This window comes from Zingiber officinale, chromosome 4A, assembly GCF_018446385.1.
Source record: "Zingiber officinale cultivar Zhangliang chromosome 4A, Zo_v1.1, whole genome shotgun sequence".
Lineage (NCBI taxonomy): Eukaryota > Viridiplantae > Streptophyta > Magnoliopsida > Zingiberales > Zingiberaceae > Zingiber > Zingiber officinale.
The window spans coordinates 92,305,130-92,374,435 of record NC_055992.1 but is presented as its reverse complement, the minus strand read 5'-3'; the positions used below and the strand labels follow the sequence as shown (position 1 = coordinate 92,374,435).

The window sequence follows — 69,306 nt, the reverse complement described above, 5'->3', positions numbered from 1 at the left end:
AAGATATGTTCTATTGTAGTGCACCTCTGATAAATGGACTCTACATTCTAGATCTTGAAAGCCCTATCTATAACATAAATACCAAGAGGTTCAAGTCAAATGACCTGAACCAAACTTATCTCTGGCACTGTCGCTTAGGTCATATAAATGACAAGCGCTTATTCCAGCTCCATAAGGATGGTTTGCTGGACTCATTTGATTTTGAATCTTATGAGACGTGCGAGTCATGCCTACAAGGCAAGATGACCAAGACTCCCTTTAGTGGGCACAACGAAAGAGCGACTGATTTGTTAGGACTTATACATAGTGATGTATGTGGCCCTTTCAATATCGCTGCTAGAGGCGATTATAGGTACTTCATCACATTTACTGATGACTTCAGTAGATATGGTTATGTGTACTTGATGACACATAAGTCAGAATCCTTTGAAAAGTTCAAAGAATTCAAGAATGAAGTACAGAACCAGCTTGGCAAGAGTATTAAGATACTTCGATCAGATCGAGGTGGAGAATACCTTAGCCATGAGTTTCGTGACTACCTAGCTGAGTGTGGGATTCTATCCCAACTCACTCCTCCTGGAACACCATAGTGGAATGGTGTATCCGAAAGGAGGAATCGTACCTTATTAGATATGGTACGATCTATGATGAGTCACACAGATCTTCCGACATTCCTTTGGAGCTATGCTCTAGACACGGCAGCTTTTATACTCAACCGAGTTTCATCCAAGGTCGTGATAAAGACACCATATAGGATATGGACTGGGAGAGATGCCTAGGTGTCTTTCATGAGGATTTGGGGTTGTGAGACTTACGTTCAACGTCAAGTCTCAGACAAGTTAGGACCCAAATTTGACAAGTGCTACGTTGTTGGATATCCCAAGGAAACAAAGGGATATTACTTCTACATTCCCAGTCAGCACAAGGTAGTTGTGGTAAAGACTGGGGTCTTTCTAGAAAGAGACTTTGTTTCTAGAAAGACTAGTGGGAGTACGTTCGATCTTGAAGAAGTTCAAGATGCGGACCATAGCACTGAAGCCTCGATGGAAGTTGAACTGGAACCACAAAGTGTTGTGGATGATGTTGTTCCACAAGAAGTTAAGGAACAACAACCAGTTCAAGTAGACATACCTCTTCGCAGGTTTGATAGGGTACGTCGTCAGCCTGAGAGATACTCATTTCTCTTGTCTGACCATGATGACGTTGTGCTCATAGAGGATGAGCCTACCATCTATCAGGAAGCTGTGATGAGACCAGATTCTGAGAAATGGCTAGAGGCCATGAGATCCGAAATGGAATCCATGTACACCAACCAAGTTTGGACTTTGGTTGATCCACCTGAAGGGGTAACACAGTTTGTAGATGACATACTACTCATTGGGAAGGACATCCCTATGCTTTAGTCTGTCAAGATCTGGCTAGGGAGTTGCTTTTCAATGAAGGACTTAGGTGAGACATCCCGCATTCTAGGGATATAGATCTATAGAGATAGATCTAAGAGATTGCTTGGCCTAAGTCAGAGTACATATATTGACAAGGTACTCCTTCGGTTTGCCATGCAGAACTCCAAGAAGGGATTTCTGTCGATGTCACATGGCGTGAGTCTTTCGAAGACTCAAGGTCCCTCTTCTAGAGAGGAGAGAGACTGCATGGATCAGATCCCTTATGCCTCAGCCATAGGATCTATCATGTACGCCATGTTATGTACTCGACCTGATGTCTCGTATGCTTTGAGCATGACGAGCAAATACCAGTCAGATCCATGTGAAAGTCACTGGATAGCGGTCAAGAATATTCTTAAGTACTTAAGAAGGACTAAAGAATATTTCTTGATATATGGAGGCAATGACGAGCTAGCTGTAAAGGGTTACAGTGATGCTAGCTTCCAGACCGACCAGGATGATTATCGATCGCAGTCAGGGTTCGTATTTTGCATTAATGGTGGTGCTGTGAGCCGGAAGAGTTCAAAGCAGGACACAGTAGCTGATTCTACGACAGAGGCCGAGTATATTGCTGCATCGGAGGCAGCAAAGGAGGCAGTTAGGATCCGCAGGTTCATCACTGAACTTGGGGCGGTTCCCAGTATCGCTGACCCTATTGAGCTCTATTGTGACAACAATGGAGTTATAGCACAGGCGAAGGAACCTCGCTCACACCAGCGGACCAAACACATACTACGGCGCTTCCATCTCATTCGAGAGATTATCGAGAGAGGAGATGTGAAGATATGCAGAGTACCTACAGAGGCTAACATCGCAGATCCCTTGACCAAGGCTTTAGCACAGAGGAAGCATGATGGTCACACTAGGTCATTGGAGCTTAGAGCCTACACTGATTGGCACTAGTACTAGTGGGAGATTGTTAGTTAGAGCCCTAGAGCCAATCATTTGATGATTGTATTATGGACTTGCTGTATCATATTCTTATATAAATAAAGGTATTTGTTTTTGGTTATTATACTTACTTGTATTTGTTCCAAATAAACTAAGTATAATAGCGTCCTTGAGTAGAACGTTCTCACCTATATCAATCGGTTAGTTGAACCGATAGTGAGATGATATAGGGAACACTACTCTTAATCATTCCTAGTCGAGTGTTAACATTCAGGGACAATGTTAATGCAATAAGACTAGCATGTAGGTCAACTCGATGACTTGATGTCACAAGTCATGGATATGGAGATATCAAGTTGACATATGGGTATGCATTGGAGAATGTATACTGAATGACCCGCCATGAGAAAGTATCATGGATCGTTATATGAGTGTCATATACTTTCTCATGTGGCTATTAGTATGACTACTAGTCCTTGGACCTGAAGTCACCATGGATCCCTACATAAGGAGTTATGTACTTTGGTTTCGTCAAACGTCACCCGTAACTGGGTGGACTATAAAGGTGATTACTGGGTATGTAATGAATTATGCAGAGGGATGTTAATGATGTAGATGGGATCTATCCCTCCTATATGACAGGAGCGACATCAATATTTTTGATAGAGTGAGACCACGAAGTGAATGACCATGCCCAAATGAGTCAATATGAGATATTGAGCTCATTTGATTTAGTGAGTCTACTTGGAGTTCAAGATTTAGATTGATTAGAGGATGACACGGTCTATGCCTCACATTGATCAATCTAGATGTCTAGGATAGAAGGACACTTGTCATATATTGTGAGGAGTCACAATTAGTAGTCACAAGGTGATGTTGGATCTCAACATTCTTGTAACTTGGGTAGTAATGATGTGTTGCTAGATATCGCTCATTACTTATGCTCCTAAATGGTTTAGGGGCATTGCCAATGTTACAAGAACCTATAGGGTCACACACTAAGGACAATTAGATGGAGATTAGGTTCATATGATGAACCAAGAGGATTAGATTCATGTGATGAATCAAATTGGATTAAGAGTAATCCTAATTGGGCTAATTGAGTTAGACTCAAGTTGATTCATGTGTTCAATGAGTCTAATTTAGATTATGACTCATTGAATCAATTTAATTAAATGAATTAGATTCATTATATTAAATTGACTTGAATTAAATGGTTGGATTAGATCAACCATGAGAGAGATTAAGTCAAGTTTGACTTGACTTGAGAGGAAGAGGAAGAGTCAAGTTTGACTTGACTTTATGCCACATCATTTGTGACTTGGCATTAAGTGGCCAATGATGAGGTGCCACATCATCATGTTTAGCACATGTGTGTGCCACCTCATGGAGGTTACAAATCTCTTTAATGGCCACACTTAATGCAAAATAGGGGTTACAACTCCATGAATGTGGCTGACCACTTTTGATGGGTTAGAATGAATTTTTCATTCAAGTGAATTCATTCTCATCATCTTCCTCCTAGAGCTCTCTCTTCTTGCTCTTCCTCCCCTCAACTTGCTGAACCCTACTAAGGTGCTTGCATACTTTAGTTTGGTGATCTCCTTCTTGTGTTCATGTGGATACTTCTAGAGAGTTGTCTACCTTGACAACTTGAGATCCGACACCTTTGGACGAGCGGGATTCGCGAAAGGCACGCATCAAGGGTAAACTCTTAACATATAGTTCTAGTGTAGATCTATAGGTTTATAAACTCGTACTTGTAATTTTGTTTTCGAAAGTTTTATTCTTCGCACGGATCCGTGGCTGGGGATTTCGGGGTTTTCGTGTCACGCCCCGGAGGAGTCCCTGTCCGAAGAAATTTCGGCAGCATCTCCCCTGTACAGTGGGCAGTCTGAAACTTTCTACATATCCACATACCTCAGCCACATGCGGCTGGAATAATAGCAGAAATAAAATGCAATACACAGACATTCCACGCAGTTTATATAACAAGTAAACGGAGAATAATACTCTGACTCGAAACAACCCTACTCCACTACACTCGTAAAGCTCAAATCCGTCAAACTCACCTCTTCTGCCGTCCAGGCAGGTATGGAGTAAAACATATCCAAACCACAACAAAGTCCATCAACGATAAGAACCCATACAAGATCCATAAGTAAAACAATCCAAAACATAACAAGTTCAAAACATAGTCTAATAAAGAAGAAAATCTAAAAGATCAATAAGTCCTCGTGGTCTGCAGGGGACTAGCAACGGGAACTCTTTCTTGACAGCATCAACCTGAAAAATAACAACAATGGAGGCGGGGTGAGTCCAACACTCAGCAGGTACAACTGATAAACAAAGTAGGGAAAAAATACCTAGCATTAATCATGCGTACAGTCTCCTGATATAAGAAAGATAAAAATGCATCTGAAGTAAACAGGAGAGAAACTGTACTAACCAGGACCTGGGTATAAGGACAAACAGTCCGAGTGATATGGGAATTGTTGGTGCGGTTAGCACTCCCCCTCTATCGACGTTTCACGATCCAACAAGAATCTTGTATGCATGTCAAACATAGGTATCCAAACAATATGCAGCATATAAATGCAGCAAACACAAACACAAACAATAAGTGCATCATGCATATGATGCCAATGATGCGTCCTGGTCACCCCTGACGCCAGTCGATCATCTCACACACAATAGTGAGGCCGAGTGGGTAGGGCTGTGACAACCGTGCACTCTGTCGTCACTACTCCTGATGAGTGACCGAGTGGACGGGATGCTGTCGGAGTACACCTATCCTCCTACCCCAAATCATAAATGAGGGAGCGCAATGCTCTCAACTCCCGGTACACGATGACGGGGAGGAATCCCTGTCGGATAACACGTTATGTCACACTACCCACGAGCGGACCAACGGTGCCTAACAGAGTCCCTGCTGCAACACATTTTGCCTGAATCGACCACTAACCCATGAGTGGTGGTGTGTGCAGATCCATGTGACTGGCGATGTGCTCAATAATAATGGAGCGGACTATCGCACAGCATGCAATCATGCGAATAGTGCATGACACTAACCACAAAATATCTTGAACTAATCCATATATATAAAAGTGCATCATAGGTCAACGAATCAAATCAAAGATACACAGAAGGTATAAAACCTAGGTCCTGAACATGGTGAAGCATGATATCACTACCCCTATAAGCATGTATCAACAGGTAAGGAATACATGAGATGCAAAATAAGAAATCAATCAATCATGTAACAAGTATCGGGTAGTGATTAACCGGAACAAATAAGAACATAATTAATGCAACTTGTTAAATTCACTACTATGTATATCAAATGACATAAGTCAAAAGTACCCGCCTCCAATCGAAAAGTCCAATCTGGTCCGAATACGACGTCGAGATACTCGTCTCACGTCAAAGTCCTGTAATACCAATACACAGATATTTTATTTAGCTAAAAATTCAAATGAATTGCTAAATAAAATTCCCAACACAATTTAGGGCAAAACCCTAAGTCATAATCATTAACCTACCTAATTAAACACATATAATTTAGTTACTCAACATGTATCAAATAACTAAATCAAACTCCTAATTCAATTAGAAAAACCCTAATTATCGATCAACCTTAACTGATCATCGATTAACTTATCAACATCAAGACCTAAATCCACAAACGTTAAACCCAGAAACCTTACCTCACTTATCACAGCAAGAATGTTGCTGGAAATTATGGCTACTGGACCCAAGAGTAGAGTTGCTGCTGAAACCAGAAGCAAATGTGATCAGCTACTCCACTAGCACGAAAATTGGGAAAAATAGAACACTACCTGCCTTACCCTAGTCTCTGACAGTAGACAATAACCAGTCGAAACCAAAAACTGGTGGACGGCAAATAGGGCACAGGCGACGACACTGGTTTGGCAACCCAGAGCACAACAGGGGGAAAGCCAGGAGAGACCAGTGAGGGAGTGCTCTGTCGGGATGTGCCCGTGCAGAGGTGGCCGGGGAAAAGAGGGGAAACGGCCAACTCTTGCTCAAGCACCGACGATGACCCAACAGTGGCGTCGTGAGTGGCGAGAGCGACGAGGACTGGATGACCGGCAACACCCTCGACGGCCGACGGTGACTGCTTCCTGAATGTCGACGATGGCTGCTCAAAAACTAGGGCTCAATGTCGCGGAAATCAGAAGGAGGGCCGACAGTCGGCGTCGGCTCACAAGGTCGAGCGGCGCGTCTTGATCCCAACGACGGAGAAGGCTCGGTTGACGGCGCTAGGGCAAAGGCGACAACGGCGCTGGGTCAGATCTGGTGGCCGGTACAGAGGAGGTGGCCGGCGATGCTGCCAAGAGGAGAAAGAACTCGGCACTAGGAGGCGAAGTGGAGAAGAAGGAGTGGAAGGGAGGAAACAACCGGCGCCGAGCGGTTAGGGCACATCCGTCGGGTCCGAGGGGAAGGCGACGGGGATGGCTCGGGCTCACGGGAGGGAAAAAGAAAATGGGAAAGAAAAATAAGGAAAAAGAAAAATAATTAAATATATAAACTTTTCCTCACTTAAATGGGGTAGCCTAAAAAGGCTTTTCCGGACCCCGTTTTTATCCCCGTCAACTCGTTCGTACGAGCTCCGAAAAATTCTCGAAAAATTTCCAAAAATTCCAAAAAACTCCCTTATCATTATTCCCCATTTTTCCGGTATTTTACTTTCTCCCCCACTAATAAAAATTTGGTCCCAAAATTTCATATCTATTATCAGCAAGTACTAACAACAAATAGAAAGTATGAATGCTGAACGGTATATTAAATCACATACCTCAAGTGAAAAGATGGGGGTATGATGTGCGTAGATTATATACTCTTTTATGCATGTTTTTACGCACATTTACATACTTTGAGCATGCTTGATCTATGCATTTTTATACTTCTAGCTTTCCTTTTAGCATATTTACTCTTTTGGTTCGGAGATCTGTTTTTTGTGCATTTTCTGTACACAGGAGTCGATTTGGTGAAGAATCTACATCTTTGAGCATCCATTGGAGGAAACGAAGGGAGAAAGCACCGGGCCGTGTACCTCACACGGCCATGCACTGGGATGGAGCTCGGGCCATGTGGAGTTTGGGCACCAACAGAAGAGGAAGATGACATGGCCGTGTAAACCTCGCACGGCCGTGTCAAGATTTGAAGCCAACCAGAGCAGAAGCCTTACATGGCCGTGTGGATCTACACGGCCGTGTGAGACTTCCAGAGACCAAGCAGGCTGTGGCCGTGTGCACCACACGGTCGTGTATCATTTCCAGAGAGCAGAAGGGTTCTGGCCGTGTGAGCCTCACACGGCCGTGCCACGGGGCCGTGTGGCACCCACGCCAAGCCTATAAAAGGGGTTTTCTTCCCCTTTTCTCAGATCTTGGGCTGGTCTTTGGCTTGGGGCTCTTCCCCATTGCTTGGGGAAGGGTTCTCCCCCTTGGGGGAACCCTAGATCTTCGATCCTTCGCCGATCCGTCCACCTCCACCTCCTCCACCATATTGATTTCATCGAGACGATGAAAAGTTTAAGTCTGGGGGGGGGGGGGTGTCATGTTCAGTTTTCAGTTTTTAGTTTTTGTTAGTTTTTCATGTTGGTTCTTATTTTCATTACTTGTGTTGCTTTATTGTGTTTGTTTTTGAAATAATCATGGCATTCTTGAGAACATCAAATCTTCACTTATATGCTTTCTTGGATTCAAGTGAAATGTTAGCACGATTATTGTCTTGATTCATGATGTTCGAATGATGCTAGTAGTAAACTTTGTGTAGTTCTTTTCTCTATCTTGGGTAGCATGAAACAAGCTAAGAATCATATGGAGATGAATTTTAGTCTTGGCTTGACCTTAAGAATCTTATTTACACTACACTTGTGCTTAATGCTTGAATAGTTGATATCATTGAAATAGTCATAATTCATCTTGTTTGCTTAGTACTTGGTTTCCATGGTGATTTCTCAACTTTCATTTTGGTTACTGGATGAGGCTCAAATCATTAAAGCTCATTTGGAAAAATCAAAATATCCCAACATGTATGCTAAAAGTACATTTGTGAATAAGTTTTGCACAATGCAAACACTTAAAAAAAAAAACACAATAAGGGATATAAAAAACAGTTGTCATGAGTGGAATCTAGCAAGTCACCCCTTTGAGACCGAGTTAGGTTACTGGGGAAATGACTGTTTAGCTTCTCTTGAGATTGAGCACACCTTTGAGACCTTGGGTTAGTTGAGAAATATGAACCAAGTGAATGGTAAGTAAGTGCCTATCACTGGTTACTTGTCTTTCACTGGAAACATTAGGAATTCAAATTTGATGACGACTTGACTAAGATATGGATTGAAACTTGAAGGGTGTTGAGTTACTTTTACACTGCGCACAAGATTCTTATGCTTGAACCATACTTTACTTGTTTCCATGATCATGCTTGTTAATGAAACTTTTTGATAGAATTAGGAAAGTGCACTGGGTTTTATGAATGTGTTGTAGAACATATGAATTTAGACTGCAGCATTTTGCTTGAGGACAAGCAAAGGTTTAAGTCTGGGGGTGTGATGTGCGTAGATTATATACTCTTTTATGCATGTTTTTACGCACATTTACATACTTTGAGCATGCTTGATCTATGCATTTTTATACTTCTAGCTTTCCTTTTAGCATATTTACTCTTTTGGTTCGGAGATCTGCTTTTTGTGCATTTTCTGTACACAGGAGTCAATTTGGTGAAGAATCTACATCTTTGAGCATCCATTGGAGGAAACGAAGGGAGAAAGCACCGGGCCGTGTACCTCACACGGCCATGCACTGGGATGGAGCTCGGGCCGTGTGGAGTTTGGGCACCAACAGAAGAGGAAGATGACATGGCCGTGTAAACCTCGCACGGCCGTGTCAAGATTTGAAGCCAACCAGAGCAGAAGCCTTACATGGCCGTGTGGATCTACACGGCCGTGTGAGACTTCCAGAGACCAAGCAGGCTGTGGCCGTGTGCACCACACGGCCGTGTATTATTTCCAGAGTATGGAGCTCGGGCCGTGTGGAGTTTGGCACCAACAGAAGTGGAGAATGACATGGCCGTGTGAATCTCACACGGCCGTGTCACGGGGCCGTGTGGCGCCCGATTCCCTCCTCTATTTAAACCCTCCTTCATGAATTGAAAGGGGATCTCTCCCCTTTGGGAGAAAGCAAGATTTGGTGGTTTCTCCCATTCTTGGGAGGATTTCAGGCGATTCTAAGGGAGATCTCGATGCTTCGAGCGAGGATTGGATCCAAGACAAGGCTTCTTCATAGATAAGTTTTCTTTTCCCTCTTCTTGTTTTCTTGGATTGGGATTCAAGGAATGCTTGTAATCTCTATTCTTTCGGGTTTTCTTCCTCGATTCATGGAGTAGATCTTGTATTCTAGGATTAAGGGAGTATTTGTATGATGGATTGATGTAATCTCTTATGGATTTGCCATTTTCTTGTTTCAATGACATTATCTTGCTTGTATCAATTAGATCTTGAATGATTGATGGTGGTATGTGCTTAATTCTCATTCTTGATTGATTGTTTGGATTTCTTATGGACTTGGTAAGGATAAACTCTCACTCGATCATCCGAGGGATCCACGTGACAGGTGCAAGCCCGTGTAAGGACGTTTGAGAGATAATCTTGAAGAGGAAATGGGAATATTCAAGAGAGTAGGATGGATTCTATGATTAGCTTCTTGTATCTTTATAGATTAATAAGTTGTGGGCTTCTATGTTGATATCCGAGGAAGGCATAGTAATAGGTGCGCTTCTGTGTAAGGACAACGTAGGTTCATGTCTCATTAATCCTATTTAGATACATTTCTCAGTCCTTAGCCGGTTGTCTATTGCAAGAGGGAACCGGCAACTTTCTACATGTTTGGCAATTGAGGAATAAGAATTGGTGAACCATTTACATTCAAGAAATCTTACAAAGAAACCGAAACTCCTAGAATCTCCCTTTATCATAACCCAAAACACTAAACTTTTGTTTGTTGATCTTTAATATTAGATTTGTTTACCTTTACTTTGCTTTTGAAACGATTGGATAGTTGTTTAGCTAATTCGCATTGAGACATTTCTAGTGCTTATTCCAGTCCCTGTGGATACGATAATCTTTTATATTACTTGCGACATTTCCGTACACTTGCGGAGCGTAACAAGGTATCGAGCTCAGATCGTATCCTCGAGCTCCCAAGTAGCCTCCTCATCCGAATGATGCTGCCATCCGACTTTAACCAGCCGGATAGTCTTGTTCCGCAACTGACGCTCCTTCCGGTCGAGAATCTGTACCGGAATCTCCTCATAGGTGACGTCAGGCTGAACTGGAACTGAGACATCTGTCAATACATGCGTCGGGTCGGGCACGTATCTCCGTAGCATAGATACATGGAATACATCGTGGACGCCTGCTAGGGACGGTGGTAGTGCCAGTCGGTAAGCTACCGCTCCGATCCTCTCCAAGATCTCAAAAGGACCAATGTACCGCGGAGCTAGCTTACCTCTGAGGCCAAATCTCTTCACCCCTTTCGTGGGTGAAACTCGTAGAAATACATAGTCGCCAACAGAGAACTCTAGTGGTCTGCGTCTCCGATCAGCATAACTCTTCTGGCGGTCCTGCGCCTCTGACATCCTCCGTCTGATAGTACGGACCAACTCTGCATCCTGCTGAGCTCTATGAGGTCCCAACAGATGGGCCTCTCCAACCTCATCCCAGAGGACGGGTGTCCAACAAGGTCTACCATACAACGCCTCAAATGGTGCCATCTGGATAGCCGAATGAAATCTGTTGTTGTAAGCAAACTCTACCAACGGCAGATGGTCCTCCCAACTGCCTCCGAAATCCATAACACATGATTTCAACAGATCCTCTAAAGTCTGAATGGTCCGCTCTGACTATCCATCTGTCTGTGGATGGAAGGTTGTACTGAAATGGAGATGTGTGCCCAAGGCCTGCTGCAGACTCTGATAGAAACGAGACGTAAACCATGGATCTCTATCTGAAATGATACTCAAAGGAACACCATGTAGACTGATAATCTCTCGACAATACAGATCTGCCAATAGATCCAGGGGATCAGTCCTCCGGATTGCTAAAAAGTGCGCGGATTTGGTTAATCGATCAACGATTACCCAAATCGCGTCATGACCTCGTCGTGTCCTCGGCAACCCTACCACAAAGTCCATGGTAATGTGATCCCACTTCCACTCAGGAATAGGAATTCGCTGAAGTAATCCTGCAGGTCTTTGGTGTTCAGCCTTCACCTGCTGACAGACAAGACATCTAGCTATGAAATCCGTGATGTCTTTCTTCATGCCGTTCCACCAATAGGAACGCCTCAAGTCTCGATACATACGGGTCCCGCCTAGATGGATCGCAAATCGAGAGCAGTGTGCCTCCTGGAGTAGCTCCTGTAAGACCGGATGAGACTGAAGTACGCATAATCTACCTCGGAAGTATATAATACCCTCCTCGTCTCGTGTAAACTCGGTCTGCTGCCCAGAAGCTATCTGACTGCTAATGAACTGCAACTGCTGATCACCAGCCTGGGCCTCTCGGATCCTCGTCCTGATCGACGACTGAGCAACCATGATAACCAAAATACCCTGCTCTGTCGGTCCCTGCTCCTCAAGATCTAACTCAGAGAAACTCTGAATCAAGTCCGTGACTGAAATCCGGTGGCAAGCCAAAGTCCCTCTAGACTTCCTGCTGAGTGCATCGGCAACCACATTAGCTTTCCCTGGGTGATAGCTAATGGTACAATCGTAGTCCTTCAGGAACTCCATCCATCTCCTCTGTCGGAGATTAAGTTCCTTCTGAGTGAAAATATATTTGAGACTCTTATGATCAGTGAGAATCTCAAATGTAATACCGTATAAATGATGCCGCCAAAGCTTCAGAGCAAAGATGATGACAGCTAACTCCAGATCATGAACTGGGTAGTTCTTCTCATGCTCCTTCAGCTGACGAGAAGCATAAGAGACTACTCTGCCGTGCTGCATCAGAACAGCACCCAAACCCTGTAGAGAAGCGTCGGTGTAGAGAACAAATCCATCCTCTTCATAAGGTAAAACCAACACTAGAGCCGACACTAATCTCCGCTTCAGCTCCTGAAAGTTGGTCTCGCAATCCTCGGACCACGTGAACTTCACGCCTTTCCTGGTAAGGCGTGTCAGTGGCATAGCAATACGTGAGAAACCCTCGACGAATCGTCTGTAATATCCTGCTAGTCCCAGAAAACTACGGATCTCCTGTACTGACTTCGGCTGCTCCCAACCGGTGACAGCCTCGATCTTCTGAGGATCAACTGAAATACCTCTGCTAGAAACCACGTGTCCCAGAAAACCGATTGAGGATAACCAGAATGCACACTTGCTGAACTTCACGTACAGCTGATGTCGTCTAAGAGTCTCCGAGACTATACGAAGATGCTGTGCATGCTCCTCCTCGGAATACGTGTAGACCAATATGTCATCAATGAAAACGATAACAAACTGATCCAGATACTCCAGAAAAATACGGTTCATCAAGTCCATAAACACCACTGGAGCATTGGTAAGCCCAAATGGCATTACCAAAAACTCATAATGACCGTATCTCGTAAGAAAAGCTGTCTTCTGAATATCTGAGTCTCTGATGTAGGAACGTTAGATTCGATAGAGGGGGGGGGGGGTGAATATCGATTCGAAAAAGACGAGTATAAACGCAGCGGAAAAGTAAAATAGACACAGTTGTTTTACTTCGTTCGGAGCATGTGACGACTCCTACTCGAAGGCCCGTACTCCGTGAGTACTTTCGTTGGGCAATTCACTAGCAGTTCGAAATAATGATTACAAAAATTAGTACAATGAATGCTAATGAAAATGAAAATCAAAATACCGACAATAAAGACAAGAAAGGAGCGTAGTGTCGGAGCTTTGTTCGCGTCGCAGAAGTGCAGAGCAGTGGAAGACTTTTCTTTTCGTTGTTGTTTTGAAGCTCTCCTCTGACCCTTCTTTTATATGAGGCTCGGGGCGCCCTGGATGCCTTCCGGGCGCCCTGGTGAGACGTGGCAAGTCCAACCAGCGAGCTCCACGTGGCGACGCGTGATCAGGATGAAATTTCCCTCCCGGGCGCACGGATCCCTTCCGGGCGCCCGGACCTTCGGGCGCCCGGACCTTCGGGCGCCCGGACCTTCGGGCGCCCGGACCTTCGGGCGCCCGGATTCCTTCCGGGCGCCCGGACCCTGTTTTCCCGCAGAATCCGTCCTGCAAGACAAACGTTAGTCCGGAGGTAAATTTACCCTGCAGCAAAGATTGTTAGCACAGTTTTATAGATAAGCAAAGTATGACTTAGATTCCGTCTTTCCGAGACCGGAATCTAGTCACGATCTCGACTTAGATATCCGAAATGGATCTAAGCCGGATCGACGCCTAATGTTCCCTTCCCGGGAACGCGTCCTCGCAGTCACTCCCCTCGAGTGACTTACCTCACTTACCTGCCAGACGTCCGGTCAGCCCGTCGACCCGTCTGGACTTCTCGCCAAGCGTCCGGTCAGCCCGTCGACCCGCTTGGACTTCTCGCCAAGCGTTCGGTCAGCCCGTCGACCCGCTTGGACTTCTCGCCAGCTATTCGGTCAGCCCGTCGACCTAGCTGGACTTCGCGCCAAGCGTCCGGTCAGCCCGTAGACCCGCTTGGACTTCTCGCCAGCTATCCGGTCAGCCCGTCGACCTAGCTGGACTTCGTGCCAGACATCCGGTCAGCCCGTCGACCTGTCTGGACTTCTCCTGCACACTCGATCAAAGTGTTAGACAAAAGCAAACTAACTTAACCTGATTTGTCATTCATCAAAACCTGGGTTAAATCGCGTTAGTGCTAACCGCACCAACATCTGACTCTCAGCTGATGATATCCGGATCGCAGATCAATCTTAGAATACACTGATGTACCTCTGAGCTGATCAAACAAATCCTCGATCCGGGGTAAAGGATATTTATTTCTGACGGTCATTGCATTCAGCTGTCTGTAGTCAATACATAACCTCATGGAGCCATCCTTTTTCTTGACAAATAATACCGGAGAACCCCATGGAGAAACACTAGGGCGAATAAATCCCCTATCCAAAAGCTCCTGGAGTTGAACCTTCAGCTCGTTCAACTCTTTTGGTGCCAAACGATAAGGAGCTTTCGATGCCGGTGTGGTCCCCGGAATTAGCTCAATAGCGAACTCCACTTGCCTTCTTGGAGGCAAACCTGGCAGCTCCTCTGGAAATACATCTGGGTACTCCCGGACTACTGAAACGTCGGAGAGCTGTGAACTACTACTGTCCTCAGTACTAATCATAGATAACAGAAAACCTTGACAGCCGTGAGACAACAGCTTCTGAGCCTGTATCGCCGAAATAATCGAGATGTCGTCGTCTCTGATGCCAGTGAAACTCCACGAGGGTTGGTTCGGAGGCCGGAAGGTGACCACCCTCGTCTGGCAATCAACGGTAGCATGATATACTGACAGCCAATCCATGCCAAGTATGATATCAAACTCGACCATCTCCAATACTAGAAGATCTACCGTAAGTATCATGTTGCCAAAGTCTAACGGGCAACCTCTGATCTCCTGGGTGACGTCTAAAGTATCACCGGACGGTAGGGAGACAGTCAATCGATGTAGTCTAACAGTAGGTAATCTACCAATCTCCCACATAAAGGTACGAGATATAAAAGAGTGCGAGCTACCAGTATCAATCAATATATCAGCGGAAAATGCATAAATGGAAATCATACCACGGAAAACGGATCCGTCGACCCCCTGTGCATCCTCCCTGGTAATCGCATGAACACGTCTAGTCTCTGGCGGAGGAGGAGGTGGTAACGCTGCCAGCGACTGCTGCGGCTGGGCAGAAGCCTGCCACTGAGACGGTGCTGGATAATGTGCTAGAGAAGACTGAGAGGACGATGATTGATACTGTGCCGATGACTGGGACTGAGTCTGGTATTGGCCCAGAGGCTGAGGCTGCATTTGATACTGCCTCTGCGTCGGATAATAAGGTCCTGGAACAGAACTCTGGGGTGCTATGGAAGCACTGGAGTACTCCTGTCCAAGAATGCCAAATGCTGCTGCTGCAGGTGAAGCTATCCCTTGCTGACGATGTGAAGATTGGGCTTTCTTCCCTCCTCGATATGCCCCTGACTGACTAGACTGTCCCCTCTGACCTGACCCTCCGGAAGCCGTGTGCTGAGCCTTCAGCTGACAATCTCGGCTCTGGTGCCCAGGCAGTTTGCAATAAAAGCAAACTGGCTGTCCCAGAGAGCAAGCTGGGGTGAGGTGATCTCTGGACCCACATCGAAAACAGTGAGTATCGCTAGAAGATGGTTGTCGGTTCTGCTGAGAAAACCGGGAATGTCCTGAAAATGACCGCCCTGACTTCTGAGGCCTATGAGATACCCCAGAAGTACCCTGACCTGACCGACTGCGACTACTCTGCTGCTGTCCTGTCGCCGATGTCTGCTGGATCTGTCCAGATGCCTGACCCGTATGCTTCCTCTTCCTGTCTGGAAATGCTCTTCGCTGAGCTAACTCTATCATCAAAGCTCGATCCAGTGCATCAGAGTAAGATACGATCCCTAAACCGGCAAGCCTTACTTGCAAATAACCATCTAGTCCCTGTATAAACTACATCATGTGAGATCTGTCCTCCGCAACTAACTCTGGACAAAACTTAGCCAACCGGTTGAATTCAGTATTATACTTTGTCACCATGCGATTATTCTAACGCAGACTCATGAAATCCTGCCGGCGAGCCATCTGATATAATAGTGGGAAGAAACGGCTCTCAAAAGCCTCTCTGAACCTAGCCCAAGTAACGTTCCGCTCGCCGATGATGGAACGCTGAATAATCCACCAGGCGTTAGCCTCATCCCGTAAATGGAAAGCAGCCAGCTCTGCTTTCTCCCACTCTGAGCAAGCCATATAGAAGAAGGTCTGCTCCATAGTCTCTATCCATGACAGGGCCATACCCGGATCGAGGTCTCCTCGGAAGAGTGTGAATCGAGTCTTCATCGACTCTGCTAATACTGGAATCCTAGCTCGTGCTACGACAATATCAGTGAGCTGTGTCAGGACGGCTGCAGGAACTGGCGAAACCACTGGAACTGGTGCTACAGGTGGTACCACGGAATAAACCGGAGGAGGAACTCCCGGTGCTGCTGTATAAACTGGAGCATAAGCCGTCGGTGGTACTACCGGGTGAACAAAAGTGGCCGCAGCTGGAGGTACAGTAGGTAATGGTACCGGATGTGGAGTAGCTGCTGCTACTGTAGGCACTGGGGGCACAGGTGCCACTGGTGTCGGGTACACTGTAGGTCCAGGTGGCGGTGGTGTTGGGTACGCCGTAGGCTGCGCTGAAGCAGATGTCGGGTATGCCAATGGTACCCCTGATGGTACCAGAACTACAGTAGGGATAGATACACTCGGCATAACCGAGGTAGGTACCTCTATAGGAGCCGTCGGGGTCTGAGAGCCCGACGCGCCCGCAGTATGCTGAGTCTGTCTCTGACTGACAGGCTCATCAATAGTAGGCATCTCTGGCATATCCAGAGATCCCGTGGTCCTCGTACGTGGTCGTCCAGCACCACGTCTCGCAGCAATACGCGTAGATCTCCTCATATCTGTTAAGTTATATTACAGATATTACTACCAATATAACAAACATAAAATAACATCATACCTATTTGCCTTCTGGAGATGTTCCGTCGCTGTCCAGCCCCCAATTTGACCTCAAAATTCTGAACGAGAAAATCGTCGGAAATCCATATAAATCCGAAACGGAAATCCGAAACATAACCATAATGAAAATCCGAAAATGCCCAGTTTGACTCGCAAACCTGGCTCTGATACCAAATAAATTATCACGCCCCGGAGGAGTCCCTGTCCGAAGAAATTTCGGCAGCATCTCCCCTGTACAGTGGGTAGTCTGAAACTTTCTACATATCCACATACCTCATCCACATGCGGCTGGAATAATAGCAGAAATAAAATGCAATACACAGACATTCCACGCAGTTTATATAACAAGTAAACGGAGAATAATACTCTGACTCGAAACAACCCTACTCCACTACACTCGTAAAGCTCAAATCCGTCAAACTCACCTTTTCTGCCGTCCAGGCAGGTATGGAGTAAAACATATCCAAACCACAACAAAGTCCATCAACGATAAGAACCCATACAAGATCCATAAGTAAAACAATCCAAAACATAACAAGTTCAAAACATAGTCTAATAAAGAAGAAAATCTAAAAGATCAATAAGTCCTCGTGGTCTACAGGGGACTAGCAACTGGAACTCTCTCCTAACAGCATCAACCTGAAAAATAACGACAATGGAGGCGGGGTGAGTCCAACACTCAGCAGATACAACTGATATACAAAGTAGGGAAATAACACCTAGCACTAATCATGCGTACAATCTCCTGATATAAGAAAGATAAAAATGCATCTGAAGTAAACAGGAGAGAAACTGTACTAACCAGGACCTGGGTATAAGGATAAATAGTCCGAGTGATATGGGAATCCTGTATGCATGTCAAACATAGGTATCCAAGCAATATGCAGCATATAAATGCAGCAAACACAAACACAAACAATAAGTGCATCATGCATATGATGCCAATGATGCGTCTTGGTCACCCCTGACGCTAGTCGATCATCTCACACACAATAGTGAGGCCGAGTGGGTAGGGCTATGACAACCGTGCACTCTGTCGTCACTACTCCTGATGAGTGACCGAGTGGACGGGATGCTGTCGGAGTACACCTATCCTCCTACCCCAAATCATAAATGGGGGAGCGCAATGCTCTCAACTCCCGGTACACGATGACGGGGAGGAATTCCTGCCAGATAACACGTTGTGTCACACTACCCACGAGCGGATCAACGGTGCCTAACAGAGTCCCTGCTGCAACACACTCTGCCTGAATCGACCACTAACCCATGAGTGGTGGTGTGTGCAGATCCATGTGACTGGCGATGTGCTCAACAATAATGGAGCAGACTATCGCACAGCATGCAATCATGTGAATGGTGCATGGCACTAACCACAAAATATCCTGAACTAATCCGTATATATAAAAGTGCATCATAGGTCAACGAATCAAATCAAAGATACACAGAAGGTATAAAACCTAGGTCCTGAACATGGTGAAGCATGATATCACTACCCCTATAAGCATGTATCAACAGGTAAGGAATACATGAGATGCAAAATAAGAAATCAATCAATCATGTAACAAGTATCGGGTAGTGATTAACCGGAACAAATAAGAACATAATTAATGCAACTTGTTAAATTCACTACTATGTATATCAAATGACATAAGTCAAAAGTACCCGCCTCCAATCGAAAAGTCCAATCTGGTCCGAATACGATGTCGAGATACTCGTCTCACGTCAAAGTCCTGTAATACCAATACACAGATATTTTATTTAGCTAAAAATTCAAATGAATTGCTAAATAAAATTCCCAACACAATTTAGGGCAAAACCCTAAGTCATAATCATTAACCTACCTAATTAAACACATATAATTTAGTTACTCAACATGTATCAAATAACTAAATCAAACTCCTAATTCAATTAGAAAAACCCTAATTATCGATCAACCTTAACTGATCATCAATTAACTTATCCACATCAAGACCTAAATCCACAAATGTTAAACCCAAAAACCTTACCTCACTTCTCACAGCAAGAATGTTGCTGGAAATTATGGCTGCTGGACCCAAGAGTAGAGTTGCTGCTGAAACCAGAAGAAAATGTGATCAGCTAATCCACTAGCACGAAAATTTGGAAAAATAGAACACTACCTGCCTTACCCTAGTCTCTGACAGTAGACAATAATCAGTCGAAACCAAAAATTGGTGGCCGGCAAATAGGGCACAGGCGACGGCACTGGTTTGGCAACCCAGATCACAACAGGGGGCAAACCAGGAGAGACCAGTGAGGGAGTGCTCTGCCAGGATGTGTCCGTGCAGAGGTGGCCGGGGAAAAGAGGGGAAACGACCAACTCTTGCTCAAGCACCGACGATGACCCAACAGTGACGTCGTGAGTGGCGAGAGCGACGAGGACTGGATAACTGACAACACCCTCGACGGTTGACAGTGACTGCTTCCTGAATGCCGAGGCGACGACGGCTGCTCAAAAACTAGGGCTTAGTGTGGCGAAAATCAGAAGGAGGGCCGATAGTCGACGTCGGCTCACGAGGTCGAGCGGCGCGTCTTGATCCCAGCTGCGGAGAAGGCTCGGTTGGCGGCGCTAGGGCAAAGGCGACAACGGCACTGGGTCAGATCTAGTGGCCGGTACAGAGGAGGTGGCCGGCGATGCTGCCAAGAGGAGAAAGAACTCGGCACTGGGAGGCGAAGTGGAGAAGAAGAAGGAGTGGAAGGGAGGAAACAACCGGCGTCGAGCGGTTAGGGCACAGCCGTCGGGTCCGAGGGGAAGGCGTCGGGGATGGCTCGGGCTCGTGGGAGGGAAAAAGAAAACGGGAAAGAAATATAAGGAAAAAGAAAAAGAATTAAATATATAAACTTTTCCTCACTTAAATGGGGTAGCCTAAATAGACTTTTCCATCCCCGTCAACTCGTCTGTACGAGCTTCGAAAAATTTCCAAAAATTTTGAAAAACTCCCTTATCATTATTCCCCATTTTTTCGGTATTTTACATTTCGCGACGCGAAAAGCGATTTTCGCGACCCGAAAAACCCAACAGAAGAACCCATCCCCTGGGAGGAGGTGCAATTATACGCTGAACACCCTAAAAGTATAACTCGCTTGGCAAGCGACATGCCTCCTCCTCTCAAGGAAGAATTAGTCCAATGCTTGATCCACAACACAGATGTCTTCGCCTGGTCTACAGAGGAGTTACCCGGGGTCAAGCCTGAAGTAGCAGAGCACAAGTTACATCTACTACCGGACTCTCGACCGGTCAAGCAAAAGAAAAGGAACTTCTCGGCTGACCAGAACAAAATAATCAGAGCTGAGGTGGATCAGCTCAGGAAGGCAGGTCACGTTCGAGAGGTGCAGTTCCCATCCTGGCTCTCTAATGTGGTTTTAGTAAAACAACCCAATAATAAGTGGAGAGTATGCATAGACTTCCGAGATCTTAATCGAGCTAGTCCCAAGGATTGCTATCCTCTGCACCGGATCGATTAGATGGTGGATTCAACTGCCGGTTGCGAGAGGATATGCACGCTGGATGCCTACTAGGGGTATCATCAGATCCCTTTAGCGGTGGAGGACCAAGAAAAGTTAGCTTCATTACAGCTGATGGTACCTTTTATTATACTGTCATGCCCTTCGGTCTTAGGAATACAAGAGCCACGTACCAAAGGATGATGGATAAGATCTTCCGGGACTAGATTGGGTGCAACGTGGAGGTTTATGTGGATGATATACTCATTAAGTCCCCTTTAGCCGTGAACCTGATCAAGGATGTAGAAGAAACCTGCAAGACTCTCCGGCAATATGGGATGAAGCTAAACCCATTGAAATGCTTGTTTGGGGCTAAAGGAGGAAAGTTCTTAGGCTACCTAGTGACCGAGCGGGGAATAGAAGCTAATCCGGAAAAGGTTCGGGCACTACGTGATATGCAAGCTCCCCAAAATTTGAAGGAAACGCAGAAGTTGGTCGGCAGAATAACAACCCTGTCAAGGTTCATTTCTAGATCTGCAGACCGGGTTGCTCCTTTCTTTAAAGTGCTAAGGCCTCTAAGTTCCAATGGGATGAAGAATGTACCCGAGCTTTTGAGGAACTGAAGAAGTATTTGGAGGCGCTGTCGTCTTTATTCAAGCCGGTTGTCGGAGAACCATTATGGGTCTACCTATCTACCACCCCTGAGGTCGTAGGGGTTGTGCTTGTTAAAGAACATGATAATGTACAACGACCAGTGTATTTCTTCAGTCATCTATTAAAAGGGGCCGAGTCTCGATACACGACCCTCGAGAAGTTAGTTTATGGATTGGTTCTTATGGATCGACGGTTAAGACCCTACTTCCTGGCACACCCTATCACAGTTCTGACCAATAGCACCATGGTAAGAGCCCTGACTAATGTAGAAGTCGTAGGTCGGCTTATCAAATGGGCGACGGAGCTAGGAGAATATAATATACAATACCAGTCGCGCACAGCCATCAAAGCGCAGGCCTTGGCAGATTTTTTAACAAAAATTCATCAGACCAACTTTGAAAAAACCTAGAAGGTCTATGTGGATGGGTCGACAACTCATCAAGGAAGCGGGGTTGGGGTCTTGTTGATACCTCCCCAAGGGGATATACTTCAATTGGCTATTCGGTTAAATTTTCGAGCCACTAACAATGAGGCAGAATATGAGGCTTTGTTGGCAGGACTGCAGGCAGCCCGACACGTAGGGGCTGCCCAGGTAATCATTTACTCAAATTCCCAACTAGTAACTCAGCAAGTGGCCGACAACTTTATGATAAATTGTGATAAGTTACAAGTATACCGGGAAGCTTATGAGAAGATGAAGGAAGAATTTACAGAAGTTACAGTAACTAAGATCCCCAGGGAAGAGAACGAGAAAGCAGATGAGCTAACAAAGATGACTAATTCCTTAACTACTGTGTTGGACCGGTCAACGGCGCAAACTTTCCTTATAGCTCAGATAGATTTGCAAAACAATAGGGAAGCAACTATTGATTGTCGGGCACCTATGATTAGTTATCTTAGGCAGGGTACCTTACCGAATGACCCAGAGGAATCACGACTGGTCAGGAAACAAGCCCATGCCTATGTCATGATCGGGGATCAACTATACAAGAGGTCCTTCTCTAGGCCCTTACTCAAATGCCTAGGTATGGAGGAGGCAGACCAAGCCTTATGAGAAATACATCTGGGATGTTGTGGTAGTCATGTAGGCGGTTGGACATTATCTCGCAAGGTACTCCTGGCCGGGTATTTCTGGCCGACTTTATAGAGGGATGCTCACAAGATGGTAAATACATGTCTGTCCTGCCAAAAACATCAGAATTTGACACACCGACCAACGGATCTGCTAAGAACATCTATAGTCTCGTGCCCCTTTGATCAATGGGGCATGGATATTGTGGGACCATTTCCAATGGCTCCAGGTCTGAAACGCTTCTTACTGGTAGCGGTGGATTATTTCTCTAAGTGGGTGGAAGCAAAGGCCCTGGCCAGGATCACAGAAGATACTGTCATCCAGTTTCTATGGAAGAATATTCTCTGCAGGTTCGGCATTCTGCACAAATTAGTATCAGACAATGGGAGGCAATTTCAAGGGCAAAAAATCCAGGCTTGGTATAAGGGGTTTAGCATAACGCAAGCCTTCACTTCAGTGGCATACCCGCAAAGCAACGGCCAAATCGAGGTGGTCAATCGAGAAATAGTACGAGATCTGAAGGTTAAGCTGGATCATGTGGGAGGTAACTGGGTGGAAGAGCTATCAAGCATCTTATGGGCCTATCGTACAACACCCCGAGAAAGCACAGGGATGACACCATTCCATCTCGTTTATGGGAACGAAGCGGTAGTACCTATAGAGATTAGAGTGTCGTCAGTCAGAAGGACGTTATACGATGAAGGAAATGCAGAGCGGCGACTGCTTGAGCTGGATCTCATCAGTGAAATTCGAGAGAAGACAACAGCTAGACTGGAGGCCTATAGACAAAGAATGAGGCAAAATTATAATAAAAGAGTAATTCCTCGATTCTTTGGGGAAGGAGATCTGGTCTGGAAGTAAGTTAAGCCTGTGGGAGACGTGGCTAAGTTAGCACCACAGTGGGATGAGCCTTATAAAGTCATCAAGAAATTATCGTTCGGAGCTTATTATTTACAGGATAACCAAGGCAAGAAGTTAGATCGGCCTTGGAGTGCCAACTACCTGCGACCTTATCGAGTTTGAAGAATCGTATAAAGAAGAAGAGGTCAGGCTGTCACATGTTTGACAGACCGGGGTAACAGGTCGGGGCTAAAAGTAGACCAGATAGTACAGTAAGAGGATATGTTAGAGCGGAAATTGTATATCCTAATATTTCTTTCGACAGACTAAGAAATTTTAATAAAGTAAACCTCAAAGTGCAAGTGGATGTGTAGCAAGAAAAGTAATAAAGTATTTCATAGGAAATCATTAAGTCACATTATGTACAGGCAGTCAGTGATGATCATTTGAAAGGAGCAAAGATATCATCCGGAATCTCTTTAAGGATCCGATCATGATCTAAAAACTCAGCAGGAGGAGCTGATTTTAAGTAGCCTTGTTCGTAGAGTTGTCGCAGAGCCCCAGCCGCACCATAAATAACAGCTGTGGAGAAACGTTATCCTGCTTGTGTACAAAACTCTGGAGAACGTAGGTACAAGTCGCGGATTTGTTTGCAGCGATCATTCTCCCCTTCCTTATAGATAGTCAGGGTTGTAGATACTCCTTCTGCAGTAGCCCGGGCCTGAGCTAGTTTAGTCCGAACAGCCAGAAGTTCTGCCGCTTGAGACGCTAATTGGGCCGCCTGGGATTTTAATTTCTTGTCCTACTCTTGTGCTAGATTTTCTACGGAATGCAGTTTCTGGGTTAATTGGTCAATGGCTCGTACCAAAGCTTGTTGCTCCAAGCGCTGCTGGTGTACAATGTCAATCTGGCTCTTTTCTTCTTGAATGTCTTTAAGCTTGTTGTTGGCTTGCGCCAAGGACACTTCCAGATGGGTATTCCTTCTGGTCAGGTCCTTTATTTCGACTCTCAGGGCATAACTAGCCTACGCAGGGTCATTTAACTGCAGCTCCAATTCTGCTACCATGTCTCGCAGCACCTTGCTTTGATAATAAGCGGCATGGAAGGATTGGTTTATTATCAGGGACTCTGCACAAGCCTGGGACATAAAGAAAATATCTGATAAGAGCGGGGAGGATAATAGTTGTTGGGATCATCGAAGCTTACCTTTATATACAACTCTTAGAATCTATCCATTTGGGCAGGCGACGGCAAGAGTTCCATCTGCTACATACTTTCTTCCCATAAAGTGGCCAAACGACCTTTCATTGTGAAGGAGCTAGTGGAAACATCCTGCCGTGACCTTAATCCAGCCTCAGAAGGAGCAGTGGTACGGTAATGGTGATGAACAGGTGGTGGTGGCTGTGAAGGCCCGACAGCTGAGCCAGAAGGAGCTGAAGGGGGCACATGAAAAGGCTCTGGAGTTGAGGTAGTTGGTGAAGGGTGATGTGAGGGGTCGGCTTCAGTGCTCGGGTGCTGTTGTGAGGTGGAAGGTTGAGCTAGCGGAGGCTCGGTCGGAACCTCGGGTGGATCGGGAGGAGCATCTTCCCGGCTCGGAATAGGAGTAGTGGTTGCAACAGGAGGTGAAGGAGAAGGAACAGTGGAAGGGCCTGAGTCTTGGCTAGGATTGGGGGCTCGACGGCGAAGTTTGTGAGCCAAAGGTCGATCATCCGATTCAGAATCCTCAGAAGGAAGCCGAACCCTGCGTCGAGAAGAAGAGGGGGTATCACGACTCGAGCGGTCATTTGCAGAACGTGCCTGACGCGCCGCCTGAGAGGCTTCTCTGATGGCAAGGCTGGCATAAGTTACATTGGCTGATCTGCGACTGCGGCCACGACCAGGACTAGAAGTTGGTCGGGAAGGATTAGTTGACTGAAGAGGCATCGGGGTGGATGGCCGGGCTGTAGGCGAGGCCCGGGGATGAACAGGAGCGGCAGATCGGGATGTTGGCGAAGTCCTGGGATGAGCAGAGAAGGTAGATCGGGTAGTAGATGAGGCTCGGCAAAGAAGGCGGGGTCGGGGGTTTGCAGAGGCATCCATACCGACCTGGGTTGAAGTCGAGTAGGGGAGCGACCTCCTCTGTAGAATTATTCGACCGCGCCGCATTATCTTCATATCACTTATAGGAAGAGGTTGGACTTCAGAGGCACGGGTTAAAGCATCAGCTGTACAAGGCAGAATAGGAGGTCAGTTGCAATAGGTAAAACAAAATACATGAAGTTATAAAAGAACCAAAAGAAAGGCTTACCCAAGGAGTGGGGTGTTTCAGCAGTAAGGTGGCTCAGTCGAAAATAGGACAATAATTCCTTAGATAATAAGCGTGTTAAGTTCAGCTGCCATCCTGCTAGGCGAGATGAAGCCTCTATATAGGAGGTATCAAGATGAAACTCCCCTAGTGGCGGGGTCGGGGGAAGTAGCGGTTGCCATCGCAGGGGCCATTCTATTTCATGAGGGAATTGAATGAAGAAGAACTTGCTATTGGATCGTGATGTTTCGATAGAGAGGGGGTGAATATCGATTACGAAAAATTCTTCCATAAGAGTTAAACGCAGCGAAAAACTTAAGCAATGCTAACACAGACCAATTTTACTTGGTTCGGAGCCTGTGTCGACTCCTACTCCAAGGCCCGCACTCTTTGAGTGCTTTCGGTGGGTAATCACTAGCAATTCGAAATTTATTACAAACTACGTACAGGAAATGCTAATGAAACTAAAATAAATACCGACAAAGAAATAAATCAAAGAGGTGAATTGTGTTGTCGGAACTTTGTTAGTGTCGCAGGAGCGCAAAGCAAGCAGTAAAAGATCTTCTTGTTAGTTGTTGTTTTGAGCTCCACCCCTGACCCTCCTTTTATATGAGGCTCGGGGCGCCCCGGATCCCTTCCGGGCACCATGGTGAGATGTGGCAGGTCCAACCAGCGAGCTCCACGTGGCGATGACGTGATAGGATGAGAATTGTCTCCCAGGCACTCGGATCCCCTTCGGGCGCCCGGACCACCTTTCTCCAGAAGATTTCTTCTCCTGCAAGACAAGGTTATTCCGAGACAAATATATAATTTATAGCCTGCAAAACAGAGTGTTAGTTCAATTTATAGTTAAACAAAAAGAGTATGACTTAGATTCCATCTTTCCGAGACCGGAATCTAGTCACGATCTCGACTTAGATATCCGAAATGGATCTAAGCAGGATCGACGCCTAATGTTCCCTTCCCGGGAACGCGTTCTCACAGTCACTCCCTTCCAGTGACTTACCTTTACTCACCTGCCAGACGTCCGGTCAGCCCTTCGACCCGTCTGGACTTCTCACCAGTTATCCGGTCAGCCCGTCGACCTAGCTGGACTTCTCGCCAAGAATCCGGTCAGCCTGTCGACCCGCTTGGACTTCTTGCCAGTTATCCGGTCAGCCCGTCGACCTAGCTGGACTTCTCGTCAAGCGTCCGGTCAGCCCGTCGACCCGCTTGGACTTCATGTCAGACATCTGGTCAGCCCGTCGACCTGCCTGACTTAGCCTGCACACTCGATCAGAGTGTTAGATAACGACAAACCTAACTTAACCTGATTTGTCATTCATCAAAATCTGAGTTAGACCGTTAGTGCTAACCGCACCAACAATCTCCCCCTTTTTGATGGAATGACAACCTGGTTAAGTTAGTGAAAAAAATCAGCATGATTTTTAAGGTTTAAGTTAGTTTTTTCAATTTTGCATTTAGTTGCTCTAACTTAACCACCTATCCCTCCCCCTTTGGCATTTATCAAATAAGGACATTAGTCAAGTAGCCAATACAGAATTCAGACAGAGTAAAAGTTGTAAGAAATGATACCAAAGGTAACTTGGGGGAGTTTAAAATTTTAACACATAGTAATTTAACTTTTGTAACATAACTAAGTTTTAAAAAATAACTAATTTGGCAACATAACTTAGTATATTTTGAGTAATTTTTTTTAAAGATAATTTTTGCAAAATTAAATGAATTTGTAAAAAGTTTTTAGAAGCTAATTTTCAAGTATAAGTTTAGGGAAGTTAAGTTTAGATAGTCTAATTTTCAAACATAAGTTTTTAAGTTCCAAATTTCAAGAAATTAAATTTTCAAAATAAGTTTCAACTTGGAACACTTTACAAACATAAGTTTTTACAACCAAAGTTTCAAGATTAAGGTTTAACTTTTCAAAATAAGTTTCAACTTTGAAACAACTTTCAAATATGAGTTTTCAAAACCAAAATTTCAAAACTAAGTTTGAAAAATCTACTTTTCAAAACTAATTAAAACTAAGTTTGCAAAAGATTCAATTTTCAAAAACTTAGTTTATAAAATCTAATTTAAAAACTTAGTTTTATAAAAGCTAGTTTTCAAAAATAGATATATCAAAGTAGATTTCCAAGGATCAGATTTAAAAAAGTTTTTATGAGGAGTCATTACTTTTAAAGCAGAGAAAATAATTTTGGTACTAAGTATGAAAACAAGTTGATTTAATCCTCCCCCTAAACCTGACATTTAAAATAAAGCTTTTGTTGCTAAAAATATTCAAAGTAGGATTAATTTTTATTTATTTTTTTTGTAAAATTGAGGTAGGATTTTCTAAAAAAATTTTAAAGAGAAATTTTTAAAGAAAAATCTAAGAAAAAAATTAGTAAAATAAAAAGATTTTTTTTTGGTAAATATAAAAAGATGTGAACTTCCCTCGGAATTTGATATTATTTATTTATTTATTTATTACTCTTCCTTAATTTATTTCTCCCTCTGAATTTTATATTCCTTTAATTTATTAATCCTCCTTATTTTATTACTCCCCCTTAATATAATGCTAAGGTTTGGGTGTGTTAAAGTTTCAAGGCCCTAACACCTTTTTATTTATATAAGTATCTCTATGTACTTGGTATAATTGTTTATTTAAGTTTAATTACTCAATTATTATAAAATTAATTAACCTTAAACTCTAGTTGAAGGTTAAATAAGATAACTTGTTATTAATTCAATAATAATTAATCATTATCAATAATTTATCGATTAAATTTTACTTGATTCAATAATTTAATACTTATTAAAATAATTTAAATTTCATATTAATTGATTGAATTGATTTATTGAATCAATCGTTAATAATGATAAATTATGATTTAATTATAGCGAAAGTAAGATTTTGATTAATGTTAGAATTAAGATTTATTGAGTTGAATTAAGGTTAAGAATTAATTAACTGTTTAGTGTAAGTTAAAGTTAATTTTTGAAGTTATTGCTTCAATTATTCACTTATTAAGTCTTTAATTCAGTATATAATCTTAAGTTAATCAAAAATTAATTATTTGTTAATAACATCATTAAAGTTTAGTTTAACATATTTTAATGTAATTTAAATTTAATTTTATTTTATTTAACTTTAAGTTTTCTTGAAAAGTATTTTTTTGAGTTAAAAAGGATTTTTAATATAATTTTTAAAGATGGTTTAACTTTAATTTTAATTGTAAATTTTAAATTAAGTTTAAAGTTTATGTTAATGGAATTTAAGTTTTTTTTGGGTTACGTGTTTAAGTTTTAAATGATTTTAAAAGAATTATTATTATTATTTTTTGAGAGATTTCTAATAGGACATTGTTTAAAAGGTTTTTAAAATGATTTTTAAATAATTTTTTAAAATACTTTTTAAAAGGTTCTTAAAATTATTTTTTAAAAATATTTTTTGAAGGTTTTTTTTAAATGATTTTTAAATAATGTTTGAAAGGTTTTTGAAATGTTTTTTTAAATAATTTTTAAAAGGTTTTTAAAATGATTTCTTAAATATTTTTTAAAATGATTTTTAAAAGTTTTTAAAATACTTTTCAAAGAATTTTTTAAAAAAGGTTTTAAAAGTATTTAAAATAATTTTTAAAATAATTTTTTAAAATGATTTTTAAAAGTTTTTAAAATAATTTTCAAAAGAATTTTTAAAATAATTTTTAAAAGTTTTTAAAATACTTCTTTTTAAAAGAATTTTTAAAATGATTTTTAAAAGTTTTAAAATACTTTTTAAAGAATTTTTTTTTAAAAAGAGTTTAAAAAGTTTTTAAATTAATTTTTAAAAGAATTTTTTTAAATGATTTTTTAAAAGTTTTTAAAATATATTTTGAAAAGATTTTTTATAAAGATTTTTAAAAGTTTTTAAAATACTTTTTAAAGATTTTTTTTTAAAAGGAGTTTTAAAAGTTTTAAAATTAATGATTTTTTATAATGATTTTTAAAAGTTTTTAAAATATTTTTTAAGATGATTTTTAAAAGTTTTTAAAAGAATTTTTAAAATGATTTTAAAAATAATTTTTAAAGTGATTTTTTTTTTAAGTTTTAAAATAATTTTTATTTGAAAGGAATTTTTAAAATTATTTTAAAAAGTTTTTAAAATAATTTTTAAAGGAATTTTTAAAAATGATTTTTAAAAGTTTTTAAAATAATTTTAAAATTTTTTAAAATTATTTTTAAAAATTTTTTATAAAAAAAGATTTTAAAAAGTTTTTAAATTAATTTTTAAAAGAATTTTTTAAAATGATTTTTAAAAGATTTTCTAATAATTTTTAAAATAATTCTTAAAATGATTTTTTAAAATAATTTTTAAAGTGATTTTTTTAAAATTTTTTTGAAATAAATTTTTTTTTAAAAGGAATTTTTAGAATGATTTTTAAAAGTTTTTAAAATAATTTTTAGAATGATTTTTAAAAGTTTTTTTTAAAATACTTTTTAATGATTTTTTTAAAAAGTGTTTTAAAATTTTTTAAATTAATTTTTAAAAGAATTTTTCAAATGATTTTTAAAAGTTTTTAAAATACTTTTTAATGAATTTTTAAAAAGAGTTTTAAAATTTTTTAAAATAATTTTTGAAATAATATTTAAAATAATTTTTAAAAGAGTTTTAAATAATTTTTAAAATGATTTTTAAAAGTGTTTTAAAATAGTTTTTAATATAATTTTAAAATGATTTTTAAAAGTGTTTTTAATTTATTTTTAAAATAATTTTTTAAAATGATTTTTAAAAGAGTTTTTAAATAATTTTTAAAATGATTTTTGAAAGAGTTTTTAAATAATTTTTAAAATAGTTTTTTTTTTGTTAAAAGGATTAAAAGAAATTTTAAGTTATAAGGTTTTTTTTTTAATATAAATTTTGGAAATAAATTATTTTATTTTATTTTATTTTATTTTAATTTAATTAGACTTAGTTCGATTCGATTTGTTTCGATTCGCTTCGATTTGTTTTGATTCGATTCGATTTGGCTTGATTCGATTCGATTCGGCTTGATTCGATTCGATTCGGTTGGATTCGGTTTGTAGTCCTTAGTCATCTCTCCGATCTATATTTTAAATCAGGGAAACCTATAATTTTTGTGAGATGAGTTAAGTTCAGTTTTAGGGTTTGGTTTAAATTTGTGTTAGATTCAGGTTTAGCTTTGGGCTCAAGAAATATGCATTCTCTGGGTAAACTTCTAGGCTACGGTGAGTCACTTGGACATCATTAGAGTAACCATGCCTTCGAGGTTTTCCAAATAGTCCTATCCACTGAACTTAATACAAAACCTTGGTCTAACTAGTTAGGATCCATAAAGGGTAGCTTCGGTTAGTTCCACTTAGCCAAATGCACCAGGTCGAAGCCATATCTTCCTAGACATGCATAGACAAAGCTTCTCTAACGTACTATCATCCAAAACTTCACCAGTACTATTGGTCAAGTTAAACCTTATCCTTTATTCTAGTCCTAATTACCCTGCAGGGTAGGTTGGTTTCGGTTACCCTTGTCGGGTAGATTAGTTTTGATTACTCTGTCGGGTAGATTATTTTGGAGGTATCAGTTATTCTGGAGCCTCCCCCTAAATTATTGATTTTCCTTTTAAGATTTTTTAGTTTTAGTTAAGATTTAATGTTTAATTTGTAATTTAGATTTAAGTTTTTAATTTTGAATTAATTAAATTGGTCAAATTATCCTTCTTTAAGAGAGTGTATTTAATATTTGAATTTTCTATCAATTTTAATTTTATTAAGTTAATTGAATTGTCTTTATTTAATGGATTGTCATTAATGATTGAGTTTTTATTAATTTTTAAATTTGAATTAATTAAATTATATTTCTTTAAAGGTTTATCTTTTAATCTTTTATTAATGGTTAATTTTAAATTTTCCAGATTATCTTTGTTTAATATGTTATTTTTAACATTTAATTTTAAATTTTTAAAATTTATTTTTGATTTTATCAGAGTGTTTGAGTTTATCCTTATATTTTATTTACCTTTTAAGTTGATATAATTAGTGGAATTTATTAGATAAGTTTTATCTTCAATATTTAATTTTTTTTAATTAGATTATCTCGAGTTTGGATAAGACTTTCTAGATTAATATTGTCTAGATTAAATAATTTATTAATTTTATCTAGATCAATATTGACCTTGTCATCTTTTTTTTGTTTGAATTTTCAAATTTGTTTTGGTTTAAATTAAAATTTTTAGATTTATTAATTATTTTTCATATTTTCTGTATTTTTTGAATTAATTATATTTGTTTTATCAGAAAATATCCTAGAGGTATTTTTGCAAGTATTGTCATGTACACTATTTTCACATATACTTTCAGACATATCCAAATTAACATGCACATATTTTAAACTACTACTAGCAAGAGTATTTTGGTAAATATTACTAACCTTGAGTGCAACCCCTAATTCAGCAGGCTTCTCCATTGGATCTAACTCAAGTTCGAATTCAATTGTGACTTGATCGTTTGACTCCAACGACTTCTCGTGAAGCTTGATCAACTGGGTCCAAAGCTCACACGCATTCTTGCACTTTTCTAGTCTGCATAAAACATTGTTAGGTAAAACACTACAAATAATTTTACTTACATTTTTATTCAGTTCTGAGTCCTGAGAGGGTTTTCTCAATATTAGCACATAATCAAAATCTAAGCTTCCTAAGAAGCATTCCATTAATCGCTTCCAGTAGTTGAAATCTTGATCGTATGGTGGTGGTTCGTGAGGGTTCTGTCCTTCTAGAAGAGTCATTGAATGCTGAAGATAGAAAACTTAAAAAGTGGTGCCAAGACTTGGTCTTGGATTAGCAGTGCGGGAAGAAAAAAAATGTAGTATTGCACTAATTTCGAGAAAATAATAAAATATTAATAAAAATATTGTTAAAAAATATTATTTCAAAATTTTGAAAATGTAATATTTTGTCAATACTAAACAATGGTGAAAAGATGATGATGTATTTTTCAAAAACAGTTTTGGAGGGAAAAAAATTAAAGACGTAAGGTTTTATTGTAAAGACAAACGATATCTAAATTTTTCTTTAAAAAACACCCCCTTTGACTGATTGGTGGTTGCACCAAATCAGAGCGGTACCTGCTCTGATACCACTTGTTGGATCGTGATGTTTCGATAGAGGGGGAGGTGAATATCGATTACGAAAAATTCTTCGATAAGAGTTAAATGCAGCGAAAAACTTAAGCAATGCTAACACAGACCAATTTTACTTGGTTCGGAGCCTGTGTCAACTCCTACTCCAAGACCTACACTCTTTGAGTGCTTTCGGTGGGCAATCACTAGCAATTCGAAATTTATTACAAACTACGTACAGGAAATGCTAATGAAACTAAAAGAAATACCGACAAAGAAATAAATCGAAGAGGAGAATTGTGTTGTCGGAACTTCGTTAGCGTAGCAGGAGCACAGAGCAAGCAGTAGAAGATCTTCTTGTTAGTTGTTGTTTTGAGCTCCACCCCTAACCCTCCTTTTATATGAGGCTCGGCGCGCCCCGGATCCCTTCCGGTCTCCCTGGTGAGATGTGGCAGGTCCAACCAGCGAGCTCCACGTGGCGACGACGCGATAGGATGAGAATTGCCTCCCGGGCGGTCGGATCCCTTCCGAGCGCCCGAACCTCCGAGCGCTCAGACCTCCGGGCGCCCGGAGGGGATCCGGGCGCCCGAACCACCTTTCTCCAGAAGACTTCTTCTCCTGCAAGACAAGGTTAGTCCGAGACAAATATATAATTTATAGCTTGCAAAACAGAGTGTTAGTTCAGTTTATAGTTAAACAAAAAGAGTATGACTTAGATTCAGTCTTTCCGAGACTGGAATCTAGTCACGATCTCGACTTAGATATCCAAAATGGATCTAAGCATGATCGACGCCTAATGTTCCCTTCCCGGGAACACGTCCTCACAATCACTCCCTTCCAGTGACTTACCTTTACTCACCTGTCATACGTCCGGTCAGCCCTTCGACCCGTCTGGACTTCTCACCAGCTATCCGGTTAGCCCGTCGACCTAGCTGGACTTCTCGCCAAGCGTCCGGTCAGCCCGTCGACCCGCTTGGACTTCTCGCCAGCTATCTGGCCAGCCCGTCGGCCTAGCTGGACTTCTCGCCAAGCGTCCGGTCAGTCCGTCGACCCGCTTGGATTTCGTGCCAGACATCCGGTCAGCCCGTCGACCTGTCTGGACTTAGCCTGCATACTCGATCAGAGTGTTAGATAACGAAAACCTAACTTAACTTGATTTGTCATTCATCAAAACCTGAGTTAGGCCGTTAGTGCTAACCGCACCAACACTTCCTCCTCTAGTTCGTTTCAGGAGGCTATAGGGGTGAGAAAAAAGTAGTTCGAAGGCGTGGTTGGAAGCGGAATGAGCCTTCTTCCTACCGTCGAAGGGTGAAGAAGCAGTGAAATAAAGGGGCAGCCCAGGATAGCTCACATACTTCGCAGAGTACTACAAATCCACAGAGAAGCCTTATAGAATTCGGTGTCAGTTGGCCCAAGAGAATTTTGAAGTAGCGGCACACATCAGAAAAAAAGGGGTGAAGAGGGAGATGAAGGCCAGCCATAAAATGCTCTTTAAAGAAGGTGTAATAACCATCGGGAGGAACGAAAAATTGGTGTACTCCAGTTGGGATGATCACATGTGTGTTGTCAGCAACTCTGTAGGTATATCACAGATCATCTCGGTCTAGTTCGTCGAAGGTGGATGAACCAGGAAAATACATCGCCGCCAGAGAAGACAGATGTGAGGAGGATGCCATGTGAAAAGAAACAGAAGGAGAAGAAATCAAGGAAGAAGTTACCGAATCAAAAATAGAGATTTGAGTGCAGCAATGGATTTAGGAGAGCGGAAGAAGAAGGCGGGGAAAAGGTGGCAGGTAGAGATGAAAGGGAAGTATTTATAGTCGTTGGGCGGAGGGGCAATTTAGTCAGTTGTCATCCACCGGTCCACAACAATTGGCGGGAGTAAAAAGGGTCGATGGATCAGCTTGGAAAGTAATGCCCAAGGGTATATCTGGAAAAGTATTGGCACGAAGTACGAGGAGATAGACTTTGGGGAAAAAAATGCAATAGTTATAAGTGGCCTATGAACTCTTAACCCTCGTTTTTTCGCTCTGGTCTTAACCCTCGATTTCCCGCTTTGGTACTATCTTATATTGGAATAAGATGGAAAAAGTAGACCAGGGTGATTGGCTAAGCTAGGCTGAGCCAGGGCGGTTAGCATGAAAAGGAGAGTGAAACAAGTCAGGGTAAAGTAGGGAATCCCGACCGGGGCTAGTTAAAACTTGAACCAGAAGGTCAAAGTACACATCCATATCGTCACGGTTCATACCGGTCGGGAAACATACAAGGTAATTGATAAGAAACTAACGAGCTATGGGGAGATCAAAAACAAGTAGCCATACCGTAACATATCATAAGAGGGTTAAAGGGTCCTATATATCTGGAAATGCAAAATCGTTGATAATATTTTAGCTACATTGTCACATCAAAGTTCAGCATCAGTAGGAGATGCGGGGAGGAGAAAGAGGTTGTCGTCGTCCTTGAAGGTAGGATACTGTTGGAGCAATCTGGGTACCCTAGGTTTTGATGTTTGAGCAAAGGTTTAAGTTAGATTTATTGTTATATTTGATATGCATTGTGAGTGTGCAGGATACAGGTACAACAAGGAAAGTCCAAGGGTGAGTCTTGGCAATGTAAGTCCAAGCATGTAGTCTTGGCAACGTAAGTCCAAGTGTGATCTTGGCAAAGGAGGAAAGTCCAAGGATGAGTCTTAGCGGTGTAAGTCCAAGCATGTAGTCTTGGCAACATAAGTCCAAGTGTGACTTGGCAATGGATGAAGTCCCGGAGGCGCGACCTCTTGGCAAAGGAAGACCCGACAACAATGACAAGGCCGATGGAAGCTCCAGAAGGCAAGACATGAAGGATGGGGAGGCATCCAAGGGACGCAAGGCTGATGGAGGAGGCTAGAAGGCTAGGTCTAGGTTGGTCGGGCGAGAACGAGTGCTGAGTGGATGTACTCGGGGTAAAATCCCAAAATTAGGGTTTACTGTAGCAGTACTGTAGCAGTCGACTGGTGGTTTCATCAGTCGACTGGTGCAGTCGACTGGTACCGAACAGAGGCTTGGTATCGAGCCGTTGGGCTGTAACGGTCGAATTTCCACGAAGGGTAGTCGACTGGTAGGCGGGGTTTTCTAACCCGTGGCCTATATAACCAAGCATTGGAAGCTTGGTTGAAGTTGACGAAATAGACTTGGTTAAAGCCTATTAGAGTCTCCCAAGCCCTCGTGTGATCAGTGTGCTTGTATTCAAGTGTTTGTGGTGAGGTTTCTCCACCGACAAGGAGCTTGAGCTAGCCGGAGGTTTTCCGGGGAGTCATCCACCGACGGATCGGGATCGTCCACCTTACGAACAGCCGTGGAGTAGGAGCTTTATCTCCGAACCACGTTAAATCAACGTGTTAGGTTTGCTTTCTCTTGTTAGTAGTTATTTTTGTATTTCCACTGTGCACTAACATTATAGGAAGTGATCGATTTAGGTGAGCCGCTATTCACTCCCCCTCTAGCAGACGTCAAGGTCCCAACAGATACGACCCTGCAGGAAGCTCGTTCATCAAGCGAGCAGTGTCCAGGAAGTTCTCCGAAGGTGCGGAGTGAAGCAGACCCTGCTCAAATAGTTGACGAGCCCCGCTGGCCGCTCCGTAACATAGCATAAGGTTCATCAAAGCTCCTATCTTCCTCAAAAAGAAAGGAGATGTGACGTAGGATAACCTGTATGCTCTCAGACGACCAGCTTCACCTGCCTGATAGTCTGCCAGCTCTGCCCGAGTCTTCTCAGCATCGGCTTGGGCCAAAGCCAAATCTTTTTGACTCTGGGAAGCATTCTCCTGAGCCTTCAAAAGATCGGTCTGCAGTGATTTGATTGTAGTTTGGCTGGCCTCCCAATGACTTTGGATGGCTTGTTCCCGGTCGGTACTGGAGGCTAGTTGACCCTGAACATCTGTTAAATTTTTCTGAAGAGTCTCTTGAGTTTCTTGTAGACTCTTCAGATCAGAGGATAGATTGGTCACCTGGGCGTCCTTCTTATCCAAGTCAACCACGAGCGAGTGACGCCGCTCTCCCTCCGAAGCCAACTTGGATTCGCTATCCTTCAGAGCCACCTCCAAGGTTTTTATTTTGTCAAAATCTGCGTGGGAGATGTTCCGGGCAGACTCGGTAGACTCTCCAATCAATCGAAGATACCCCGCCAAGTCCCCGGGTGTCGGGTTGAGTGGGTCGTGAGGTGTAAGCGGTAGCTCCAGTTCTTGAAGGCGAGCCTTCAGCACCTCATGCTCCCTCTGTAAATTGGCTGTGTATTGGATCACACTCAGGCTGGCGGGCCAGGCCTCCATAAGATGTAGAGGGAATGATTATAAGGAATTCCAGAGGAAGAGCCCTGGGAAAAGAAGAGCTCACCAAAATTACCTGGCGAGAGGCTTGGTCCAGCCCCTCCATCGGCTGATTGTTCCAAAATCTTCGATTGTCTGACCGCTAGGACATGGCTAACTCACCCTGTAACTGAACCAAGCCAACAGCAGGAGGAGCATCTTCCATAGCTTCTTGGGCGTCATCAGGCTCGGTGGAGGAGGGCAGGTGCCAGGAGGCGGTGAAGGCATACATTTTGGAGATTTTCCTCCGGGTTCGAGAGGTGGAGGTCAGAGCAGCTACAGGAAGCGAGGCGGATAAAGTTGTAGAGCTCCCGGGTTGGTCCATTACAGGAAAAGGGATATGCCCAGGAGAGAAGGCCTGAGTAGGAAGAGAGGCCTGCTCGGGAGACAGAGCCCGACCGAGTGATGGGGCTGATATTCTAGGCGACAGGGGGGAACCTCTGGTCCCAGAGCAATCTCCCGGTCGGGAGTAACACCCTTGGCCTTGGAAGATTGAGAGGTTGCAGATGAACGTTGGCCAGAAGGAAGAGGCGGAGGAGACGCCTGAACCGCGGGAATAACCCTCTTCCTTTTGCGCTAGAGGCGTAGTCGTTTAGCGGGAAGGGGAGAAGCGACTCGTTCTTCCTCAGCCTGTTCTAATGGGGCAAGGTCTTCCATTGAGGCAGCATCTAAGGGAAGAGTGGGGGGGAGCTTCCGCCCGGGGTGGCGCAGGAGGAGCAGACTGTGAGGAAGCTGCTAAGCCCTGTTTAAGCTCCACACTCAGGGCTTTCAGAACGGCGAGAGATTGTTGTTTTATATTGGAAGAATAGACCCGGAGCATAGTAGCCTCTGCAAAGTGAAAGAGAGATACCTCAGTTAGTGAAGAGTAGCAAGAAGGAAAACAGGGGCTTACCTAATAGAGCCCCTATCTCTGCATCAACTGGGTTGAGCCCGAAAGAATACAAAAAGCCTTCCAATAGTATTATAGACAAGCGAACGCTCACGCCTTGGAGTTTTTCTGAAGCAACCTCGCAAGAAGACTGATGTTGGTGCACAGGGAGATTAGTGGGAATGTCAGAGTGCCATTGGGTTGGCTCGACCAAGGGTTCATGTAATCTAATAAAGAAAAAATGAGATTTCCAACCTTTGTTGGAAGAGAGCATGTCAGAGAAGAATTTATAACCAGGTCTAGCTTGCACCATGAATACCCCTAGTTCAGATCGTTTGAAGGAATAAAAATGATGAAATAGCTGGGCGGTCAAGGGGATTTGATATATGCGACACAGAATGACAGTGCCACATATAGCTCTGAAGAAGTTGGGAGCAAATTGAGAAGGGCAGATACCAAAGTATTGGCTCAGGGAGGAGATGAATGGATGTATGGGAAAACGAAGGCCTCCTAGAAGTTGGTCCTTGAAAACAGTCATGAAGCCTTCAGGAGGGGAGAAGGTATGTTCGCTGGGTGTGGGGACTCGAAGTTCGTAATCCTCGCTAAGTCTCAGGTTAGACCGGATTACGGACAGGGCATGGTCGTCTATATCAGAAATGTAATAAGAATACCAAAAGGAGGCCTTACTGTCCGCCATTATCAAAGTGAGGAAGGTTGAAGAAGAAGTCAGTCGAAAGGGGGAAGAGCACCAGGCGTGAGAAGTCGAGAAGGGGAAGGGCTAAGACACCAGAGACAGCAAAACAACGAGGCGGTGAAGGTAGTCGAAACGCTCAAGACAACGACGGCAGACTACTTTAGGGCTTATAAAGTGGGGTTTCCTAGGGAATATTGAAAGATGAGTCGAGTATTTTTTTGGATAAAGCGCCCAATGCCGTCCGATCATAGAACGACATACTCTTATGGGAAGTCGTGTGCAAAAAGGAGTTGAGTCGGCGGCGTCATACGGCGTAAGCAATAAAGGCGTGAGATAGGTGTCACCCCCCTAGGAAGCATATTAATGATAGACGTGATAAGGAAATCATGAGAGGAAGCGGGCGTACGGAAGCGTCTAACATGCGATCTTCTCGGGAAGCGACGAAGAAAATTGGAGGGAAATAAATTTGAATGTTGCAAGGCTACACGACGTCATTTTCCTGACGGCTGAGTAATATTTTAATATTTTTTATCTTCACAATACGTCTGATACTGTATATCTCTTGACTTCAGACAGGGTCAAAGCGGTCCCTTCAAGCAATCCCTAGTCGGGAACTCACCCCCCAGGCCGACAACATTTGTTCCCGAACAGGCTTTCCTAAGAAGTCCCGGTCGGTTGTCCCAGACTCTCGCCCCAGTGTGAGTTATAAGTGAGCATGGTTCTCACGCCCAACGACCTTCCCGGTCGGTTGTCCCAGACTCTTGCCCCAGTGCGAGTTATAAGTGAGCATGACTCTCACGCCCAACGACCTTCCCGGTCCGTTATCCCAGACTCTCGCCCCAGTGCGAGTTATAAGTGAGCATGACTCTCACGCCCAACGACCTTCCTGGTCGGTTGTCCCAGACTCTCGCCCTAGTGCGAGTTATAAGTGAGCATGACTCTCACCCCCAACGACCTTCCCGGTCGGTTGTCCTAGACTCTCGCCCCAGTGCGAGTTATAAGTGAGCATGACTCTCACGCTCAACGACCTTCCCGGTCAGTTGTCCCAGACTCTCGCCCAGTGCGAGTTATAAGTGAGTATGTCTCTCACGTCCAACGACCTTCCCGGTCGGTTATCCCAGACTCTCGCCCCAGTGCGAGTTATAAGTGAGCATGACTCTCACGCCCAACGACCTTCCCGGTCGGTTGTCCCAGACTCTCGCCCCAATGCGAGTTATAAGTGAGCATGACTCTCACACCCAACGACCTTCCTGGTCGGTTGTCCCAGACTCTCGCCCCAGTGTGAGTTATAAATGAGCATGACTCTCACGCCCAACGACCTTCCTGGTCGGTTATCCCAGACTCTCGCCCCAGTGCGAGTTATAAGTGAGCATGACTCTCACGCCCAACGACCTTCCTGGTCGGTTGTCCCAGACTCTTGCCCCAGAGTGAGTTATAAGTGAGCATGACTCTCATGCCCAACAACCTTCCCGGTCGGTTGTCCCAGACTCTTGCTCCAGTGCGAGTTATAAGTGAGCATGACTCTCATGCCCAACGACCTTCCCGGTCGGTTGTACCAGACTCTCGTCCCAGTGCGAGTTATAAGTGAGCATGACTCTCACGCCCAACGACCTTCTCAGTTGGTGCAATGACTCTCCCGGTCGGTACCCTTTACATTCACCGGAGAAAAACACAAAAGGCCATGCCCTCGTGCCTAACCGGTCAGTATGTCGCACCTCCATTGTTTCTGATAAATATGAAAATTCACAGGCATATTCTTAAGTATCTTAGCTGCTCAATCCTGGGGATCATATATTGTGAGGTAAGAAGAAGGTGGGGTAAGCAGGTTAGCCTTATTAGTTTTGCTATTTTTGTTAGAAATGTTAGAGAAACGCAGGTGTTTTATATAAACATAACGATACCAGAGCAAGAGGACAGGGGGTTACACCATGAACGGAATCCCAGAAACATGTTTTATTTCGTTAACAAATTGAACATTTTTTTTAAGGGTTTACATTGTTACCAGATCTAGAGGCTTGATCCTTCCTGGCCAGATGAGCTTGAGCTCTAGTTAGATCTTCCTTAATAAGATCGATGGCGCGCTTCAGTTGCCCAATAGTCTCATCTTTGATTCGTCCTTCCTCTTTCAGGAGAGCCACCTCGTCCTCATGTTTCATCTTCAAATAGATAATATAGTGAACCTGGCTCTGGAAGTCCGATTGAGCTTTAAGCTTGAGAGCAATTTCGGCCCGGGGTTCTGGATTTGGCGGCCAGCCAGAGGTTTTCCATTTCATGAGTAAGGGGCGCTTGAAGATCTTTACTCGCAGTCATCTCCAGCAAGGCTTCCTCTTTCTGAGCCAATAACTCCGTCAGATGGGCAATTTGCCGAAACAAAGAAGCAAGTTCGCTGGATTCCATTGCAGGTTCCATGGAGGCTTGATGCTCTATTGACAAGAGGACAACTTGAGGAAAAGATGAGAAAGGTATACTCGAACCTTTTATAAGGAAGGAGAAGACGAAGGGATTTCCTCGGAACTTGAGTTGACGCTTGGAAAACAGTGTAACATTTATAGAAGAAGAGTAGGCTCGGAAATTGAAGAGTCAATATACACACAGAACAATCCCGTTTATCTCTAAGGACGACGAGAAATTCTGAAGAAGATAGAAGGAAAATAGGTCGGCAGAGGATACGAGAACCAGGTCCGGTAACAAAGGGACTTGGGTCTAGTCAGTCGGACTAGAGCCTCCTTTGACTAGACTTGAGGGGGAGGCTTGTGATACGGTGCATGATCGTGGGGTCAGTAAGATGATGTGGTTAGGAGTCAAGACCCCAAGACGGTCAGGAGTCAAGCTTACGTGAAGGTCAGAAGTCAAGCTTACGTGGAGGTCAGAAGTCTAGCCCCCGTGGAGGTCAGAAGTCAAGTTTACGTGGAGGTCAGAAGTCTAGCCCCCATGGAAGTCAGAAGTCAAGCTTGCGTGGCCATGGTCAAAGTTTCAGCTGGCGAGGCAATCAAAGGAGAGGATTGCAAGTTGGACAAGATCCAACCTCGATAGCAATCAAGAACTGGGCTCACAGGCCAGGTACAGCTAAGGATTGAGCCCGCAGGCCAGGTAAAGGCTAGGAAAGGAAGGCCTCTGGCGCAGAACAGACCTGACGTACAGGTCGGGACGTACAAGCCATGGATAACAGCAGACAGAAGCAGGTCGAAATACAGACCTGGCGTGCAGGTCGGGACGTACAAGCCATGGATAACAGCAGACAGAAGCAGATCGAAATACAAACCTGGCATGCAGGTCGGGACGTACAAGCCATGGATAACAGCAGATAGAAACAGGTCAAAATACAGACCTGGCGTGCAGGTCGGGACGTACAAGCCATGGATAACAACAGACAGAAGTAGGTCGAAATACAGACCTGGCGTGCTGGTCAGGACACACAAGCCATGGATAACAGCAGGCAGAAGTAGGTCGAAATACAGACCTAACGTGCAGGTCGGGACGTACAAGCCATGGATAACAGCAGACAGAAGTAGGTTGGAATACAGACCTGGCGTGCAGGTCGGGACGTACAAGCCATGGATAACAGTAGGCAGAAGAAGGTCAGAATACAGACCTGGCGTGTAGGTCGGGAGGTACAAACCCTGGATTATGAAGGACAGAAGCAGGTCAGTTTACAGACCGGCCTGGCTTACAGGTTTGAACTTATATCCTCATAGCATGGGCTAAAGGGATCAAAGAGTACAGTTCGGAACTCAAGATTAGTGGAAGCAGACCGATGCACACAGGTCAGGATTTATAGCCTTATGGCTCAGGATACATAGATTGATAAAACATACAGGTCGGGATGTGCTAACCAAGGATACAGGTCAGGATTTATATCCTCACGGTCCGAGATAAGCAAAGTTGGAGGCAGGCATACAGGTCAGGACAAATGAAGTCAACGTACAGCTGGGAAGTAGGGATAAACAGAACCGCACTAAGGTGTATAGGGTGTGACACGTAATGCCCATAAGAGACAAGACCAGTCAAGGTTTGCAATAGGAAATGCATAGGACAGGGTTCAAAGCACAGGTCTGGAGGCGATGTCAGATCAGGGTTAGCAAGATATCAGAACGAGGTTAGCGTAGCAATCACAAGCGGAGGATGTCTGGCACTACAAGATAAGCAAGCAAGGGAATCGTAACTGCTTGTTAGAGAATAATCAGTGTGTCAGGGAATATGCTAACAGTCGGGGCTCATTACCCCTTTTGGTTCCGTCGCCGGCCTATAAGGAGGTGTCGCGTGTCATTCACCGCCAGACAAAGCCTGACAGCCGACATTCCCTGACACCCGCGAGACCCCAGAAACATCCGTTGCAGTATAAAAAGAGATATTTTGTCCCTTATGCAGGTACGCTCACTCGTCATTTCTTACTGGTCTTTACATTTCGTCATTTTTTTGTGCTTCTGGGGAAAAAGTACTTGACTTGAGCGTCGGAGGGCCTGTCCCGGGGACTTTTTCCCTGGTTTCTGGTCTCTAACGACTCGTGGACAAAGTGTGCGTAGAGCTCTAGCGTCATCATCCCGGTCATCACCCTTCGTCATCTGTCCGTGTGAACTCTTCCGGAGGGTGCCAGGTAGATCGGACACTGCAGAGACTTTCCGTCAATCTCCAGTACATCGAGACCCACCTCCATTTGACTCAGTTTCCGGACGGGATCATCAATGTTCCAAGTTTTCATAGAGATGAACAGATTTAAGAAATAAGTTGAGAGTTTATGATGATAAACTACTTCTGCTTCCTTAATTAAGCTTTTGAAGACTATGCATCTTTATTGTTGCACCTTAAATTTATAAATGTTTTTCCTATATCTAAATAATTTACTCTCCCCGTCTCGTAAATCTCTCGCTTTAATGAAATCAAACATTTTCTCATTTGACGAAGAAACAATTCCGAAAACAAATTTGTTCTATGTAACAACGAACACGATCTCTCTGACAAATGGTTTTTGATTGTCGGCCTTGGACATTGATCGCCAACCATTAGAGATGGTCGCCGGCCCTCGGAATGCAGTCGTCGGGATCCTCCTGTGACAAGGATTTGCACCCACGATGTGCGGAAATCATGATAGAAAGTCACGATTTCCCAACGCTCTATATTTCTATCCATCGAAATCCGCTTTGATACTATTGCTGATAATAAGAATTCGTACAAAACAAAAGACTTACAATGTTATGTGTTTGGAGAAGAAATCAGAGAAGGATTTATTGACACAAGAGCGATCATTAACGAATCGACAAATTCTTCAAAGTTCACGAGCTAAATCTCTCTCTGCAAATAGACAAATCAACCTTGATATGTTTCTCACCGCACACATCCACACCTTGCACCGATTACATTGGATGCCGTTTATACAAAAAGTAACCTACACTAACATCGTTAATTAAAGAAGAAAACGAACGAAAAAGGATGATTTTTTAACTCGCCCCTTGAGGTTATGATGTAGCAACAAGATATTTAGATTGTCATTTAGGTATCCGTGATTTAATTCCTAGTTAAAATAAATTTATATGAATTTTTCTTTCATATGGTATATGCCACTAAAAGATATTGGGATTCATGATAGTTTATCGTTAGTATTTTTCGATTTATTCTGATAATTAATAAAAATTTTTTCATAAAATTAGATCAATCATCTTATACTAGTTAGATTTATTATTTTTTTCTTTTATCTTTTTTACTCCAACAGTTAGGACACCTTAAATTTCTAGTTTGATAAGTGTTTTTCCTATATCTAAATAATTTACCTTCTCCGTCTCGTAAATCTCTTGCTTTACCATTATGGAGAAGATATTGAACATGAATGGATGGTCCCCATCGACACCGGAAAGAGAGATTTTTTTTCCTAATTCAGATATTTTAGACTGATATAAATACTTCGAATTTATTTTTTTGCACCAAAAAGGGGAAAGGTGGATCTAGTCGCTTACCGGACACAAGATTCGGTAGTGATCAGACGGTGCAAAGGACTCCGCGTTTGCCTTCTCATCACCTTTGGATTCGCCACTAGGTTTGTGGCTCGTCCTTCGTCCACGATCATGACCTCTCTACCGTCCGATGAATCCTTCTTGGACGGCGGATAGACGACCTGGGACGCCCTTGGAGAAGCATGATTAGCTCTTCCCGGCTTTTCTCCTGAAGGTGTCGGAAAGGCGAACTGTGGAGTCCAAGCAAAGTCGCCGCCGTCTCCTTCTTCTTCCTCTTCTTCTAAACAATTCTTCTTTTGGAGGCGAATAACGTGACGGAGAATGCTGCAGGAGCAGGGAAACAGCTCTCTTCCTTCGAGCAGCGAGAGGTCTTCGAGCTCCGCCCTTCAGATGGAAGTCAAAGAAGGCAAGTCTTTGATTATTTCTGGCCTTTGTTTGATTATGGCGATTGCACTTGAAATGTTCAGTGATTTTACGTAAAAATTATATTTCCATTGTCAAAATTCGTTTTCTTCTTCTGGTTCTTGAAAATTACAATTTTGTTTCCCTATTGGAAAAGGGATTTCATCTTCCCCCCAGTATCGTAGTTTATTGATATCGATTTTTTAATCGTGGATCTGATGTAGGAATGGAGAGCGACGAGGAGATCGGGAGAGTGCCAGACTTCGGATTCGAGTTGGCCGGCCCGTCGACCTCCGGAAGGGAGGCTGCCTCGGCGGCGGGTCCGGAACGAGCCCAGTCGACTGCTCAGTCTGGCCAGCAGCGGAGAGGGAGGAGCCCCGCCGACAAGGAGCACAAGCGTCTGAAGAGGTGAGGAGCGACTTCACTCTTCTGCCCATCTGCTTGGATACTTCGTGAACGATCTGTTCAGATTTTTTTTTTCCTTTCAAACAAAGGTTGCTTAGGAATAGAGTCTCAGCTCAGCAAGCAAGGGAGAGGAAGAAGGCCTACCTGACTGATTTGGAAGCCAAGGTGAAGGATTTAGAGGCCAGGAATTCAGAATTGGAAGAGAGAATGTCTACCTTGCAAAATGAAAACAACATGCTAAGACAAGTATGGCTTGCTTTCTCTTGTTTCGTAGAAAGACATGTCCTTTTTCTGTTTGATTCTTTGTCAAGGAAGGCAAGTATCTGAACATAGAGATACTAGTCCATGCACACTTTCTTTCTTTGCATTACAGCAATGGTGTATAAAACCTCTGTTTGGCCTTCTTTCACTCGCATTAGTCGGATTGTTAGAGCAAATATCAGCTGCATCTGCTGAATGTGCTGTTTGTAAACTGAACTATGAAAACTTCCTGAAACTCGCTATTTCTGTGGCAGATATTGAAAAATACAACTGTTGGTAGGAGAGGCACGGGAAGCAGTGTCTCGGGAGAAGGCATGTAGAATGCAGTGGGATCTCCTCCCTCGTCAGCACAATTGGTGTTCTGAGGTGAACTTCGTGAGGACATTAATGATTGGAAAAAAAGTTGCCGAGATTGTGTTATCTTCACTTTTATTTCTTCTCCTTGTTGATTAAGTAGTGGAGCATCATTGTGTTTTTGTTAGCAAAAACAAAAAAAAAAAAAAAAACAAATTGAAACATGTCTTTGATTCATATTTTGTGGATTTAGTTTTTTTTTTCTTTTCTTGAGGAGCTATTATTGTCCCTGCAACTTAAGTGGTTTGCAAAAAAGTTGGCTTGAATCAGTCTGATTTGCTTATGGAACATTGAATGGATTGTTGGCGTCACAAAATTTCTTTTTCGTTGAAAGGGAAGCTGGCCCCTAAATTCATCATATTCTTTTCAATTCTTGAAATGAATTAGTGTCATTGTATATCGACTGACTTGTGTTACATTCAATTTTAATAGGAGTCATATTCAGTTTTAATAAGAGTGTATAATGTCTTCCCTAGTTTTATGCTCCAGAAATATTTTTATGCTGCAGAATTAGGTTCTAGATTCAAATACAAGTCGCATGAGATCTCATAATTCCGTTGCAGTTTGATGTGACATGAGAAATTTTTATTTTGGATCACAATGAACATCAATTATGAAGCAAATGCATCCATCTCATTGTACCAATCCGATCAAAGAGGAATTTAAAAGCATGAGAATGATACTCGCTTATTCTGTATATATATATATTTTGATAAAGTACTCAATCATTTCCATATTTCCTCAAAGTTGTAAAGGTAAAATCATCTTAATTCCCCATTAAAAGCTTCCTTTTACAATAGATCCGCCCTGAGTTATGATACAACGGTACAAAATCATGTAATATTTCAAATATTTATTCGATTCCGATCTGTGGCAGCTGTAGTGCTGTCAAACAGGTCCATGCGTGATAGGGCTTATCGATCCATTAAAATTCATCATATTGACCGGTCCACTAGTGGGTTGAAATTTTTTTAACTCAATCACGACAGATTGTGAGTTAGACGGACCGTGAATTGAGTTCGTTAAAAAAATAAAATTAATATATATAAAAATTTGAAAATTTTAAATTTAGATTATCCATGAGTTTATTGATTTTCTAATTTAATTTTAAATTAAAAAAATCTCAATGATGAAGAATCCACGCGTATATCATGCTTCATTCTATCAATATGCAGTTATGTCAGTAGGAATCTTCTAATCCGTAATTTATGGATTAGAGGATAGTTCACTGTACAAGGATTATTGATTTAGATGGAGTCCATCTTTAAATTGGTAGGGTCTATCCAAATCAAGGGTCTATAATAGTAGATCATCCCCTGATCTATAAATTACGGATCAGAAGACCTGCCCCCGCATTTATACTGGTTGTAAAAAATCTCGTTTTTTTTTTCATTTCGAGAGATGAGGCTCAGATTGAACTTAATATGTCTTCGTATAGATTTAATCTTTTATAATAAATTTGAAGAAAAAAATTAGTTTTTTTAAAACATCTACTCCATCACTATATTTGGGTTTTTTTTTTAATTTTAGAAATTCATAGGAGTAATATGAAATTTTTAGGTTGAATTTAGATTATATGTTCTTCATTATTGTTTTCGATTTTTCTCATAATTGACTAAAGGTTTTAAAAAAATTAAATTTCTCTTTCTCTATTTTCTATCATATTTTACTATTGTTGGGCCGATATCTCTCTATATCAAGTCCAATGTGAATTTGATATGGAAGATATAGGCCGAATGTCTCCCATAAGAGGCATGAGAAAAAAAAAAATTGAATTTAGTTTTTTTTCAAAAAAAAAGCCGAAAACAATAATAAAGAGCATATTTAGACCCCTTGTAATTTTAGAAATCTATATGACCTAAAATGACTCCAATATGAGGTCTCTAGGTCGATCAATGAATTTTAGTTAAAATCCACTGATTGACCTAAAGACGTCATATTACAACCATTTTAAGTCCTGTAGATTTCTAAAATTATAAGGAGTACAAATATGCTATCTATTATCAATATGCAGCGATGCTAGTTGAAAAAATCTTTTGTTTTTTTTTCTTTTTATTGGACCTGATATCTCCCCATATCAAGTCCAAAGATGAGCTTGATCTCACATAGCAGGTTTGAGAAAAAAAAATAAAAGCATAAAAAAAAATAGAGATTTTTTTTTCAAAACTTTTGAACCACTATTAGGAATGCTAAAAATAGTAATTGATCTAATCCGACCTTTCTAACTCTATCAATAGGTTTTGACATAAAATTGGTCTAATCGGATTGAAATCTATTGATGGACCTAGATAGATCCGATTAGATTCATCTTAAATCTTGTAAATTTTTGAGGCTGTAAGAAGTCAAAAGGTGCTTTCCATTGCTTATTTCAACTTCTCGGAAGGCGTTAAATACTAATGGAACAATCGATGAAAAAAAATCCCAAATGGGCATGATATAATTCTATATCAGGTCCAACGTGGGCATGATATGAGATTTTTTAGCTGATTATTCTAAAAATATTTTAATACTACTGAGAAGTCAAAATAAATAATAGATAGTATCATTTAACTCCTTGTAATATTAAAAATTTATAGGACCTAAAATGAGTTCAATCGAATCTATATAGGTCCATTAATAAATTTCGATCAAAACTTATTAATGAGTCTAGATATGTTCGATTGGATCTATTTAAAATCCCGTAGATTTATGAGATTACACCGAGTCAAACAGTTATATATTTTTTATTTAAAATATTTTTAGAAAATCGGTTAAAGAATGGATTCCCCAGGAATTTTTTTTCAGATCACGTTATATATATATATATATTTATGAGATTACACCGAGTCAAACAGTTATATATTTTTTATTTAAAATATTTTTAGAAAATCGGTTAAAGAATGGATTCCCCAGGAATTTTTTTTCAGATCACGTTATATATATATATATATATATATATATATATATATATATATATATATATATATATATATATATATATATAAAAGTACTAAATATCAAAGTAGTGTCATCAAATTACCAAAAAACCAACGGGGCATCGGATCCACCCTCTCCAGAACCCTCTTCTTCCTGCTTCAGCTCTGTTTTTGTCTGATTTGTCGCGCTTTCTATCCAATTACTGCTCTTGTCTCAGCAGTACGCGTGTGTATCTTCTTCGATGAGGTGTCCAATTCGTGCACCTCCGAGAAGTCTCAGGACTCTTCCTGTAATCCAGTAATTTATATCCCCCCCTCTCTCTCTCTCTCGCAATCTCACCACAGGGAGCGGTACTTCTGCTGCTTAATTGGACCATGTCGTTGGCTCGTGCTTTCCTCACCGGTGCTCTGCGCGGCCGCTGCTTTCCGAGCACCATCGTCGCCGCCGCGCGCTTAAAACAAGGCCTGGCTCCGGCTCCTCCACTTCCGCTGCCGTACTCCTCTTCCGCAATTGAAAACAGAGACGACGACAAAAGCAGCGTCCAGGTGGAGGTGACTCAAACGTCTTCGCCGGCACCTGCTCGGGGCCGCGGCCGGCGTTGGCTCTCTTGGAGGAATCCGCGGGACCACTTCCCCCTCCATATGAACTCTGGTGATTTATATGAAACGGTTAATCCCTGTTTAATTTACGAGTCAGTATGTAGAGTTTTGACGTGAATTCAATGGAAACGCAGGGCTGGGTAACGCGCTGATGCAGGTGTCGGAGAACCTGAACCGGCTGCTGAAAAGTTGGTCGCCGTCGCGGCTTCTTGGCCGGTTGAAGGAGGACGACAAGTGCTACAAGCTCCGGTTCATGGTGCCGGGGCTGCGGAAGGAGGACGTGCGCGTCACCGTGGAGGACGGGATGCTGGTGATTACCGGGGAGGTGGAGGACGAGGTGGAGGACGATGAGGGGGTGGTGGTGGGGGGCGGGGAGTCGACGACGGAGGACGAGGAGGATGAGGGGAGGTGGTACGCGCATAGGTACGGGTACTACAACACGACGCTTCTTCTGCCGGAGGACGCGAAGGTGGACGAGATCACAGCGGAGCTGAGGGACGGCGTGCTGCGGGTCTACATACCAAGGGCGGAGGAAAAGAAGAGCAACGCGAGGGTAATCGACATTAAGTAGACGAAGGATTCGCTTTTGTGTGTGTACTGATTTCATCTTCTCTGCTACTGCAATGGGCTTCATGAATTGTTGTGCGTGCCAAAAGACATAACATTCTGCATTAAATCAAGACAATCATCAAGTTAAAGGATGAATTTATCTTAATAACGGCTTAAAAACGGTTGGATGAAAACTTTCAAAAAATTGGATCGATCACTCCCACTCCCATAGGTCACTGATCCCGAACTCCTGAATGTGACCTAATTCAGTTTGAGCTCCACTTCGCCGCTGATCCTGTCTTAGAAACAGGAAAGATGGCTGGCTGGGCTGATTTCGAATGATTTTGTATGTGAAAATGAGCGGTAGTAATCGGCCTAAAGAAGGAGTTCTTGTGCAGGTGAGGTAATTTGACATTCAAGTTAATGATCGGTAGAAGGTAGTAAATAGCACAATGAAGAGGGGTAGTCAGTTATCGGTAGAAGATAGTGAATAAATAGAGTGAATATTAAAACGATGAGCGGTGGTGAATGAGTAAAATTGCGGAGTTTTGCGTTTTGTGTCGGTAAATAAAGACTTTTTTTTAGTGTTAGTATTTTGTTTTTACATGAATTTTAAAATGTTTAAAAAAAGATAAGATAGTAAAGACGTTTTGATTTTTTTTTTTAATGGACTCGTAATCTATGTGCCTGGCACATAGAGTTATTGATCCCGTCCGAAGGTTGAGTCGGACGGAGGCTGGTCGCGGTGGTCTGGTTGTTGACGGAAAGTCGTAGGTGATCCGGCTCCTACGGGTGGCTGACGCTGCTGCAGGACCCTACGCACACTCAGACAATCCCCCCCTCACGTTAGAGACCAAAAACCCAGGGAAAAAGTCCCCGGATCAGATCCTCCGACGCTCAAGTGAGGTCCTTTTTCCCAGAAGAAAACAGAGAGAAACGAAAAATGAAAAGTTGTGAAAGGAAAAAATGACGAGAGTGTGCGTACCCGCGTACGAGGAATCTCCTCATTTTTATGCACCCGCCTTGCTTCCAGAACCTGCCAACCTGTCAGAAAACGTTAGATGCTGGGCTTTGTCGTATATCCCCGACACCTGTCGTGCTGCTATTGGTCCTGAAAGCATCTTCTTGTTTAGGAACCTTCGCCTTTACGCAGGGGTTTTGTCTCGTAGTGAAGGACATCTGTCAGGCTACCATTGGTTATGAGAGCATCCTCTCGCTTAGGAACCTCCGCCTCCGCACACCTCCTTGGTATGCAATGATTACTATTGACAAACAGTTGTGATCCTCCGACTCCTGCACAGCTTAGCTCGTCCTATTTATCGCGGTCTGCCCCTACCTCACACCCCTCGACCAGATCTCGCCTCTATGCGTTACTTGTTAGTCGAGCTAACCCTGAACAGCCCTGTCAATCACGGTCTGTATTCGGGCTGTCTTCACACAACCCTGTCACTTCCGACCTGTGACTGGTGACTTGCACTTCCGGATCTTCGAGTCGCAGACCTGCATACCGAGCCGTCTCTACACAGCTCTGCCGCGTCCGACCTGTGATTTGTGACTTGCACTCCTGGATCTTCGAGTCGCAGACCTGCATACCGAGCCGTCTCTACGCAACTCTGCCGCGTCCGACCTGTGATTTGTGGCTTGCACTTCCGGACCTTCGAGTCGCAGACCTGCATATCGAGCCGTCTCTACACAGCTCTGCCGCGTACGACCTGTGATTTGTGGCTTGCACTTCCGGGCCTTCGAGTCGCAGACCTGCATACCGAGCCGTCTCTACACAGCTCTGCCGCGCCCGACCTTTGATTTGTGTCCTGTCCCTCGACCATAGGCCTGCAGTTTGAGCTGCCTCTGCCCAGCTTTGCCGATCCCGACCTATACCCCAGGTTCCGCTTGCCGACTTCCTTTGTTTTCCCGCGGCCTAGCCTGCTTGAACAACCAGTCTGCCTGACCTCTGCCTATTCCATAGGCTAGCCTTTTGACTGCCTAGTCAGCTTGACTATTGACCGCCACGTCCTCTTGACTTTTCACCGCTATATGGCCGTGACCTTTCTCACCCTTTCCTCTTGGGCCCCTCCAATGCTAACCATATCAGTTATCATTCGTCACACAAAACGTAAAAAAAAAAATAATGAGACCTTTAATTTGCTTAACTAGCGTACTGTCTAGGTTGGATTAAAGGATTATAGTTGGAGACTTAGTCTTCGCTCGATCTTTTCATTTGGCCTGAGAATTCTGAAAGACTGAGTGTCTAATTTGTCTTATCAGACTAAAGGTCTGATTGGTTGAATTACTCGGCCGAGCTAGTTAATCGCACTATCTCTGATTGATGAAGAGGACTGGGCTCTGAAGGATACAACCGAGCTAGACTTGACTCAGTGCTTCATCAATACTAGGGGATCAGTGTCCGACTGGCCGAACGGTCCGATCGGCTAACCTCTTAGCCGAGATGATGGATTGCGCTAGCTTTGAGAGTTGACCACTCATTGACTTTGCAGCCATGTTAGCCAGCCTCTTAGACTTTGATCTTATTTGGGGGCCCTATCCTATTCATCGTATCACAAGCCTCCCCTTTAAGTTTAGTTGAAAGAGGCTGCAAGTCCGACTGACTAGACGCTTGTGTTGTTTGTGCTCCCTATCCTCCGATCGGACTTCCGTTCTTTTTATAGTGTTATACCTAGTTACTGGTGCCTTTGGGATCCCACATTTTCCGATCGGACGCTTATTCATTGTACTATCGTTTGACTCAAGCTGACGCTACTCTGGTACCTTGGAAACAGGGCGCGTTACTTATCATTAATACTGAATATGATGAGCATGTCTTTTTATCACAAGTATGTTTATTACCTCATATCCCTCATAAATACTGCTGGTATTTTGTTATCATGTGTCAAATGCTAATAGAGAAAATGTATGATGTGACAGGCGTATGCCGATAATTAATGTGACCGTTACTAGTTCAAATTTAATGATCAAGATTAAATCTCTCCTTTCTATGCTCTTGATCAAACGACTCTCATGGCTCATTAGTAGGGTTTTTAAGGTTTACGCTTTGTTGCCACTTCATCGTTTTCACATTCCTCTCTTCATCTTCCTCTTCTTCTCTGTTTTCTACTTGCCGTTGCCGATGATTATTCAAACCCTTTGATCCTCTAGTAAGTCATATGTCTTTCCCTCTTTCGATCTTCTTTGTCCTCTTTTCATGGTGTCCACTCCCCCTGTCGCTATACACAGTCTCTGGTACACCTCCACAACCTCTAACTTCAATGGTGAGGAGGTGGACTAGATGTGTTCCACTTACAGTATTCCCCCTAACCATCGTCTCGTTATCCCCTCTGGCTACGACTGCCCCCATCTTCCTCCAGTTGACTTTCTTGCTTTTTTCACGGTCGACCTTCGTTTCCCTTTGCACCCTTTTTTCTTCGAAGTTTGCTCCTATTTTTATATCCCTTTGCAACAATTATCACCTAACTCCATCATGCTACTATGTGGGGTCATTGTATTGTTCCATGTATACCTAGTCTCCTTGTACTCCGCGTCTTCCACTACTTCTACTATCCCAAGAAATTCGAGCCGGGCGCTTTTATTTTCCAAGCTCGAGTGGGTGTAGTATTTTTTGATAAAATGTCCTCGTCCAATAGAGGCTGGAAGTCTCACTACTTCTATCTCTGACCGGCTCATCCAGTAACCTTCTTGGGTGGCAAATGGAATTGCCCAATCCTCTTAAGTTAAACAAGTACAAGTGGGAGCCGATCTACCTCACGACCTCCGCTTAGCTAGCCTGTCTGAAGTACCATATTCATAAGTTGCTAACTGAGGGAGTGCTGTACATATTTGGATTAAGTCCCATCTGAATCAGATTGTTTGACAACTTCGGTGAGAAATTCATCCTCTTATTGCTATTGGATCTAATTGTGTGTTTTTTTTCTATTTTGCAGCTAAAACTATGTGGAAGGCCTTGTTGAGTGACTCCACAAAGTTAATAGATGAAGAGATGGACACTCATGGGGAAGTTGAAATGGAGAGTCACGAGTTGTTGTCCATCGACCCCTTCAAGGATCTGATTGGCGAGGAGGAAATGAGTCGAGCCATTGGGATCGATGCAGCCACCAACACCGAGCAGTTTCCACCTACACGACCCTCTTTGCTGCTGATAGCTATTCCCTTCGAGTCCACAACCTCCGCCAAAGCCCTAATCCTCCATCGATGCCATAAAAGACGTCGATCAACCACGCTTGTCGAATCGGCCACATCTTTACCACAAGCCTCTACTGAAGCCTCGGCCGCATGAGTGCCTTTTGAACGAGAGGAGAGCTCTACCTCTGCTGTTCCTGAAGTTATAGCCTTTCGACATACTCCAGCTTCGTCCGAGTGGACGCCATCACTTTTCAAACTACCAATCGGAGCTATCCCAGCACATCCTGTTTCCTTTTTAATGCTGCCCCTGACTAAACTGGCTCCACTCCATTCGACGATACATTATGCCGCCCTTTCTAAGTCCAAAACCAAATCTAAATCCAACTCGGGAACAAGCGAACAGGGTAAACATAAGCGTATCAAGGCTATCCTCAGGTTACCCTCTCATGAATGGCTTTGCACACACTTGACCAAGTCGCTTGCTTCGGAGCATGTAATAAAGATATAAGGCTCTCTGGCTCAAACTTGGGCTGATTCCCATGCCTGGGCAACCTTGAGATTACCTAAAGAGCTGGTCGATCGTTGTAGCCAAGGCATCACTAGGGTAAAATTACTTTGCACTCATACATTCATCTTTATTGTATGCATTCACTAACCCTCTCTTTATTTGATAATTTTGGGTGGATGGCTTAGCTTTATGCCAAAAATTGGCTTAGTTGAGCCATGAACATCAAACTCTATAGGGCTCGGCAAGGGGAGCGAGCACATCCCAAGGCTCAGTCGAGCGGCTATCAACAGAAATGGCTCATCTGAAGAAAGAGTTAGAGAGTCAATCAGAGCTACTATTGGGGGTCGAGTGGACTCTCATAGTGGAAAAAGATAAAAATCATGACTAGGCTATCCAACTTGAGTGACTCCAGAAACAAATGTAAACCTTCGAGTCACACCTCCACTCGGCCAACGCTCAGAAACTCAGAGCCATAGATGACTTGGACATCAAGAACAAGGAGGCCTGAGCCCTTACTAAGAAGCTAAAAGAAGTAGAGACCACCCTCCTCTCCGAACAAGCCAGCTGAATGGTGGAACAAGCGGTCAAGGAACTTTAGCTTGAGGAGAAACAATAAGCTATTAATGCAAAAGATGCCAAGCTGGAGGCTCTAAAAGCTGAATTAAAAGCTTCAAAGGCGGAGCTAGCAAGCTATAAGGAAGAGGAGTCAGATGGGATAGAGGCCTTTAGAGTAGAGTACCTGCATTCTAAGAACTTTAATCAAATATTTGCCGATCGGACTACCAAAATGTTCAGCTATGACATAGAGGGGGTCATCAAGCAACTAAGGGAAGGTGACTATTTGACATCCAATATTCCTAGAAATTTTATCCAGTGCCTAAAGATTATGGTAAGTATTCTAGAGGACACCTTTCTTGATTTTGTGTAATATCGTCTGTAAAAATTGTGGCTCCGTAAGAACTTAACAACTATGTGGTTATAGATACTTTCCTTTGCTTTCAGGCTTTCAACACTTTTTATGCCTTAGAATTTTGCCATGCCTTTTACTTTTGTGCGACTTGCATCTTCTAGTTAATTCGAGCACTATTTAAGCGAACATCCACTCGGGTAACTCCATGATTTGAAGGCTCAAAGAGCCCCTGCATAATCACTGATCCTTCAAAGTTATAAGTATGCTACATTTAAGCATGTGAGCGAGTGCCTCTGTAATGTGGTTGAATGACATGAGAGTTTGGGACTTGATCGTGAGAGCAAGCTCACTTATAACTAGGTTGCTTGGTGTGAGAGTATGGAACTTGGTCGCGAGAGCAAGCTCACTTATAACTTGGTTGATCGGCGTGAGAGTTTGTACTTGGTTATGAGAGAAAGCTCACTTATAACTTAGCCACTCGGTGCGAGAGTCTGAGACTTAGTCGTGAGAGTAAGCTCATTTATAATTAGGCCAATCAGTGCGAGAGTCTAGGACTTGGTCATGAGAGCAAGCTCACTTATAACTTGGTTGATTGGCACGAGAGCCTGTAACTTGGTTGTAAGAGTAAGATCACTTATAACTTGGCCGCTCAGCATGAGAGTTTGGGACTTGGTCGTGAGAGCAAGCTCACTTATAACACGGTCGCTCAACCCAAGAGTTTGGGACTTAGACTTTTTAGAGTTGAATTTGCCTACATTCATTAAGCATAAATTTTATCAAGCTACATTCATTTATATTACAATTGTACTCTCAAGCCCAATATGATTGTAGATGATTTGTGCTCCATGGCCAATCCAAGTTTCTTCCTTCTGAGTCCTGGAGATAATAAGAGCCTGAGGTGAGCCTTCATACAACCTTGTATGAGCCACCCCATTGTGGCTTTAGTTTACTAACATTATCGACCGACTTGATCCCCTTCCAGACTAAATCATCGACCGAATTTAAATAATTCCTCTCCCACTTAGTTATTTAAAGCGAAGAATTTTAACATGCACACACACAACACATATAAACAACATAAAAAGCAATAAATATGAAAAATAATTTTTCAACTATTATGGCTTCATCCATAGTTGTCCTCCGTGTGCCACTAACCCTAGCCGCCGCCAACGAGTCATGTCATCACGTCTATCTTGCTTCCTTTTCCGCTGCGCCTCTGGTCCTTAAATAACACCACGTCTCACAAGGATATGATCCACGATAAAATAAAATTTTATATTTATCTATCCTATATTCCACAAGGGAATGTACATGTAATATAGATCGAACAGAATGTAAAAATCCTAAAACTAATACAGCTCCTACTGTATTTAATAATTACAATCATGCACACACATAAAATGCCCTCGACATGCCCGAGGGTCCAATCACACACAAACACAATAGGGCCATAATAGTTGGAACTAGGATGCATGCAACCACAGAGTTAATCTATTTGCACACCCTACTATTATCTGCCTAAATTTATGTATGAAAAGTGCACAATTTAACTGAAAAACAAATACACAAAGGTAGAAAATTAACTATGATACCAATTGCTGGGTGCTACTTGGAATATCGTTATGTTTTCCCTGTATAAAATTTGTACAAGCACAGAACTTTTCCTAGCAACCCATGTGTTCTTAAACTTGGATTGGAAACGAAACTTAACTTTTTTACTCCAAGTTCAAACCATGTGTTCTTCATAAGTTAAACTTGGTCTGGAAATGAAACTTAACATTTTTACTCCAAGTTCAACTCATGTGTTCTTCAGAAGTTAAACTATATTACAAAAGTTGATTAAATATCTATTTCAAGGATTGACTTCTAGGTTGTTGGCGAGACACTCGGCCTTCTTGGTTATGAGATCATCCACCACTTCCTAGACAAAGACTTTTAAAGAAATTGAATATTTAAACTCCTCACAGTAAACCCTAGGTTTAACTAAAGAGATCTCAATCGAAGCACAAAATCAAAACACAAAATCGCTAGCCTTTTGTGTTGGTATTTCAGGATCTATATAAAGAAAAACTAAATTAGTATGCAGTGAAATAAATAACTAGTTATACCTTTTTTTGTAATCTAAATACCTCTTGATCTTCTGTTGTATTCCTCTCCTCCTCTTGGACGTCGTGTGAGCAACGATCTACCAAGACAAAGATACCCGACCTTCTCCTTCTTTTCCAAGCTTTCGGCCACCAAAGAATACAAAGTGAAGAGGCCTTCTTCTTCTTCTTCTTCTTCTTATTCTCCTCCAACAACCGACCACAAGGTGAAGGTCCTTCTCCAAGTGCCGCCGACCCTTATGAAAAGGAAAGGGAAAAGAGGGAAGAGCCAACCACACAAAATTAGAAGAGGAGCCTTGGTTGTATTTAGAGAGCATCCCCTCCTCCTCTTTTATAATATTTGCTAGCGGCTAATATGGAAAGTTTTTAATAAAATTTTCTTTTATTTGCTATTGTAGATGGTTACAAAAAAAGAAATATTTTAACAAAATTAAAATCTCTCTTTTAAACCATTGTAAATAGCTATAAAAGGAAAGATTATAACAAAATTTTGTTTTAAACAAAATCTTCCTTGTATTCCTATAATGGTTGGTTACAAAAAAGGAAAGATTTTAACAAAATTAAAATCTCTCTTTTAAACATTGTAGATAACTACAAAAAAAGAAAAGATTTTAACAAAATTAAAATATCTCTTTTAACCATTGTAGATAACTATAAAAAAGAAAGATTTTAACAAAATTAAAATCTCTCTTTTAATCCATTGTAGAAAACTATAAAAGGAAAGATTTTAACAAATTTTTTTTTCAACAAAACTTCCTTTTTTCTTCTTGTATGGCCGGCCCCGTGCTTGGGCACTAAGCATGGCTTGGCCGACCCACATCTTGGGCACCAAGAGGGCTTGGCCGACCCCTTGCTTGGACACCAAGCAAGGATGTGGCCGGCCCCTCATTTGGGTAAGAAGGAAATCAAAACGGGTGAACACGAGGCTTTATAGAGGCTATAGCAGGGACCGAGAGGAGGAATTAGTTTTGGCCTCCCGATGAGCTTGAGCTTCCTGTGTTCGACCCGAACACCCAACTCAAGTTTATCAATAATAACTCATATCACTAAAAAGTTATTATTAAACTACCGCACCAATCCCATATTACATTATGGGCTCCTTCTTATCATGAGTGCATTAATCTCCCTGTGTTTAAGATATCAAATGCCCATTAATTAAATGAGTTACTGACAACTCACTTAATTAATATCTAGCTCCAAGAGTAGTACCACTCAACTTCATTGTCATGTCGGACTAAGTCCACCTGCAGGGTTTACATGACAATCCTTATGAGCTTCTCAAGGGGACAATCCTCATGTCGGACTAAGTTTCTTAGCCATACAGCTTCTTTGGCTGCCTCAGAGGCTGCCATATACTCAGCTTCCATGGTGGAGTCCGAAACACATTTCTACTTAACACTTCTGTATGTTATGGCTCCACCTCCCAAAGTAAACACATACCCTGAGGTTGACTTACTATTGTCCCTATCTGATTGGAAGTCCGAATCCGTATAACCCACAGGGAGAAAATCATCTGCCTGGTAAACTAGCATATAATCTCTAGTCCTTCTTAGGTATTTTAATATATGCTTTACGACAGTCCAATATCCCTATCCTGCATTACTTTGATATCTGCTAACCATGGCCACGATAAAATAGATATCCGGTCTCGTACATAGCATTGTATACATTAGGCTTCCTACAGCCGAAGCATAAGAAACTACCTTCATAGCCTTTATCTCCTTTGATGTCTTAGGAGACATCTCTTTAGATAAAGGTACTCCATGCCGAAAAGGTAGAAAATCTTTCTTGGAGTTTTGCATGCTAAAATGAGCTAGGATAATATCGATGTACGAAGCTTGGGATAAACACAACATCCTTTTCTTGCGATCCCTTATTACTTTGATCCCAAGAATATGTCTACATTCTCCCAAGTCCTTCATATCAAACTGCTTGAACAACCATACCCTTACGTCTGACAACACTTTGACATTGTTGCCAATGAGCAAAATATCATCTACGTATAGTACAAGAAATTCCATCACGTTTTCGTCATTCTTCTTATATACACAAGACTCATCCGAACACTGAATGAATTCATAAGACTAGATCACTTCATTAAACCGGATGTTCCAAGATCTCGAAGCTTGCTTCAGTCCATAAATAGACCGATTGAGCTTACATACAAGATGCACTTTGTCCTTCGGAATGAATCCCTCTGGTTGCTTCATATGAATGTTTTCTTCAAGACTTCCATTAAGGAAAGCTGTCTTGACATCCATTTGCCAAATCTCATAATCCATATGAGCGGTAATAGATAAAAGAATCCGGATAGACTTAAGCATGACTACCGGTGAAAAGGTTTCCTCATAATCGATTCCCTCTTTCTGAGTATACCCTTTTGCAACAAGACTTGCTTTGAAGGTTTCCACCTTCCCATCTGCCTCTCTTTTTCTTTTGTAGACCCATTTACATCCAATGACTTTTACACCATCTGGTGGTTCTACATGCTCCCAGACCTGATTAGAATACATAGATTCTATTTCAGAGTTCATTGCACTTTGCCAAGATGCTGCATCTTTATCTTGGAGTGCTTCATCATATGTGCAGGGATCAAGTTCATGTTCACCAGGAATTAAGTCCGAAGACTCTCCCAAAAACATGAATTTATCAGGTTGCTGAACAACCCTCCCACTATGACATGACACTGCTTGTAATTGAGCATCATTTGTGACATGTGTTGTAGTTTCTTTTGGTATCTCATCTTGTACCGTTGGTACTAAAGTAGATGTGTCTTCTCTTATTTCATCAAGAATAATTTTACTCATGGGCTTGTGGTTCATTACATAGTCCTCTTCTAAAAATTGGGCATTGGTGTTAACAATGACCTTCTGATCTTTAGGACTATAAAATAAACCACCTTTCTTTCCTTTAGGATAACCCACAAACAAGCGAACTTCTGTACGTGATTCCAACTTATCAGTGTCTCCCTTCAGCACATGTACTGGACTACCCCAAATTCGAATATGCTTCAGACTAGGCTTACGCCCATTTCATAATTTTGTGGGAGTAGAGGGTACTGACTTAGAATGTACCAAGTTCAGAATGTACACTGCCGTTTCCAGAGCATATCCCCAAAACGAATTTGATAATTTTGAATAACTCATCTTTGATCTAACCATTTCCATAAGAGTCCTATTCCTTCGTTCTGCCACACCATTCTGTTGGGGTGTACCAGGTGCAGACAGTTGGGATTGAATCCCGATCTCTGATAAGTAACTCCTAAACTCTCCTAAGAGGTACTCGCCAACATGATCAGACCGTAGTGTCTTGATACTTTTACCATGACGTTTCTCCACATCAGCCTTGTATTCTTTGAACTTATCAAAACACTCAGACTTGCGGCGCATCAAGTAAATGTAACCGTATCTCGAATAGTCATCTATAAAAGAGATAAAATATTCGAAACCACCTCTTACCTGGATAGTCATAGGTCCACACAAATCAGAATGAACTAATTCCAACATATCTTTGGCTCTATACCCCTTAGCCTTAAAAGGTCTCTTGGTCATTTTTCCTTCCAAACAAGACTTGCAGGTTGGAAAGTTTTCCACCACCAATGAACCCAAAAGTCCATCGGCTATTAACCTTTGAATCATACTCAAGTTAATATGACCTAGCCTTAGATGCCAAAGATATGTTTGGTTCATTTCTGAAGGCTACTTTCTCTTATTTGAATTAGAAGATGTGTTATTAATTTCCATTTGTTGTATCGCAGGAGTTATTGGATTTAGAGTATACAAATTATCAACCAATGTACCAGAACAGATAGCTACCCTATTTTTCTTGACAACTACTTTGTCATCAAAAGAAATAGAATATCCATTCATAAATAGTTTGAAAACTGAAATCAAGTTCTTTCTAAAACTTGGTACATAAAGATAATTTCTCAAAATCAATGTTTTATTCCTATCAAAAGATAAATAAACATCTCTCATTACAATAGCCGTCACTTTTGTAGCATTGCCCATGTAGACGGTGATTTCTCCTTCATATAGTTGTCGGGTTTCCTGGAACCCCTGCAATGAATTGCAGACATGATCAATGACTCCCGTATCTACACACCAGGTACCGGTAGATTACACCACTAAACATGTTTTAACAACTAATGAATAAGATACACCTTTATTGTTCTCCCTTTTGCGAGGGCAGTCCAAGTTTTATTTCCAATCAATGTAATTGAGACCAGTAAGTTTGCTCTCTTTCAATATATCAGCAAGAGGATTGAAAGCCATTTGAAATCCTAAGAATCACAAAATATTTGGTCAAAACTTTAGAATTTAAAATAATATTGATTCCTCAAACAATATCATTTAAATTCACCAACACCTCAAAACACCGTGAATTTTGTATGCCACGATAGTGTGTACGTATACAAATTCAAACATTTGTAAGAGGGGGTTTTACCCATTAATTTTATTATCTTGTCAACCTAACTTTATGACAAATAAAATTAATAGTTGGTTTTTTCTTCAATCACACAAATAATAGCAGTGACTCCGATGGGAAGGATACTATTAAATGTGCCTAAGTGTATACCATTACTCGATATTTAATCCATTAAATAGGATTGTGTCCCTTCAGATGGAGAAGATCACACAAACCTAAATAATTTCCTATAATCATCTATAAAGGAAGTTTGATCTAGTGATCCGCAAACAAACTCATCCGATGTGGAGGAAGGCACTCAAAGCCAATGTGCAAGTTTGAATGCATCACTTACAAACCAGTAATGGAGACCGTGGAATTTAAATAATTCCTCTCCCACTTAGTTATTTAAAGCGAGGAATTTTAACATGCACACACACACATAGCACATATAAACAGCATAAAAAGCAATAAATATGAAAAATAATTTTCCAACTATTATGACCTCATCCATAGCTATCCTCCATGTGCCACTAACCCTAGCCGCCGCCAACAGGTCATGTCGTCGTGTCTATCTTGCTTCCTTTTCCACTGCGCCTCTGGTCCTCAAATGGCACCACGCCTCGCAAGGATACGATCCGCGACAAAATAAAATTTTACATTTATCGATCCTATATTCCACAAGGGAATGTACATGTAATCTAGATTGAATAGAATGTAAAATCCTAAAACTAATACAACTCCTGCTATATTTAATAATTAAAATCATGCACACACATAAAATGCCCTCGACATGCCCGAGGGTCCAATCACACACAAACATAATAGGGTCATAATAGTTGGAACTAGGATGCCTGCAACTATAGAGTTAATCTATTTGCATATTCTACTATTATTCTGCCTAAATTTATGTATGAAAAATACACAATTTAATTGAAAAACAAACACAGTGGCAGAAAACTAGCTCTGATACTAATTGCTGGGTGCTACTTGGAATACTGTTCTGTTTCCCCTGTATAAAATTTGTACAAGCACAAAATTTTTCCTAGCAACCCATGTGTTCTTAAACTTGGATTGGAAATGAAACTTAACATTTTTACTCCAAGTTCAAACCATGTGTTTTTATAAGTTAAACTTGGATTGGAAATGAAACTTAACATTTTTACTCCAAGTTCAACTCATGTGTTCTTCAGAAGTTAAACCATATTACAGAAGTTGATTAAATATCTATTTCAAGGAATGACTTCCAGGTTGTTGGCGTGGTACTTGTCCTTCTTGGTTATGGGATCATTCACCACTTCCTAGACAAAGCCTTTCAAAGAAATTGAATATTTAAACTCATCACAGTAGACCCTAGGTTTAACTAAAGAGACCTCAATCGAAGCAAAAAATCGAAACACAAAATCGCTAGCCTCTTGTGTTGGTATTTCCGGATCCATACAAAGAAAAACTAAACTAGCATGCAGCAGAATAAATAACTAGTTATACCTTTCTTTGTAACCTAAAGACCTCTTGATCTTCTGCTGTATTCCTCTCCTCCTCTTGTACGTCGTGTGAGCGACGATCTACTAAGATAAAGACACTTGACCTTCTCCTTCTTTTCCAAGCTTTCGGCCACCAAAGAATACAAAGTGAAGAGGCCTCCTCCTCCTACTCCTTCTTCTCCTCCAAGTAACCGACCACAAGGTGAAGGTCCTTCTCCAAGTGCCGCCGAGCCTTATGAAGAGGAAAGGAAAAAGAGGGAAGAGCCGACCACACGAAATTAGAAGAGGAGTCTTGGTTATATTTAGAGAGCATCCCCTCCTCCTCTTTTATAATCTTTGCTAGCGGTTAATAAGACAAGTTTTTAATAAACTTTCCTTTTATTTGCTATTGTAGATGGTTACAAAAAAGGAAAGATTTTAACAAAATTAAAATCTTTCTTTTAAACCATTGTAAATAACTATAAAAGGAAAGATTATAATAAAATTTTGTTTTAAACAAAATCTTCCTTGTATTCCTATAATGGTTGGTTACAAAAAAAGAAAAATTTTAACAAAATTAAAATATCTCTTTTAACCATTGTAGATAACTACAAAAAGGGAAGATTTTAACAAAATTGAAATGTTGGATTTTTCGGGCCGCAAAAACAGCTTTTTGCGTTGCGGAAACCTCGAAATTCCCATGCCACGGATCCGTTCGAAGTTTATAAAACAAAATTTCATGTACGAGTTTCTCTAACCTAGATCTACACTAGATCTACAAAGGAAAAAGAGGTTACCCTTGATGCGAAGCCCTTCGCTAAATCCCGCTCGTCCAAGGTTCGCCGGATCTCGAGAGTATCAAAGTAGATACTCCTCTATGTGTATCTACACAAGCAAGAGATGGAGAAGAAATCTTGAGTGTGCTAGCACTCCAAGAAGTCTCGGCAAAAGAGGAGGAGAGGGAGAGAAGAAAGAGCTTGAGGAAGAAGATAGAGGTTACTCACTAAATGAAAAACTCCCAATTGAATTAAGTGGCTGGCCACATTGAAAAGAAGGCTTTTAAACCTCCATGGGATACTAAGAGTCACAACTATTGGTCTCCCTCATGAGGTGGCACACACATGTGCTAGCCTTGATGATGTGGCACATCATTATTGGGCCACTTAATGCCAACTCACCAATAAGGTGGCAAATGGTCAAGTCAAACTTGACCCTTCATCTTCCTCTCAAGTCAAGTCAAACTTGACCACTTCTCTCCCATGGTTGATCTAATCTAACTATTGGTTCAAGTCAATTTTAATTTAATGAATCTCTATTCATTGAATTAAATTAATTAAATGAGTCTAAGTCCAAATTAGACTCACTTAACATATGAATCAAATTGAGTCCAACTCAATTAACTCAATTTGGATTACTCTTAATCCAATTTGGTTCATCACATGAACCTAATCCTTTAGGTTCATCAAATAAACCTAATCTCCATCTAATTGTCCTTTGTGTGTGACCCTATAGGTTCTTATAATGTTGGGTTTAGAAGCATAAGTAATGAGCGGTATCTAGCAACACATCATTACTACCCAAGTTATAAGAATGTTGAGATCTAACATCACCTTGTGACTACTAATTGTGACTCCTCACAATATATGACAAGTGTCCTTCTATCCTTGACATCTAGATTGATCAATGTGAGGCATAGACCGTGTCATCCTCTAATCAATCTAAATTTTGAATCCCAAGTAGACTCACTCAATCAAATGAGCTCAATATCTCATATTGACTCATTTGGGCATGACCATGCACTTCGTGGTCTCACTCTATCAAGAATATCGATGTCACTCCCATCATATAGGAGGGATAGATCCCATCTACATCACTCACATCCCTCCGTATAATTTGTTACATACCCAGTAATCGCCTTTATAGTCCACCCAGTTACGGGTGACGTTTGACGAAGCCAAAGTATGCAACTCCTTATGTAGGGAACCATGGTGACTTCAGGTCCAAGGACTAATAGTCATACTAATAACCACATGAGAAAGTATATGACACTCATATAACGATCCATGATACTTTCTCATGGTGGGTCATTCAGTATACATTCTCTAATGCATACCCATGTGTCAACTTGATATCTCCATATCCATGACTTGTGAGATTAAGTCATCGAGTTGACCTACATGCTAGTCTCGTCGCATTAACATTGCCCTTGAATGTTAATACTTGACTAGGAATGATTAAGAGTAGTGTTCTCTATATCATCTCACTATCGATTCAACCAATCGATTGATATAGGTAAGAACCTTCTACTCAAGGACGCTATTATACTTAGTTATTTGGCACCAATACAAGTAAGTATAATAACCAAAAACAAATGCCTTTATTTATATACAAGAATATGATACAACGAGTCCATACAACAATCATCAAATGATTGGCTCTAGGGCTCTAACTAACATGAAATCTCTCTTTTAACCATTGTAGATAACTACAAAAAGGAAAGATGTTAATAAAATTAAAATATCTCTTTTATCCATTGTAGAAAGCTATAAAAGGAAAGATTTTAACAAAATTTTATTTTCAACAAAACTTCCTTTTCTCTTCTTGTATGATTGGCCCCATGCTTGGGCACCAAGCATGGCTTGGCCGACCCACATCTTGGGCACCAAGAGGGCTTGGACGATCCCTTGCTTGGGCATCAAGCATGGATGTGGCTGGCCCCTCATTTGGGTAAGAAGTGTTGGAGTGTATACTGAAAGCCTAAGCTTTGTAAACATTCATTATGAATAAAGAATCACATTTGGTCAAATTGTCTACATTTAGTTGTAGTTGTTCAATTAATTTATATTGTAGATAACATAGTATGTGGTGTCACATGCAGAAGATAATGTTATCAGTACCTTATAAATTATAAACAGTAGCTCACGACCAAAATTGAAAGGAACAAACTGTAACAACCCACCCTTCTTACTACTACTACTCTCTAATGATGATCGTTACTTAACTACTAACTCTACTTAACCGGTATGATTAAATATCACATGGAAACCCTACCGAAAAATTTCGGCAGAATCTCCCCTGTACCGGTGATCAAATCTATAATACACAAAATATATACGCAGCCACATGCGGCTGGAACACATTTTATTCACAACCACGCAGTAATAAATTCATACTATAACCAAAAGACTAGACTAGCAACAAGAACTAAACACAACTCCCAGAATAAGACATAAATAAGCTACAATACGAATCAAACTCAATCACAATCACATAAACTTCATAACAGTATTTAAAGAAAAGAAATAAAGCATAAACTCTAATCATTAGGTCCTGCAAGTTTGCTAGCACTCTCTGGATCTCTCCACAGTCCAAACATCACACATCTTCATCACCACCACCATCCTGTCGCCTCCTTTTCATATCTTAGCTTTTCCTTTATCTGCGGTAGGAGGAAAGAAAACAAAAGATCTATAAGCGAAAACGCTTAGTAAGTACTAACCTATCTCACAAAAACTCGAAGTGCATAAAAAGAATGCAACAATACTAAAACTGAAATGCTAAAAGCAAAGCTACATGTACTCATGGTATACAGAAATAAAACTGAATACTAAACATGCTTACTAACTGACAGGAAAGTAAAGAAACAACTACTGTAAGCTTAGAATTAAAGAACTAAACATTTATTGATTCTAAGCATAAATTTGTTTCATTTTCTTATATCTTTATACCAGAAATTAATCTTTTAATTTCTCTTTCACTTTCTTCTTCTTGTTCTTCTTACTTTTCTTATACTAGAAATTATTCTTTTAATTTCTCTTTCACTTTCTTCTTCTTGTTCTTCTTTTCTTTTCTTTTCTTTGGGCCCAGGCTTAGTACCATCTTTGTTTTGCGCGCTCTCTAATAGTGACTGGGGTAGCGAGCCTCCAGCCCTATGAGGATAAAGACCTCGGTCTTACCAGGGCCAATACCTCGGAATTGGTCACCTGGATTTGTTTAACGACAACCTCGGAAGTCGGGTACTAGCCTCTTACTTTAATTTACTTGTTATCTCTTTTTAACTAGACTTTAGTCTTTTTCTTTACTCATGCTTCTTATAATCCTTTATTAGAGTTTATTAGAATCTTGTAGATATATCTAACAAGTGTAGGATTACAACTAACCAAGCATGCTATATGAAAATACACAAGGGAAGCAGATCTGAACTCTCTAAGCATGTTATTAAACAAAGCAAAGGAAAGCGACTTTAAACTTACTAATCATGCTATAAAATAGAGCAAAAGAGAGCTAATTCAAACTTTCTAAACATGCTGTAAAATAGAGCAAAAGAAAGCTAATTAAAACTTTCTAAACATGCTATAAAATAAAGCAAAAGAAAGCTACTTTGAACTTACTAATCATGCTATAAAATAGAGCAAAGAAAGCAACTTTGAACTTACTAATCATGCTATTCTAATACTGCAAGTGAAACAGATTTAAGAACTAATACTGCTTATGCTTGTGGACAGCAAAACAAAGGAACTGTTCATGCTCATCTAATGGCAAAGACTTCAGAATTGTAATGCCGGAAAGAAATAGGGTTGTTCGTATTCAAGAATAGCACTAAAACTAATATTGTCACTTAGATAACCTGCTGATCATGCCTACTAATTAACCAAGATTACCTAACTTGAAATGCTAAAGATCAAGGGTTGTTTATGCCCATCTGCGTGGCCCAAAAAGGAAAACAACTTGCTGGAATTTATGGCAGCAGGTAGACCTACCCGGATGCAACATTTAAGAGCTAAAGGCATGCTTAAAACACAACCACAGGCTGGAATTAGGGGCTGTTCGGCTTAACAATGAATTCGAAACAGAAATTCTATGCAAGAAATGCTCTAATCTACATGGTATAAAGAGCTAACAACATAGGCAGAACATGCTATCAATTAACTGCATTAAGAAATTAACAGAATAAGCAAGAAGTGCTACAAGCTACACGGTATAAGGGAACTAATAGCACAAGACAGCTACATATCAAACCCTAAACCACAAGTACTCTTCACGCAGTGTGCCACGGCAACATAGAACAACAGAAAACCAATGCTAGCTTCCATGCAACCCGATTATGCCAACTAAATACTAAGTTCAAGCCTGAAGAACAATCCTCATAGCCCTACTGGAAACTCTACATGAACTGTACCACTTGGAACTGCAAACTTCGAAACTGTAAGTCACAATCTACAAACAAAAGCTTCTTAAAACCTGCTGTGCTTAGCAAAATCCAACCGAAATCCTTAAACGAATCAATAAGGAATCTGTTCACGCTCGGCAAGGAAAAGAAGGAAACAAAAATCGCGGAGCTACTCCTACCACAGGTGAGTAGTACTTACCCCTTGTTCTTGCACTTACAACCGAGAAGGAGGAAGGAGAAGGCTCTTAGGGTTTTTGGAGGGCTCAAATCTCAGCGCTTCTCCTGTGTCCGCGGGCTCTCTTCGACGGAAGAAGCTCGGATCTGCAAGATTCGCCGGAAGAAGCTCGGATCCGCAAGATTCGCCGGAAGAAGCCTTCGCCGACCGCCGGAGGAGAGAACCTAACTCGGCTTCAATTTCGCCCAAGCACAGAAACGCCGCTCGCGTCGGGAGGAAGAGGAGAAAGGAACGAAAATTTTTCGGCGAGAAAGGGAAAACCTAATCCCTTTATAACTAGGGTTTTTATTACTAACTATACCTTAAATATAACCCGTTCTTTCCTTAATTAACAAAAACCCGCTGGCACAGCTGGTTATCTGCGTTTCCGCCGAAACCCCAGGTCGCCGGGTCGAGCTTCGGCTCGGCAATTTCTTTGTAACCTTTTTTTTAAAACTAAGGTATTTCTGTATCAATCATAGCTTAAATACATTTCGTTCCATATTAGGTTAACAAAACCCGCATAGCTTAGCTGGTCGGCTGCGTCCGGTTAGGTCGGGTTCGACCCGAGGTCACGGGTTC

General features: G+C 41.8%; 3 protein-coding genes across 3 annotated transcripts; 2 read left to right on the top strand and 1 right to left on the bottom strand.

Moving 5' to 3' along the window:
- Positions 1-19,077: 19,077 nt before the first annotated feature.
- On the bottom strand, positions 19,078-25,021 carry LOC121972498 (uncharacterized protein PB18E9.04c-like). Its single transcript, XM_042524159.1, has 3 exons — positions 24,373-25,021; positions 19,218-19,536; positions 19,078-19,141 (listed from the first exon to the last, which is right to left on the bottom strand). Exons 1-3 carry the CDS (start codon positions 25,019-25,021, stop codon positions 19,078-19,080), a joined length of 1,032 nt encoding a protein of 343 aa, XP_042380093.1.
- Positions 25,022-44,515: 19,494 nt separating this feature from the next.
- Positions 44,516-46,044, top strand: LOC121973439 (transcription factor HY5-like). Its single transcript, XM_042524871.1, has 4 exons — positions 44,516-44,733; positions 44,954-45,137; positions 45,224-45,380; positions 45,650-46,044. The coding sequence occupies exons 1-4, from the start codon at positions 44,649-44,651 to the stop codon at positions 45,713-45,715; spliced, it is 492 nt and encodes a 163-aa protein (XP_042380805.1). The 5' UTR covers positions 44,516-44,648; the 3' UTR covers positions 45,716-46,044.
- A 2,758-nt stretch (positions 46,045-48,802) lies between these two features.
- LOC121973438 (26.5 kDa heat shock protein, mitochondrial-like) lies at positions 48,803-49,901 on the top strand. The gene is made up of 2 exons (XM_042524870.1): positions 48,803-49,316; positions 49,399-49,901. The coding sequence occupies exons 1-2, from the start codon at positions 49,040-49,042 to the stop codon at positions 49,833-49,835; spliced, it is 714 nt and encodes a 237-aa protein (XP_042380804.1). The 5' UTR covers positions 48,803-49,039; the 3' UTR covers positions 49,836-49,901.
- The last annotated feature ends 19,405 nt before the right edge of the window (positions 49,902-69,306 follow it).

What these genes read in the sequence shown, in the direction of transcription:
- LOC121973439 (XM_042524871.1), top strand. Translation starts at nt 44,649, where the DNA reads ATGCTGCAGGAGCAGGGAAACAGCTCTCTTCCTTCGAGCAGCGAGAGG. An exon ending in TCAGATGGAAGTCAAAGAAG is followed by an intron (nt 44,734 to 44,953) that starts GCAAGTCTTTGA and finishes GATCTGATGTAG; the next exon opens with GAATGGAGAGCGACGAGGAG. An exon ending in GAGCACAAGCGTCTGAAGAG is followed by an intron (nt 45,138 to 45,223) that starts GTGAGGAGCGAC and finishes TTTCAAACAAAG; the next exon opens with GTTGCTTAGGAATAGAGTCT.
- LOC121972498 (XM_042524159.1), bottom strand. Translation starts at nt 25,021, where the DNA reads ATGCCTCTTCAGTCAACTAATCCTTCCCGACCAACTTCTAGTCCTGGT. An exon ending in GGCCACTTTATGGGAAGAAA is followed by an intron (nt 19,537 to 24,372) that starts GTATGTAGCAGA and finishes GTTTTTGAGCAG; the next exon opens with CCGTCGTCGCCTCGGCATTC. An exon ending in GTCTACTGTCAGAGACTAGG is followed by an intron (nt 19,142 to 19,217) that starts GTAAGGCAGGTA and finishes TTCTGGTTTCAG; the next exon opens with CAGCAACTCTACTCTTGGGT.
- LOC121973438 (XM_042524870.1), top strand. Translation starts at nt 49,040, where the DNA reads ATGTCGTTGGCTCGTGCTTTCCTCACCGGTGCTCTGCGCGGCCGCTGC. An exon ending in CCCCCTCCATATGAACTCTG is followed by an intron (nt 49,317 to 49,398) that starts GTGATTTATATG and finishes ATGGAAACGCAG; the next exon opens with GGCTGGGTAACGCGCTGATG.